Source organism: Nicotiana tabacum, chromosome 3, assembly GCF_000715075.1.
Source record: "Nicotiana tabacum cultivar K326 chromosome 3, ASM71507v2, whole genome shotgun sequence".
Classification (NCBI taxonomy): domain Eukaryota; kingdom Viridiplantae; phylum Streptophyta; class Magnoliopsida; order Solanales; family Solanaceae; genus Nicotiana; species Nicotiana tabacum.
The window spans coordinates 133,523,941-133,596,029 of NC_134082.1; the positions used below are offsets into that span (position 1 = coordinate 133,523,941).

The 72,089-nt window shown below is 38.9% G+C and overlaps 2 long non-coding RNA genes across 2 annotated transcripts; both read right to left on the reverse strand.

The window, feature by feature from the left end:
* Nucleotides 1-5,807: 5,807 nt before the first annotated feature.
* Nucleotides 5,808-44,554, reverse strand: LOC142179505 (uncharacterized). Its single transcript, XR_012707849.1, has 3 exons — nucleotides 43,836-44,554; nucleotides 19,686-19,756; nucleotides 5,808-6,506 (listed from the first exon to the last, which is right to left on the reverse strand). It is a non-coding gene; the product is annotated as an uncharacterized LOC142179505 (long non-coding RNA).
* Nucleotides 44,555-45,063: 509 nt separating this feature from the next.
* Nucleotides 45,064-49,904, reverse strand: LOC142179506 (uncharacterized). The gene is made up of 2 exons (XR_012707850.1): nucleotides 49,206-49,904; nucleotides 45,064-45,877 (listed from the first exon to the last, which is right to left on the reverse strand). It is a non-coding gene; the product is annotated as an uncharacterized LOC142179506 (long non-coding RNA).
* Between the last annotated feature and the right edge of the window lie 22,185 nt (nucleotides 49,905-72,089).

Below are 72,089 nucleotides of genomic sequence, written 5' to 3' on the forward strand. Positions count from 1 at the left end.
CCCCGTCCAACTAAACAGCATTGACCACAACAAGAAAGCTTATATCGGCTACAAACTTCAAGAACCAGGTAAATTCTGTCAATTCTTAACTATTAACGCGGATTTGTTTGCTTTTAGCCATGCAGATATGCCTAGTATCCCGAAGGAAATCGTTACACATAAATCAAACGTCGACCCATTCCACCCCCGGGTGAGGCAGATTAGGCGTAAGTTCAAATTCGCGATAAATGAGGCAGTACGCCAGGAAGTCAAAAATTTATTGGAAAATGGCTCCATCAGAGAGTCAAAATACCCGCAATAGATCGCCAATGTGGTCATGATGAAAAGGAAAAAATGGGAAGCGGAGAATATGTCTAGACTTTATAGAATTAAATAAATCATGCCCCAAAGATTCATTCCCATTACCTCATATCGATCAACTCATCGACGCGACAGTCGGGCAAGAACTGCTGAGTTTCTTGGACGCCTACTCAGGCTACAATCAGATCCTCATGGAAGAAGAGGATCAGGAAAAAATCTCTTTCATCATCCATCGAGGAACATACTACTACAGAGTCATGCCTTTCAGACTAAAGAATGCAGCGGTGACATACCAAAGGTTGGTAACAAACATGTTCAAGGTCCAACTCGGCAAGACGATGGAAGTATAAATAGATGACATGCTGGTCAAGTCCAAAAGAAAAGAAGATCACATCGACCACTTGAAAGAAACCTTCAACATACTTAGCCAATACAGAATGAAACTAAACCCCGAAAAGTGTGCATTCAGTGTGTCCTCAAGAAAATTCTTGGGTTTCCTAGTGTCACAACGAGGCGTCGAGGTCAACCCCAACCAGATCAAAGCTATTGAAGGGATATAGAGCACCTAACCACAAAATAATAGGTTTAAAGGCTGACTGGCCACATCGCTGCCCTTTCAAGGTTCATCTCACGATCATCTGATAGGTGCCAAAAATTCTTTGGCGTACTCAAAAAGGATAACGAGCTCCAATAGACCTTCGAGTTCTCCCAAGCCCTGAAGGAGTTAAAGGCCTACCTGTCATTGCCACCACTTCTTTCAAAACCAGAACCTGGGGAGTGCCTCCTCGTCTACCTCGCTGTGTCCAAAGAAGTTGTGAGTGCAGTCCTAGTCCGAGAAAATAAAGGTACACAATCTCCCATCTATTACATTAGCAAAACATTAGTCGACACCGAGATGAGGTATCCCCACCTCGAAAAATTGCCTGGCCTTGTTCGTAGCTTCACGAAAGCTTAGACCCTACTTGCAGTGCCACCCCATCTCAGTAGTCAGGACTTTTCCCTTGAGAAGTATTTTGCATAACCCAAGCTATCGGGCAGGTTAGCCAAATGGGCCATAGAATTAAGCGACATGATATCACATATCAACTGCGAACGGTGATAAAATCACAAGTCCTTGCCGACTTCGTCGCTGACTTTAACGCAAAAATAATGCCTGAAGTCAAAAAAGAAGCCACCTATGCTTCTTCCCAAACACAAGATCTATGGATTTTTTACACTGATGACGCTTCTAACGCATCAGGGTCCGGACAGGGACTCGTACTCGAAGTCCTAACAGGCAAAGTGATTCGCCAGTCCATAAGGTGCCCGAACATGACTAACAATGAGGCCGAGTATGAGGCCGTGATTGCAGGATTAAGGCTAGCACTCAAGTACGGGGCGAGATGGGTCAGACTATGCTGCGACTCTCAACTCATCATCAACCAAGTCACAGGGACTTTCCAGATCAAAGAGCAAATGTTACAAAAAGAGCAGGCCGAGATCTATAAACTGCCGCCCGAGTTTGATGAATGTCAGCTCGACGAAATTCCTTGAGCACAAAACAATGAAGCAGACAACCTCACCAAATTAGCAGCAGCCACCAAAAACATAATTAGAGAAAGAGACGTGGTTACCCTCCTTTACTCATCGATAGATCAAATTGAGGTAAGGACCATAAATCTAACTTGGGACTGGCGCAACCATAATGTTACATACTTGCATGATGGCGTACTCCCAGATGATAGAAAAGAAGCAAAAAAGCTTCGGATGCAAGGAGCCAGGTACAACATCATTCAAAATGACCTATACAAAAGGACGTATGGTGGCCCCCTGAAAAAATGCTTAGGCCCGAATCAGACGCGGCATGTCCTTGGAGAAGTCCACGAAGGCCACTGCGAAGCTCATTCTGGCAATTGAGCTCTGATCAGATGTTTGATATAGGCAGGTTACTACTGGCACACCATGAAAAAAAGGTCGCAGACTTCGTGAAAAAATGCGAGCAATGCCAAAAATATGCCTAAATGATCCACCAAGCGGGCGAGCACCTCCACTCAGTCACTTCCCCTTGGCCGTTCATCAAATGGGTAATGGACACCATCGGCCCACTCCCCACGGGGCAAGGTAACATACGATTTCTTTTGATTTTAACTGACTATTTTTCTAAATGGATAGAAGAAAGAGAATTCACCTAAATACATGAACATGAAGTGATCGCCTTCACATGGAAAAACATTGTATGCCGCTTTGGCCTCCCTAAAGAGATCAGTTACGAAAACGGACCTCAATTTAGAGGAAAAAAGATAGCCGAATTTTTTAAGAAGTGGCATATCAAAAGAATACTCTCAACACCGTATCACCCCGTGGGCAACGGGCAAGCAAAATCCTCCAAAATTGATACTGGACATCATGAAGAAAAAGCTAGAGGACGCCAAAGGACTATGGCCAGAGTTAATACAAAAGTATTTTGGGCCTATCGAGCAATGCCGATGACGAGCATGGGAGAGACGCCTTACTTATTAGGCTATGGGACTGATGCAGTAATACCATTCGAAGTCGGAGAGCCCATTTTGAGATATTCCCACGAGAGCGGGCCGAGGAACGACGAAAGCAGAAGCCAAGAGCTCGACGAAGCCGAATAATGGAGAGATATGGCCTACATAAGGATGATCGCCCAAAACCAATAGGAAGAACACTATTATAACAAAAAGGCAAAGGTCAGACCACTAAAAGTCGGGGACTACGTGCTCAAAGCTAAAACATAAGCAAGCAAAGACCCGCGGGAAGGTAGTTTGGGAATAAATTGGGACGACCCATACAAAATCACGGCAACAGAAAACAAAGGGCCATTCCAACTAGAAATAATGGAAGGAAAATTACTACCAAACAACTGGAATATCACCCACCTCAAGTACTTCAATTTTTAAGAAAGAGCATTCTTCAAGTTCTACTATTTTTCCCTTACTTAAGTTTTGTCCCAATTGGTTTTTCTCGAGGAGGTTTTAATGAGGCGACAAGAGGGATGCTTCAAGTTGAAGTGCAAATGGACGGAGGCATAGGATGGCTAGTTCATTGCCCAACCTCTCAATACTTCTCCAGGTCGACCAATGAAAGGACTAAATAGATTGGGACTAGAATTCCATCCTGGAAAATATGTAAATTTCTCCAATGTATATGAATATAAGCACAAATGCATGAAGTTCGCCCATATTTTCACCCAACACAGCCAAAGCAACGTTGCCTCAATACCTACTCGGCCCTGGCTGTAATTAAGTAAAAGTTACATTTGACCTGATTCAAATTAACTAAGTACGAGTTACATTCGACCTCGTTCGAATTAACTTCGAATTAACACCCACTCCGCCCCCTGCCATAACTAAACAAAAGTTATATTCGACCTCGTTCGAATTAACTAAATAAAAGTTACATTCGACCTCGCTCGAATTAACTAAGTATGAGTTACATTCGACCTCATTTGAATTAACACCCACTCAGTCCCTGGCCATAACTAAATAAAAGTAACATTCAACCTCATTCGAATTAACTAAATAAAGGTTGCATTCGACCTCGCTTGAATTAACTAAGTATGGGTTACATTCGACCTCGCTCGAATTAACTAAGTACGGGTTACATTCAACCTCATTCGAATTAACACTCATTCAGTCCTGGCCATAACTAAACTAAAGTTACATTCGACCTCACTCGAATTAACGAAAAAAGTTACATTCGACCTCGTTCGAACTAATACCCACTCGGCCCCCGACCATAATTAAGTAAAAGTTGCATTCGACCTCGTTCGAATTAACTAAGTATGGGTTACAGTCGACTTCGTTCAAATTAACACCTATTCGGTCCCCCGCCATAATTAAATAAAAACTACATTCGACCTCATTCGAATTAATTAAGTATATATTACATTCGATCTCGTTCGAATTAACACCTACTAGACCTCGGCCATGATCAAAACTGAGTTCTGTTTTGACCTTGTTCAACACACATGAGCCAAGTTTTTACGACTATAACGACCAAACGGCAAAACAAAAGAAAAAGGCATACAAGACCAAATAGAAGGAAAAGAATCAGGTACGAGCAACGAAATGGCATTTCATACTTAAAATACTTCCTTTACAAAGGCTGTAACATATGCCCATAAAAATATGTACATGTTTACAAGCAAAAAAAAAGAAAAACAACTACTCGCCGCCTAACTCATCAACGCCATCTCCACCCATCTTTCCGACATCGCCATCGGGATACTCATCCTCATACCAGGTGTCATGTTCAATCCAATCCACACTCGCATCCTCAACGTCATCACTAGCCTCTGGTGAAGCGGAGTCATAGCCACAAGCAACCCGACCTGTATGTGCCTTAGCACGAGCATCCTCGAAGTCGGCCTCAGAAAATTTCTCCGCCATTATAAAATCTCTAAATATATCTAGTTGGGCCTCGGCATGGATCCACTTCTCAAACAAATCTTGCGGAATATTAGGAAAAGCGGATGTGCGAGAAGAGGATGGTTGAGCCAATAATTGTGCCTTCTCAGCCTCGAGAATGACAACTTGGTCACCAAGGCTTGAAACCTTTTTCTCCAACTCCCCTATCCGCTCATCAAGCCACTCCTCTCTGAGCCTGGACATCTCCAAATCACTTTCCCGCTCAAAACGAAGAACACAGATTATGGCCTCCAAAGCCTCCACTTTCCTCGAAGCCTCCAACCGAGCCAATTTAGTCCTCCCTAAATCCGTTGTCTTCTCAGCTACCTCGCCACTTAATCGGCTCCAACCCTGCACCACTATTTAATGGGGAGGAGTGGTTGATGCAACTTTTACCCGAAAGGTCGGGATCGATTTCCATATAGAGTTAATATTGGTTTGGAGTTGGGTTTCTATCTAATCTAGCTATGCGTGTTGTTTTTAATTGCACTTCTAACCATATTTGGATGTGTTACTAATCTATGAATACTATTGATTGGTGAAAATAAACTAAGTACAATGTTTTTGTAAAAAAATTCTCAATTGATAAAAAGCACTAGGGAAGTGAGTTACACCTAGGCGAGTATCTAATGGGATTTAAAATTTAGGACACGCTTGTTATATTTGGGGTCGTGTTATAACCTTTACACATAGTTACTCACTCTATACCTCTCGGTAGTTTGAGTGACTTTGCCCTAATTGGCTTTCTCAAGCCTAATTGGGTGTTCAAATAATGCAAGTAAAATTGGCTAAAGTCGGGTATTACTATCTCTAGGTTTAACCATTTAATTGGGGATATCAATCTCTTGAATGCACCCCAATTCCTTATTAGCCTAATTTTTCTAGACTTAGTCCCTCTTTCAGAAGAAGAGTCTAGGTCATAAAGGCACGAATTAGTGTTTGCAACCACCAATTCTACAATTAAAGCATGAATCAAGCTAAATATCACTAACCCATAAACAATTAAGCCCTAAAATTGAATACCCATTAAATACCCACAGTAGGGTTGGGTCACAACCCTAGCTAATGGGTTTAACTACTCATAATCAAGGTAGAAATCAAAGATGAAGCTGAATTATAAGCCATAAGAGTTGATTACAAGAATAAAATCTAAGAATATAAGCTAAAGCTACTCTAAAATTACTCAAAGTGGTAAAGTACGACTGTTCATGATCTTCCTAATACAAAAGATGACCTAAAAATGTAAAAAAGATCTATTTATACACAGCTGAAATTACTGGACAAATATACCCCTACGGAGGTTCCACTGTCAGTGCAATATTGAGCGCGTCAGCGCTTGGACTTCCGCGACCGTAAAAAAGCAGACACAGACCACGTTTCTTCTCTTTTGTGCTTGGTCTGGACTTGATTTCGCTGGGAGCATAAAAGTTGTCACCTCATCATTAGCATCAACCACGGCTGCGCAATTTGGACGCGGAATGCACTCCTCAGTTAGGCTCACTTTGCAGGGTCTCTGAATCTCGATCGATGCTCTCAGCGGAATTTGCAATACGGCCACGTCAGGTATTTCGCTACCGCGCTATTTCATCGTTGTTAGCGGTCTCTGTTTGCATCCAAAACACCTTCTCTGAATCTCAATTCCACGGACCGGGTAATTGTGGCTGCCTCAACGGTGGACCTTCCGCTGCCGCTCTTTTCCTTTGCGGTCAGTGCTTTTATCTCAGCTTTGAACTTGTGTAGATTTAACTCCCTCATGAGTTGGTTATGGCTTTCTTGCCTCATTTTTACCAAACCCTGCAAACAAGCACAATAATTCAGTTTTCAGGAATACTTTTATAAATTTTTTATCCAAAACCTAAGCAAAGGAGAGCATAAGATAGGCTAGAATCCATAGTTATCAACTCCCCCAAACTTAAGATTTTGATTGTCCTCAAGCAAAAAAAATAATTCCCACCTCCTCAAGAAAAAAGAAAGGAAAATTTCAGTTGTTCTAAAGTAACTTTATCAAGCATCAATTGGGACTAACAATTACCCTCAACACAAATGTATTATAAACAACATACAAACTTTTTAGCACCATGGCTCTAGTGCGACACAAGAGCATCAAGTGTTGGCTTAACTTATCAAGGAAGCTCGCTCTACTACGTAGGTCGTTGAGGAACCCAAACTCTTTCTCCTTCACTCTCCATAAGAAAATCTCACTTCAGATTATAGCACTTAGAACAAGGATTGTGGAAGAGTACACTCATCTCTCTCAAAGGAAGATCACAAATCCGGCTCTAAGTACCATAAGCTTGCCCCTTATGTGAATCACCACTAATGTAAGCTCACTCAACTCAAAATCATAGAGGGTTTTTGCGGGAATGTAATGAAGGCTTTTGGCTCAAGGTAGGGTATATCGGTCTATGAAGGTTTCATCTTTCCTTAAGCACTTCATTTTCTCATTTCGACTCACACTTTTTTGACTCATTGAGTCATTTCCTTCTTCCTTAGGGGACTAGAGAGATACACTGTTACTCTTTCTTGTTCATGACAATCATTTTTCTCCTTTCTAATAATTCCAAGCCTTTCATCAATGCTTTTATTGAATCCCTTCATTTTTCTATATTATTCACTTTCTTTTTGACTTTTTGGCTTTGCTTTCTTTTTCTTTTGCCTTCACTTTTCCTCATTTTGTACCTTTTATCACTTTTGCATTCCTCGTCTCTCCCCCTCCCCCCAAACTTATGCTTTGCCAATTGTGCTAAGGAAAGATCGGATGCCAAGAGATGGTCATTTTAGAACGGATAAAGGCTTGTATCATGGTTATTGAAAGAACAAGGGCTTCGACTCAATGAGGTTGACTAGGGATATCATATTTGGTGGGTTATGGATGCTTTCAAGTTTCAATTTGGATCAAGGAGAGCCTATACTCATTTCTCAAGTCGAGCTACACTTAGAATTTTGCCTAGACAAACATTCAGGGCAAGTTCTAGACTTATTGGCACGGGACTTGGACTTGTAAATCAATACCCCACCTCACAAGCTGTTAGATTGCTAAAGAGAATAGAGTCGAGGGACCACAACCACCCTAGATAAGGTTGAGCAAGACAAATAGCTCCAGAGAACCATTCGATGATTGTTTAGCCAACACAAGAGTCTAAAGGTCAAAACTAGCACCATTCTTTGCAAATCAATTTGTTTCTAACCATAAGGTCAAAGGTAAATATGCTAGGCCCAAGTGAAGCTTTGCCTGAGATACTTTTATTCATTACTACTATTTACACAAAAACTTAAAGAAAACAGACTCAAACCCTTAAAAAGGTTTTCATGTCATCCATCATCGGGAAGAGCCACCCGGTTCACACAAATTCCACCTTTGGAAAGAACCATGGCATTAAGAAAACCAAAGGCTTATTGATCACGAAAACTTGTAAAAGTAAGAAGCTACAAATTGAAAAAAAGAAACTACTATCTGAAATAAGAAGCTATGCTATTAAAGAAAATTGAAAAAGAAGTTATAAAGTAAAATACGGAGAGTAAACTGAATATGTACAATAGGGGATTGAGACGAATATACATAAAAGGGGAATAAATATATACATGGAAAGGTAACTTTATATACATACCAAAAGTACAAAAATAAAGTACGATAAGTAAAAAAAATAAAGAAAAGAAATAGTATCAAAGTTATTACAAACCAATATCCAAATCATCATCAACATCAAAATAGGGCTACCCCCCCCCCAAATAAAAAGTAGCATTGTCCTCAATGCTATCAACAAAAATAGAATAGGGGAAAGGTAGAGAGTAAATAGAAACTCCCTATGATGCCTCTGCCTACATGGGATCACTAGCTGGGTCCTGTGGCTGGCCTGAGACACCTCCCTCTGGGTCCTCCAGCTCAATCTCCAAATCCTCAGTCTGGGGGATCACCCCTCTCCTCATGGGCTCTCTATTAGCCTTGTGCTCTGGTTCCTGTGCTACCTAAGCTACTGGAACTGGCTCCTCCAATAGTAGGTCCAATGGGATGTCTCCAACTGATCTAATCTTTTCAACCACATTCCTCAGCATCTTTACTGACTTCTTCGAGGCCCGAGTCTTCTTCATTTTCTTCGTGTGTTTGCTCAGGTCCATGATTGCTTTCCCCATGTTTCCAAAGTGTCCATGATCAACTTCAGGTTGTCCAAGAGCTTCTTCTGGTTCTCCAAAAGCTTCTTTAGTGATTCCTCCACTGAAGCAGGAACCTGAGGCTGTGCCGGAGCTGACTGAGCTGCCACTGTGCTGGATAGGACAAACAACTTTAATGTAGCTGCCTGCATCCAATTGTTGATGCTGGAGAGAGAGTCTGATTAACCCTCAGTGTAGTTAGAGGGTATGCTGATGAAGAAGGCACCGAATAAGGCATAGAAGTAGATGGTCCGAAGGGAGGATGTGGCAGGGCAGTGAAAGGCTCGGAACCAGTGGCCACCACCCCTGGCTCTTTAGACTGGCCAGTGGAAGTGGAGGCTTTGCCCTTGGGCTTGGGGTTGTCCGAACCCTGAAGGCTGTACTAGGAGAATGGCCTCTTTGGTTTCACCTTAGTATCAAAGTCTCTTCCTTCCACTTCTTGATCCTCTAGGTACATCATAAGGAAGTTCAGGAAAGGGTATGAGCTATCATCTTATCCAACCACTCTGGTGATCACCCTGGCCATAATATTCCTGACATTGATCGGGTACCCTTCCATGATATCCCCCATAATAATAGCTCGAGATACCGGCATATCACTATCATGCGTAGTGGGGTCTAACCGGCTACAAACAAAAGTTTCCCAGCCCTTCACCTCGAAGCTCAAAGTGTTCCTATATATCGGGACCCCAGGTGTCAGCCAAACTAGAGTAGTCCCCGGAAGAGCAATCATTGATGCAAGCCACGGGCGGGCTAACTCATCCATGGCCACCTTTCCCAGATACAGGGACTCATCCTCATCATTGAATCCAGCATAATCATTTAAGTTCTTTCCATCAAACTTAATCTTCTTGTTCCGAACTTTGGTAAAAAATGTGCCCTTTTTTATGTGGGCAACATTAGTGTAAAATTCCTTGACCAAGTGTTCATTAGCATCTGGTAAGTTGCTGGTGAAGAACTTCCACCCCACTCTCTCATTGAAGTGCCTCTTGACATTCGGGTTGTGAGGTAGCAATTCTCGCTCAATAAAACCCTTTCATGTGTAAGTGACCTTTGAGGCCACCACTCCTGAAACTTGCGGTAGGCTTTCTCACTAACAAAATGTTCTTGCCATACCACGGGGTTCCTTGATCTTGCCAATCCTCCTGTCTGGGTGTCACCACCCCTCCCGTCATCAGGGATCTCAGCATCTACATCAATAGTGTTTGCTGGTGAGGCCAAAGGTATAGCTGGAGGAGAGGCTGATGCTGAAGACTCACTACTTTTCTCTGAGCCATTAGACGACTCAGAAGAAGCAGGAGAAGTAGGGGGTGTAGGCTCGTCTTTCAATTGGAATTTCCCTTGGAAGTCTGCAGGAATATGGGTTGGCACTGAGTCTCCTTCCGAAGCTTCCCGGGAAGGGACATATTCACTACCCTCAAAATGGGATGAGACTCTATCCGCAACTTTGATGGTTTTCTACAGCTTTCCTATAGGTATCTGGACCGCTAGTGGTAATTTGGTCCTTCCTTGTCCTCCTCTTCCCCTACCTCAGGAGGATTCAACTCTCCCTTTTTATGTATCACCGGCACCTCTAGATCGGACTATTGTCTGCAGAGAATAAGCCATGAAACAAAGTCAGAACAATGTATCAATCATATGGTTAAGCATTGCAGTTGAAGCTAAAACATTGCACATGGAAATAAAGCAATAGCAGAGGACATGCATATACTGCCTCTTAGAATCAGGATCTCCTGACCGCGGAAAAAGAGGCTTGGCCGCGTAAAGGCAACCGCGAAAAAAGCACCCCATCCGCAAAATGTTGAGAATCAGACTACTCAATCTCTGAATCTGAGGTACCACTGAGAGCGAAATTTTGGGCGCGACCGCGAAAACTGCACCGCTGTTTGTGGAAAAACGAATGTGGTCGCGAACCCAACTTGGCAATTCTCTAAACTTAACATCTGCGATCTGCGAAAAAAGAAGCTTGGCCACGTAAAGCAGGCCGCTGACAGCGGAATTTTCACCGTTGACCATGGAAGACAAACCATTTTTACTCAGGATTTTAGATGAACGTTGACCGCAAAATTATGGCCGCGGCCGCGGAATTCAAAATGAACGGGCACTCTAGGGTTTTCACTTAGCATACAAATTAAGCAATTAGGTGATGAAATGAATAACCCTACCCCTCATTAGGCATACACAACAAGTACCCACATGAATTTTTAACTTCAATGCCTATATTATGGTGATTAATCAAACCCTAATTAAAAAAAAGTTACAACTAAGAGAAAAGAAAAGCCAAAAATACAAAAACGATTCTATGATTTGAACATACCAGTTATTTGAGGTGTGTTGGAAATTAACTTCTGATTAGTGCTATGCTATTGGGATCAGATTTGGGGCTGATGAACAGTAGGCTATTTCGTTTAAGAGTGAAAGGTGCAAAAAAGGTAAAAGCAGGGGCCCTCTATTTATACTAAAATCTTGAGGGCCCACACCAACCTACCTGGCGCGATCGCGATTTTTGCTGTTTTAAAGAGTTGCAAGATCAACACTACCACTGAGAGCAAAAAAGGGGCTACGGCCGCGGAACAAGGTCCTCTGACCGCGAAAATTCCACTGCAGATGTGGTTGAAACTTCAGAGAGGTCACATTTTGGAATTTTCAAGTTCGCGTCCGCTACATAATCCTGCCCCCACGAAAAACCTTCAGCTGATCACAGAATTTTGAGCACGGTCAACGGTCTAATAGCATACTTAGCCAAATTTTCTAGTATTAGTCCTGCACTCCATCAAATTTTCCTACATAAATCTCACAACCAGTTAGTCTAAAACAAATCCTACACTAAGATGAAAATCAAAAGGAAGAAAAAACACATGGATTGCCTCCCAAGAAGTGCCTTATTTAACGTCGCGGCACGACACATGTTACCATCATCATTTGAAGTTGATCAAGGCCACCACATGACTGTCATCAAATTTTCCCACTGTTTGACTCGGTGCACATTAACTCTAAAAATTCACCATTTTTATTCTTCAAATCAAGAGCACCAAATATAGTTACATGTACCACTTCAAAAGGGTCACTCTATTTTGACTTGAGCTTTCTCAGAAACTCGTAATCGAGAGTTGAATAAGAGAACCAAGTCATCCTCCTTGAATTCCTTGCTCCGGGCATATTTATCATGTAAGTACTCCATCTTGTCCTTATACAAGGACGAGCTGCAATAGGCACAAAACCTAAACTCATCAAGTTCATTCCCGGAGATTTGTTGCAACATCCCACTTAAGATTTAACTTCTTCAGCGCCCACATTACCTTGTGCTCTAACTCAACCAGAAGATAGCATGCTTTCCCAAATACCAATCGGTATGGAGACATACCAATTGGAGTCTTATAAGCAGTCCTATAAGCCCACAAAGCATCATCCAATTTCCTTGACCAATCAGTCCTATTTGCATTGACAATATTTGACAATATACTCTTTATCTCCCTGTTAGAGACCTCAACTTGTCCACTAGCCTGAGGATGATAAGGGATTGATACCTTGTGATTGACACCATACTTTGCAAGCAAAGTGTCAAATGCACTATTGCAGAAATGAGAACCCCCATCACTGATGATTGCCCGAGGAGTGCCAAACCGTGTAAAGATATTCTTCTTAAGAAACACCACCACACTCCGGGCTTCGTTGTTGGGCAAAGACACGGACTCAACCCATTTGGAAACATAATCAATAGCCACCAAAATATAAGTGTTTCCACATGAACTCACAAAAGGCCCCATGAAGTCTATGCCCCACACGTCAAAAATGACAACCTTAAGAATAGTTGTGAGAGGCATTTCATCCTTCTTGGAAATTCCACCCGCTCTCTGACACTCATCACATCTCTTGACAAGCTCACCAGCATCTTTATACAGATTAGGCCAATAAAAACTACAACTAAGAACCTTTGAAGCAGTTCCCGCCCCACCATGATGACCGCGTAGGGAGAGAAATGGCAAGCATAAAAAATACTCATTTGCTCCTCTTCCAGAACACATCTCCGGATCACACCATCATTACAAATCTTGAAAAAGCTCATCCCAGTAATAATCCAAGCATCCCGTTTAAGCTTATTCCTTTGGTTAGAAGAGAGCTCACTCGGAACAATGGCGATCACAAGAAAATTGGCCACATCGGTGAACCAAGGCATACTATTCAAAGACACTAAGAGGAGTTATTCATCAGGGAATGCATCATTAATTTCGAGACCATCTTTGGGTCTCCCCTCCTCTTCCAAGTGGGACAAGTGGTCCGCTACTTGATTTTCACTTCCTTTCCAATCAACAATCTCTAGGTCAAATTCTTGAAGCAACAAAACCCATCTCATCAATCTAGCTTTAGAGTCCTTTTTGGTCATCAAGTAACGGAGTGTCGCGTGATTAGTATGAATAATCACTTTGGCACCCATGAGATAAGGCCTAAACTTTTCCATTGCAAACACAATTACTAACAACTCTTTCTTCGTCACTGTATAATTAACCTGGGTATCATTCATAGTTTTGCTTGCATAGTACACCGGATGAAACATCTTTTTCACCCTTTGCCCCAAGACCGCTCCTACCGCAACATCACTAGCATCACACATGAGCTCAAATGGCAATATCCAATTAGGTGCGGTGATGATGGGAGTGGTAGTCAATCTATACTTGAGAAGCTCAAAAGTTGTCATGCACTCATCATTAAACAAAAACTTTGTATTCTTTTCCAATAATTTGCATAAAGGATTCACCACCTTGGAGAAGTCCTTGATGAACCTTTGGTAGAACCCAGCATGCCCAAGAAAGCTCCTCACTCCTTTAACGGAAGTAGGAGGATGGAGTTTTGAAATCACTTCAATCTTCGCTTTGTCCACTTTGATACCGTTCTTTGAGATCTTATGGCCGAGAACAATGCCCTCATCAACCATAAAGTGGCACTTTTCCCAATTAAGCACTAGATTTGTCTCTTCACATCGAGCCAACACTTTGTTAAGATTACCCAAATATTTTTCAAAAGAGTCACCCAAAACACTAAAATCATCTATGAACACTTCCAAAAAATCTTCCACCATGTCCGTAAATATAGCCATCATACACCGCTGAAAGGTAGCCGGTGCATTGGACAAACCAAATGGCATCCGTGAAAATGTAAAGGTGCCATACGGATATGTGAAGGTGGTTTTCTCCTGGTCCTTTGGTGCAATCATAATCTGGTTGTAGCCTGAGTACCCATCCAAAAAGCAATAGTAGGAATGCCCAGCAAGTCTATCTAGCATTTGGTCTAGAAAAGGCAATGAAAAATGAACCGAGTATTTTGTAAAATATATCTCTTAAAAATATTTCAAAAATTCTAAAATTTATTTTAAATATTTATTTTATGAATTTGGACTTAATTTTAAAAAGTTCCTATTAAAATGAGAACTGATGATAGATACACATGGAAACTAAAACATGATATCTTTAGAAATTGGTTAAAAGATTAAATTTAATTTTAACTTTAATTTTAATATGAACTTTATATTTTCCCTGCTTTTTGGATAGTATTATATAGTCATTGCAGAATCTACCAACTGCAAGTAATTTAATTTCAATCATAAACTTTTGCAATAAGCAAAATTGTTTTATCACTTATCTAAAGAGCCATCCACTTCTTTTTGGATAGTATTATCACTTTAAAACAATTGTATAGATGATTGTGAATTTTAAATTACAGCAACACAATGATCAGTCAACTTTCAACAGGGCCTTCGAATCGCGAAAACCTCGAACCATCAGCTAGAGTTCCAGCGAAGTCCACTCGTCGCGCTAAAATTCAAAACCCGCCCACTGGAACTCGATTGCTTTTCGTCACCCTTCACTCTAGTGATAGTTCTGGTAGCATTTTAGTGGTAGTTTCATGAAGTAAGAAAGATGTTAAACGCTAGATTTAAGGAACATTTTCACGGCTAAAGGATGAAACTTAATTCATGAGTTTTTGAGTGATTTTTGGTTATAGATCTAAATGACATTTTGGGAGGTTCTCTGTGAGAAAATGACTAGCAGCTTTTTATGGTGTTTGTGTGATTTTGTATGGAAGAAAATGAGGGTGAAATTGAGTGGAAAAAACGTGAAGAAGGTCCTCTTATTCTTGCCTCTGTTTCATTTTCGATTTCCGTTTTTCAGCTCCTTTTTGTGTGTTTCTTTACAAATCAATAACGTCTCCAAATGAGAATGATGTTCTTTTGATTTTTCTTTTGGTTCGTTCTTTCTTAGTGTTAGCTCTAGGTCAGCCTTTTTGTCTCTGTAATTTTTTGGCTTTTTTTCTTTGATCTTTTTAGAGAAGCGACGGATCAGTGTCTAGGGTCTCTCTCAATTTAGAGATTAGGTACTATTATATAGGGGTAGGGATTAGGTTAGGCGTTTGGGGCCTAGGAATTATGGGTTTGGGAATTATGGGTAGGTCCAAAATTAGGCTTAAAAAATGGGTTGCTCGAGCCCAAGTTTTATTCTTTTTCCGCGAACGTGGCTAAAATATGACCTCATTTATTAATTAATCCTACTTAAGTAAAATAACTATTAAAATAAGACTGACCATTAAACAAAATTATTTTTGGTATTTTTCAAGGTTAAAAATGACTACAAAATATTAATGAAACTATTTTTTGTAATTTTTGTTTTCATGTAATAAAATAAAGTAAAAAAAGTAAAAATGAGTTGAAATAGCTATATTATGCCTAAATTAAATATTTACGTGCTAAAATATGAAAAATCTTGGGAGGGTCAAAAATCACATGTCTACAGCTGCCCCTCTTTGACTGGAAACGCGAAGAGTTTTCGGACAAAGAACGACGAGACATGTTTTTTGACCCGACCCTTATTTAAGGAGACCACAACTAAGGGAAAAGGGGAATGTGACCGAGCCCTGGTATCTAAGCTGCCTACATATCCTTGGCTATAAAGGAATCAGGCCACGTGTAGTTCATAGGTGAGTGAGATGATGGAATATACCGAGGTGAAGAGCCGGTCGAGGTGCCGTCGAGGTTTCGGTCCGCAATCCCGTTATTACATCAAAAATAAAAAATGAACAAGACTAACCAAGCCTATCAGCTACGAGTTACAAGATTCCTATCTATGAGTCTTCTGAAGCTTGATCTTGAGTCTTGGTTGGTTCTTCATACGGACTCTGATATGAATCTTGATGCTTGTTAGCTGCAGGTGTTGGTTCAATCTTCTTCAGCTTTTTCAGATCAAGATGGGACATGCAGAGCCTGTGACTTCAATTATGTCTTGAGCAGTCCACATTTTTTCTCTGCTTCTGCACTTTGGATTTACTTCTTTTTTCTTTTATTCTTGATTGAGACTTCTTTTTTGTTATCTTGGACCTTTGTCGACCCGCATTCTTAAGGCTAGCTTCTGCTACTTCTAACTTGAATCGGATTCTAATATGATTTCCCTTGTTCTCACATGAGTTCACACATGGTCGACCTTTCAAGAGAAGTTCGGGCGCAGGCCTGTTACAGGTGAGATGACGCCTTCATCTACAGTTCTCTTTTTCTTTTATTGTTTAGCCTCTATTACATCATTCGTCATTGCCAGGGAGGGTGCGGAGAGCAAGGGCCCCTCAACTAGCTTTTCGCCAGCCGACCGCATCCGCTCGCCTTGCCGCCGTACCCACTGTATGACCCTCGTCGAGGGCTGCTTTGGTTGAATCTGCGGCCTTAGTTACTTTAGCGAGGATAGCTTTTCAAGATGAGGTCTCGACTAGTATCATCCATCCTACGAACGAGTCACCATCGATTGGAGAAGAAGAGGGGTCGTCAAAGAGACGGAGAGTAGAGTTTGAGATGACTCCCCCAAAAGTGATTCACCTGGACGACTCTCCTACGACGAGCTCCGGAGAAGGTGTTGTTGTGGATCCTCCCGTAGAGGCCGCGCAAACTGTTGAAGTTTTTGGTGCCCGTGATCAACGATCAGAAACTCCGGCTGCCGTCTTGGCTCAACCATAAGTTCCTGCCGCTACTGATAAAACAACTTTAAATTTTGCTTATTTTTGGATAACTCGGATGAGCAGGATGGCTCTTTAGTTTCAGAACATAAATAGCACCTCAGTTGTGCTTGAGTTTGTTAGCTTATGGCGCTATATTTCTCCCCAGGGATGGTATTATGCACTTAGCGTGTTTGTGACCGATATTCGGTATTTTATTGTAATGAGCAATTTAGCTCGATGTACATCTCATTATGTGAATTTATGTGTGGATCGTGTGGCATATTGCAATGGGTATGTTGTTTGGATCGAGTTGCACGCCACAACAGTGTGATGTTGAGTATAGTTTTCTATACCTGTTTTTATGTGTTTTTGTTTCCCATTTTCTGAGAAAAGTTCATATTAGTCACGTGAGTTGAGTAGTCCCTTCTTGAGTTTGTTTTTCTTATGTATCATGTTCGAGCTTGCAGCCTATTGGCACATTACGACATCATATAGGACTTTTGATCATGGCCGGGGTGGCTTATTTCCTGAGCAGTTCGTACTAGGTAAGACAAGATTATTGGATCTAGGATCAGTGCAGTCTGACTATATGAAGTATATTAAATAGCAAAGATCATTATTTGGTTCAGAATGAGGTAATGGTTCTTGTCAGAAGAATAGACTTAATGATTTGTTGACTTAGTAGTGGGATATAAATTTCTACACGTCTCTTCTGTCGTGGCGGTATTGCGAGAGTTGGAACAAGACTTATATATATCATGAGGTGTGTTGTGAGAATCAGATTTAGGGAATGTTGGTTATTATAATCAGAGAATGTTATTATGGTCCTATGATTGATGTGGTGTATGGTGAGAATTCAGCAAAGGTATGCAGTCATGTTCTGGTAGCTCGTGTAGTGATTGATACGGTTTTCATACATTGGAACAGGCCTGACGGAGAATTTTGGATGTTGGAATGGGGCTCTAAGCGTATTTGCTTGAATAAAAGGGAATATTTTTAGAATTGATCGAACTGATGTGCTCAACTGGGTTGTAGATGCACGGGTAGGTGCACAAGGTGCTAAACAGTGATTTCGGACAACTCCAGCGCAGTTCTTAGCACTTTTGAATGAGGACGAACATATGTTTAAGTGGGAGAGAATATAACGACCCGACCAGTCGTATTGAGCTCTAGCACGTCGTTCGGCAGTTTAAGGCCATGGGCAACTTCACTTAAGGTATTATGACTGGTATGCATGGTCGGAATTGAATTTCGGGAAGTTTGGAATTTTTTGGAAAACAATCCTCATTCCAGAAGCTTTAAGTTGAAAGAATTGGCTAAGATTGGATTTTTGAGTAAACGACCTCAAAATCGGGATTTTGAAGGTTCTATCAGGTTCGTATGATGATTTCGGATGGGCGTATGCCCGGATCGTGTTTTGGGTGACCTGAGAGCGTTTTGGCACCTATTGTGGATGTTAGCATTTTTGGAAGAATTCCATAAATTTGGGTTGAAGTGCATTTCAATGCTATCGATGTCCGTTTGGGATTCCGAGTCTGGGAATAGTTCCGTATGGTGATTCTAATATTGGGAGCCCGATCGAAAGTGAATTTAGAGGTCCGTAGGTCATTTTGGAGTCATTTGGATAAAGATAGAAATTTGGAGGTTTTGAGAAGTTTTATCGGAAGTGAACTTTTTGATATCGGGGTTGGATTCCGATTCCGGAAGTTGGAGTAGTTCCGTAATGTCAAATATGACTTGTGTGCAATATTTGAGGTCAATTGGACGTGATTTGATAGGTTTAGACATCAAAAGTAGAAGTTTGAAATTCTAAACTATTTTAAGCTCGAATTGGAGTGCGATTCGTGATTTCGACATTGTTTGATGTGATTTGAGGCATCAAATAGGTCCGCATTATGTTTTGGGACTGGTTAGGGTCCTGTAGGCCTCGGGTGGATTCCAGATGGTTAACAGATCAAATTTGGAATTTGAAGAAGAATTGAAGCAGATGGTATCTGGAGTAACCGCACCTGCGAGGTTTTGGCCGCATGTGCGGAGCCGCAAAAGCGGCCTTGGTATCACAAAAGCGAAAATGGTTGGGCTTGGCTAGGGGCGCAGGTGCGACGCAACTTCCACAGAAGCGAGACCGCAGAAGCGGTCCCGGCTCCGCAAAAGCGGTCGCTCCTTACATCATCAATCTCTTTGTCCAATAATGATACACCAATAATATAATAAATCAAGGATTTTTATAAACATGATTGTAACTCAATAGAATAAAGCAATTAAACAATTCTTTCTTTTATAGGAAATTTCCAAATTTCCTTTTTATTATTTGTACACTTATCTCAGGCTTGGGAGAACAAATATCAACATTTATAGTTTCTAAGGCAAACATTACAAGCAAGCGCAAATCATGCCGAGGACGTACGACCTGATCCAATAATATTTAACTGTGCACTGCCAGAGGGTCGAATGACGCGAACCATATATGCATCTATTTAATCTACTGAGGCGTTCGGCCCGTCCCAAAATAAATAAACACATTCAAGCAGTCAATCAAGAATTCATCAGGGAGCAACTATTCAGGAAAATGCAAGTTTCTCTTTTAAAAGTGAAGAAATGATGTCTAGCCTTTTAGAAATTTATTTATACATTTGATATGTGTTTAAGCATTCTTAAATTGACAACAAGGTTGCAAATATTACAGGTAAAGCATTCTTTTGGACCCTAGACTACCCGGACTTAAGCATAATAGTAGCTACGCACGGACTCTCGTCACCTCGTACGTGCGTAGCCCCCACAAATAGGAGCACATAACCAATTAACTCACCTATGGGGACAATTCCCTCTTATAAGATTAGGAAGGAGACTCACCTCGCTCCGAAGTTCCATAACCGGCATTCCACGCTCTTCCGAAGACTTAATTGATGCACAATGTCCCAAAACTAGCCAATGATTATGTAAACCCATTAATACATGCTCGATTACTCACAATAATCCAATTTATAACAATTTCTAACCCCGATCGAAAAGTTGACAAAAACTCCCTCAAACCCACCTGCTCAGATTCAAAAAATTTTGAAGATAAAGTTTGCCCATAACCTCACGAACTCAAATATATAATTTACTCTCCATTTCATGCCCAAAATCGTGGTCAAACTCCGAAAATTCCAATTTTCTAGGTTTTCCCTCAAACCCCTAGTTCTACCAATTTTCATGCTAAAATCTATACATAATCAATGTATTTAACTCAAAACTAGCATAAACCACTTACCTCAAGCTTGGTGGTGAAAATGGCACTCCCAAGTTGCTCCAAATCAGCTCCCATGGAGGAAAAATGGTAAAAATGAGCTAAACCCTCGCTTTTAAAAGAACACACTGCCCAGCTCGCTTCTCGCACCTGCGATCCACCTACCGCTTCTGCGGCTCAGCACCCGCAGAAATTTTCATCGCAGGTGCGGTCTCATAGCATGGCCTGCCATAACCCTTCCGGTGTACTTATGGCGGTACACCGAGGTATAACCATCTCCCTTTTCATTTTATATTTCACACTAACCCTTATGTAGGCGCCCGACCGAAGCAGTCGAAGCGCTAACCCGATCCGAAGACCTTAAGGTTTTAAAGCATCGGTTGCACTCTTTTCCTTCGGCCGAGTTTTATCCCGAAAAGGGTTTTACCAGCAAGGTTTTTAATGAGGCAACATCCACATGCTACCTAAGGAAGACTCAACGAGTATTCAAGTTTTCTTTTGCAATCAACCTCGAACACTGGGGGGCATCCCCCCGGAAGGCCACCCACTCGGAAAAGCCAAGAAACGCCAAATGGGGTCCCAATAGGAAAATAATGTACTGGGCCAAACAGTCGAACGAACCGTGCCCGTATAGCCGGGCCCCCAACAGTGAAAACATGTATACTTGTACCAAGTAATCGAAGAATATCTTTTATCAAACCATCTCAAGCTCCAAAAAGAAACTCGACATATTTGCGAAAATGTTTCCTCTAACAAAAATGTCCCGAGCACTCGGGGACTAGCGTCAACAATTCAACACTTGAACGACCTCCGGGTCGGGACTCCAATCTCATAAGACCTCAGCGAGGCAACATGAAAATCACGAAACGTCTCCAAGGCCAAAAGTGTCCCAAATACTCGGAGACTGGCATCAAAATCTCAAAAATCGCACGACCTTAGGGTTGGAATCTCCGAAATCGTAAGCCCTCAATGAGGCAATACCAAGTTTACAAGTATAGTCTCCCGATCCAGGATACCCTCGATGACCCGGGGACTGTCGTCAATCACCATTCATTACAAAACCCGAGGCCATAAGACCCCGAAGGATCCCTCGAACCTTCAAGTTAGATCGAGGCCAGGGGCCGATAAGTGTTGTTTGAGCTACTCGAATATACCATTTTAAAGAGTAGTTCTGACAAACGTGCATCTTTATCATTTTAACTTTTTTGTTTCAATTACATCATTTTTCATCCTTAGGCAATTTTTTGAGAAATTATAAGTTTTAGATGTTGGTTGGCATTCCAGTCCCAGTCCCAGAATATCTAGTCCCTTTATTTTTTGACTTGGAGATTCTGGAGGAGTCGGGCAACGAAACAATAAGTCCTCTTGTGTATTCCAACTTGAATTGTCCCATTCATTACCTCGTTAAAAACCTCCTTGAGGTAACCCTATTGGGACAAAAACTCAAGTGAGGAAAAAAGAGTACGACTTATGGGGCATTTCTTATTTTTTAGAAGTTCAAGTACTTGAGATGGCTGATATTCCAATTGTTGGTAAGAGCTTCCCTTCCATAGTTTCCAATTGGAACTAGCCCTTGTCTGCTTTGCCTATATTTATGTACGGTATGTCCCAGTTTGTTCCCAACTTGCCTTCTCATGGATCCCTGTTTGCTTAGGTTTTGGCTTTAAGTACATAGTCTCCGATCTTGAGCAACCAAATCTTTGCCTTTTTATTGTAATAGCATTCTGGTTGTTGTTTCTAAGTGACGTATGCCATGTCTCATCGCTCTTCGACCTCGTCGAGATCTTATCTTCTATTCTCATCATTGCTGGTGTAGCTTTCATAGGAGTACCTCAGGCTGCGTTCTCTAACTTTGACTGGTATAACTACTTCTATTCCGTAGACGAGGGAGTAAGGGCTCTCTCTTGTGCTCGTCTTCGGGGTAGTTTTGTGTGCCCATAATACTTCTGGGAGTATTTCCGGCCACAGTCCCTTTGACTCTTCAAGTTTCTTCTTCATGATGTTTAGTACTGACTTATTGGAGGATTCCGCTTGTCCGTTGCCAGCTAGGTGGTAAGGAGTCTAAAGTATTCTTTTGATATGCCATTTTTTGAAGAACTCAGGGTTCTTCTTCCCGTGAACTGGGGTCCGTTGTTACAACTTGTTTCTTTAGGTAGGCCGAATCGGTAGATGATTGTTTCCATATGAAAGTGATTACCTCTTGCTCACGAACTCTAGACAAAGCCTCTACTTCCGCCAATTTAGAGAAATAATCAGTTAAAACTAAAAGAAATCTTCCATTACCTCATCACGACAGAAGTGGACCCACTATATCAATTCCCTACTTAATAAATGGCCATGGAATGGTGACCGAATGGAGGAGTTCGCCTGCTTGGTGGATTATTGGGGCGTACTTAAGAAACTATTTGCACCTCTTCACGAATTCTGAAGCATCTTTCTTCATGGTAAGCAAATAGCACCCAGCCCGTATAAGACACCTGACGAGTGCTCGATCACCGAAATGAGTGCCGCAAAGAGCTTCCTCGAGTACGCGTTGGGTTTGGCTTGTTTCTAAGCATTTTGCCAAGGGACCACCGTACGTTATTTTGTATGATTCGTTGTGAATGAGGATGTATCTATCGGCTTGCGTTCTTAGCTTTTTAGCCTCCTTTTTGTCATTTGGGAGGATATCGTCCTACAAATAAGTAATAATACCATTGTGCCAGTCCCACTTTAAATTTACATATTTTACTTCAAATTGGTCTAATGAAGAGTTGAGGAGCTGGACTACACGGTCGTTATGCTTTTGGTGGCGGCGGCCAATTTGTTGAGGCTGTCTGCTTCGATGTTTTGAGTTCGTGGGATTAAGTCAAGCTGGAATTTGTCGAAATTGGGAAGCAATTTGCAGATCTCGTTTTGATATTTTTGAAACCTTTGTTCTTTGATTTGGAAAGTCCCTCTAACTTGGTTGACTACAAGCTGGGAATTACAACGAAGTTTAAGCCGCTTTGCCCCATATTTGAGTAGGGGTGGGAATTCGGTATTTTGGTTCGGTATTTAAAAATTTCGGTTCGGTATTTTGATATTCGGTTTATCAATTGTGTATACCAAATACCGTACCAAAATATTTTGGTACGGTTTGGTATTTCTTATTTTGGTTCGGTACGGTTTCGGTATGGTTTCGGTTTAAACCAAATCTTCGCTGTATAGAGCTCCCAGCTGAAACATAATAGAGGATCATTTAGATACAATTTCATCGTTTTCCTACTCATTACTACATAAACATCTCAGTAGGAGAATTCCAGGAATCGCATCAACAGATTGCAATCATAAGAGAACGTTTCCAGTTCATTGTTGATTAATGTATCAGAATCAGTATTGACCGTATAATTATTATCTAGCGGGACTTTAGACTCAGGGTTGATCGTAATATTATTACCCAGCGGGACGTTTTGTTTGAAATAGTGTTAGGATTCAAGTCCGGATTATCAGCAGGGATTGATGATTTGGATCGAGAGGTATGTTGAGCAAAGTCGATGGCAACGAATATGGGAGATTTCTGGGAGTTTGAAATAAGGAGGAAAATAACGAAGATTAGCAAAAGGAAAAAAGAGAGGATGAATGGGTATTTGCATTGCTTCAAGATATCTTGCATGGACGATGAAGATGATGATATAGCCATTTTTTTGGATTGAATATTCTGTGTTTGTTCTTTTGTGATCTCCCTGGCCAGAGAGATGAGGGAAAAAACGATGACGTGAAAAAATGCAGAATACACATTGCACTATTTCGGTATACCGAAATACGGAAATATAAAAAATACAATACCGTATACCGAACCGAATTATCGAAATACCGAAATATTTGTACCGAAATACCGAAAAAAACCGAAACCGAAATACCAAATTAATTCGGTTCGATTCGGAATTCGGTTTTTCGAATTTTATGCCCACCCCTATATTTGAGTGCTAGTCTCTGCAATTACAGCCTCATACTCGGCCTTATTGTTAGTCATATTCGGGTACCTTAATTGCTTCATCCATGGGACCTCGAGCACGAGTCCCAGTCTGAACCTAGAATCATTGGATGCGCCATTGGTGTATAGGACCCACAGGTCTTATGTTTTAAGAGAAGCTTGAGAGGCTTCCTTCTCGCCCTCAAGCATTACTTTATGCTAAATTCTGCGACAAAGTCGACAAAAAATTGCGACTTTATTGTTGTCTGAGGTTGATATCTGATGTCGTGCTCACTTAACTCGATGACCCACTTGGCCAGCCTCCACGATAGCTCGGGTTTATGTAAAATGCTTCTTAAAGGAAAAATGGTGATGCCCGAGATATGGTGGCACTGGAAATTGGGTCTAAGCTTTCATGAAGCTACAACCAGGGCCAGAGCCAATTTCTCAAGGTGTGGGTACCTCGTATCGGCATTGACAAATGTTTTACAGATATAATAAATAAGAGATTGCGTACCTTTATTTTTGCAAAACAGTACCGCACTTACTACTACTTTGCACTTACTACACTAAATGATGTAATATAATCATCCTTGTACTAAAATAACTTACCTTGAAGTGTATCCATGGTGTAAGAGCTCCTCCTTCTCTCTTGAAATCAATTCCAAGTTGAAGAACAAACTTTTTCTCTCTCTAAACCCCTTGTTTTAGCCCCTTTAAAATGGCTTCCTAAATCTGCGTAGTGTCACGACCCCAGTTTCCTTCCGTAGGATGTGGTAATGGCACCTAGTCTCTACGACTAGGTAAGTCTAACACTTACTGAATAAATTAATAGAAATTAACCAACAGAACTATTAAGCAGAAACCAGATATATGAACATGGTTGGAGTTGATGTTTTCTACAAGTATAGAAGCTATATTGCGTGTGGTGGTGTTATCCTAGATTGAGTTAAATGAAAGATTCTCGGGTGATGAGGTGTTCAATTTGCTTATAATTCAGAGTTGACTATGAGATTTTCATAGTGTTGCGAGTTAGCATGTTAGAGGCGAGGCACTGTGTGGGGTTGAAAGGTTGCATGTACAAGGATGTAGATAGTTTTGGAGGGAAGGATATGAGTTGTTGATGACACGGTCGATTTTGGGTGTTTAAGGTCTTGCTGGCACTATATGTTCCCACCAGAGGAGAGTTCACCTGTTGGCAGGTACATTGTATTTTGACTTATGAGTATTTTTTTCGCAAGGTAAGGAGGTATGAGTTACGTGTCAGCAATTTGAGTGGCGGTGTTGAGATTGGATATGAAGATTATGGTATTCGTGAGGCTCAGAGATGGATGTTCTCGTTGGCAAACTATTCCTTGATTGCAAGTTGTGAAGACATGTCGAGGATTGGATGATGGATAGTAGGTGTTATGGAAAGGCTGCTATGGGCTTTTGGAAGGTTAATTGCATGTTTGGGGGATGATCGAAAATTGGTTTGGGGGTTGCTTTTGAGCCTAATAAGAATATGTATTCTATATCGGAACGGACCTGTTTGTTCTTGCGCAGTTGTTACCATATATATATATATATATCATCGGGCGGAATGGATGTTATTCGCGCCTTGGTTTATGTTATATGTTTCTCTCTTATACAATGACGGAATGTGAGGGTTACATGATTCTTCGCACGTATATTGTGATTCAGTTTAGGACTCATGGCATTATAGGCAAGGTGACCTTCGTGATGTTGATTTGCTTATTGCACCATAGTTGTGCTTGTCCTTTTCAGTATTGTTTGTTCCTAATAATTTTCCCACGAGAATAATCATAATCCTTGCTCAACACAGAGAATCAACAACTTAGGCATTCGTAGGATTTGTCAAGAACACAATAATTTCAATCTAAGACTCACGGTCATGCTTGACACCAACATATAGATACTCGTCACCATGCCTATACGTCGTACCCGACAAATAGCATGTAGCAAATAGGACACAACTCCTAATCCCTTAATCTAAAGTTAGACCAAACACTTACCTCGAACTTCCATGGCCAACTCAAGCTTCAAACACCGCTTTTCCTTTAGAATTCACCTCCAAACAACTCGTATCTAGTCCAAATTGATTTAACAACATCAATAAATGCTAAACAATCCAATTCCAATTCTCAATTATAGAATTCCCATCATTCTTCCGAAAAAGTCAAAAACCGACCTCAGGCTCGCTTGGTCAAAACACGAGGTTCGAACCAAAACCCGATATGTCTGCTGATGATTTATGGATATGGCTACTTATCGGGCGGATTGGGCGGTTATTTACTCTTAACGATTTGGCTTATCGGTTATCGTCTTTTAAATGTATTAATTCGCTAGTCACCCGATAAGATATCGGGCAGACTGGTATCGGTTTAGCTCTTATCGGACGGTTATCGAGCGGTTTATCGGCCTAATTCAATCAAAATAAAATAAGATTTAGTTTCTGTATGTTTAAATAGGTGGTCAACGTACTAAGAGGGACGAAGCAGAAGAGATACCATGATGGGTAAATCATCTGTCTAGAATCTTATTTATGTTTATGCACATTGGCCTTAGTCCATGTGAAAGATTTCTTGGTGTACTAATATTATGATTAGAAGTGGGCATACTGTATATTTTAACATGTCATCTGCTTGGACAGAATTGTTAGGCCAAGAGTTCTGTTAGTTAGGACTTAGGAAGATATATTTGCCCAGGATAAGAAAAAACAAATATAATTTTAGGTGAAAGTGAAAATTAGCATCTCTAATTTATAGACGTAGAAGTCTTAGAAATAATTTCGTGTCAATTAGTACAAAATCGTACATTAAAATCTTAATCCTATTGTATAAAACAAAAATAAAACATATAAAAAGTCACCACACGACGACTATATATAAAATGAATAGGAAGAGATTTCTTTAAGAATCAAACAATGTAGGATCACAAAAAGTTTATAAAATTATTACCTACAAATAATTCAAAACAATTGAAAATAAAATCATGTGTTTTGATAATGTGTTAAATAAGATAAAAGTTATTAACGCATATAAACTTTAATACTCGAAAACAGTGAAGAAGAGAAATATGAGTTTGAAACAGTTATTAATTTGAACTAGGAACGATTTCAAATTCCTGGTGGATTGACATAAATTCAAGTAGGCAGAAGTTAATTGAATTCAAACGTCGAAAATAGTTGGTAATGTTCAATATTACAATTCTATCCGGCATAAATTATCTCGTTGAAGGAATTTAGGCTTGTAAGGGCATAAAAGTCGATTAATATTTTGAGGATATTTTTGTCGATCAACAATTAGCATGTAATATTCGTGCTTTTATAATAATATAGATAGATATGGATAAAAATAAATTTTATACATATATATATATATATATATATATATATATATATATATATATTCTTAACGGGTTAACGGATTATCCGTTAAGAAAATTGAATAATCCGCCCCCAAACCGATAAGCCGTTAATAAAAAAAATTCAATCCGTTCCCCGTCCGTTAAACCGTTAACCCGATACCAATAAGCCATTAAGCTTCGATTTCGGTTCGGTTTTCGGTTTCGGTTTGGTTTTGAACACCCTTATTTGTGGAGGTTGGACAGGTTCACCAAGCTCTTCACTACTACTTATGGCGGTACATCTTCAGAGGATCCCTAGGACTATTTAGACAGCTATCATGAGGTTTGCGATCCAAATTGACTAATCGACAACACCTATCTACCTTCTCTGAAGCTGCCATAGATAACTTCTTCTGGCAACCCACTATTGATGGCTCATTCACTATCAAGTCAGCTTACTCTTTACTCGGGCAATGCCTATCTACACAAACACCAAGGGGTTTCGAACACTCTTGGACACAGCTTATTCTTGTGCTCTTAATCATAAAGCGCCTACCTACAGCATCCATGTTAAAATAGCTAAGTGATAAAACAGTTTTGCTTATTGCAAAAGTTTATGATTGAAATTAAATTACTTGCAGTTTGTAGATTCTGCAATGACTATATAATACTATCCAAAAAGAAGTGAAAATATAAAGTTCATATTAAAATTAAATTTAATCTTTTAACCAATTTCTAAAGATATCATGTTTTAGTTTCCATGTGTATCTATCATCAGTTCTCATTTTAATAGGAACTTTTTAAAATTAAGTCCGAATTCATAAAATAAATTTTAGAATTTTGGAAATATTTTTAAGAGATATATTTTAAAAAATACTCGGTTTATTTTACTATGTTGTAGTCTTTATAAATAAGGACCATATAATCCATTCCTAATTATTATTTCGGGCAAAAAATCCATTCCTAAATTTAATTCCACCTATTGCCACCTTCTTGAGCTTTACAATTACAAAAATTCTGTAACTACAAAAATTATCAAGCAGAGATATACTATATATATAGTCTAAATTGTAGGTTTTCTTGCTGTAACTATTATCCTATTGTTTGAGTTGTATATTTATTTTCACTACGGAACGGTATTCCGGGAGATCCCCCAGTTTTGCGTATTTACTTTGGGACTACGGAATGGTATTTCGGGAGATCCACTTGCACATTTACTTTGGGACTACGAAACGATATTTCGGGAGATCCCCCTGCATATTTACGTTTGGGACTACGAGATGGTATCTCGGGATATCCCTTGTTGTTATCTTTGTGTACTGAGTTGTTACCTTTCTATGGTTTCATTCTTGTTAAATTTCAGTCTTTATTTTATTGTGATATTTCATTTTGTCTTGTTTTTATTATATATATATATATACTAGTAGGGCCCTAACCTGACATCGTCACTACTCAACCGAGGTTAGGTTTGGCACTTACTGGGTACCATTGTGGTGTACTCATGCCCTTTTCCTACATATGTATTCCTGTGAAGATCCAGGTAACTCTTACCAGCCTCGAGTTTAGTTGCATGTTTGCTGCTGTTCAGGAGACTTCATGGTACATCTTCCCGCATTCGCAGACCTTGGAGTCCCTCTCTATCCCCTTATGTCGATTATTCCCTTATCTCTTTAGACATTGATGTATAGAACAGTTAGAAATTCGTAGAAGCTTGTGACTTACGGTGTTCTAGGTCTTTCGAGAGTTGTGTATATCTTGAGAGTTGATTATTGTATCTGACGAGCGACATCTCAAATGTTTTATTTAAAATATTTGTTACTGTTACTTGTTAATTTTCATGTTTTTCATTTCATTTCCGCAAAGTGTTAGACTTACCTAGTTGTAGAGACTAAGTGCAGTCACGACAAATTTGCGGAGGGATAATTTGGGACGTGACAAGTTGGTATCAGAGCTCTAGGTTCATAGGTGACATGATTCACAAGATGGTTTATTAGAGTCTCGCAGATCGGTACAGAGACATCTATACTTATCTTCGGAAGGCTATGGAATTGTTAGGAAAATTTTGCTTCTTTTGATTTCTTGTCATGCAAAATTGTTGACTTTGAAATTCTAAAATTATGTCTTCTATTCTCTCACAGATGGTGAGGACACGTGAAACTGGAGATGACCAGACACCTGCGCCCCCTGCTAGAGCAGGTTGAGGCCGGGTTCGGGGCAGAGGCCGAGGCTTTTTACCTATTTGAAAAAAAAAAATAATTAGTCAATTTCTAGTTTCATTTCTCTAGTCGATCATTGATAGTGTAGTTTAGAGAAGTAATTTGCAAAACCAACGTGTTTGGAAGTGTATTTAAGTTGTTTCGTCTTCATGCATCAAGTATACATTCTAACACCCATTGTTAGCTCCCTGAGAAAATCGACTCCGACTCATAGTTGGGTATTATTCTTCCACTGACCTCTTCCACTCATTGTTGAGTCTAGATTGGGAGTGGATCATAACCCACGTACTAAAATATGGTGGTTTAAAGTCTATATGGAGAGTGTTCCAGATGGTGTTGTTTCGTAGGCAATAGAGGAAGATGTGCTCAGTATCTTCCACAACATTGCAGTGAGGACAAATGGGGAATGGAATTATTCTCCTGTAGTACAACATGAATATTGTAGGTAGGCGCTTTATGATTAAGAGCACTTTGCGGATCACTTTGTTCAGGTTCTAGTAGTCCATGCATACCCTCTGTCCGGTGACAGTCCTAGTAGGGATCAACTCATTTTGCTCATTTGTGACCACAGTCATACCCCCCTTTTTCGGCACACATTGTACCGGTAAAGTCCATGAACTATCCGACATGGGATACACAACCCCTACATCTAGCCACTTGATAACTTCCTTCTTGACGACCTCTTGCATAGCCTCATTCAACATCCTTTGATGTTCCACGGAGGATTTGGCATTATCCCCAAGTATAATCTTGTGTATGCAAAAGGCAGGGCTTATCCCCCGAATATCACCTAGAGTCCATCCAATTGCCCTCTTCCTTCTTTGAAGCACCTCAAGGGTGGCACCTACCTGCACGTTAGTAAGGCACGAAGAAAGAATAACAGGTAAAGTTGAACAAGGTCCCAAGAATTCATACCTAAGGTGTGGAAGAAAAGTCTTCAACTCCAATACGGATGGTTCCTCGATTGAGGGCGTTGTTGGTGAAGTCTTTCTATTCTCAAGATCTAAGGAAAGTCTACGGGGCTTATAGGAGTAAGAACCCATTCCTTGCAAGGTATTGACATACTCTACCAAGCCTTCATCCTCGGTCACATCATAGTTCAACAATACAGTTTCCAAAGGATCCTCCATATTGATCATAGCACTCGTGTCATCAACTATCACCTCTGTCACCAGATCCACAAAAGAACAAACCTCAGTATTATTTGGCTGACTCATTGATTTGCATACGTAGAAGACAACGTTTTCGTCACGCAACCGGATGGTGAGCTCCCATGCTTCCACATCAACCAATGTTTTTCCCACTGCTAATAAAGGCCTTCCCAATATTATCGGCACCTCATAGTTGACTTTGTAGTCGAGAATCACAAAATCCACAGTCAAAATAAACTTGTCAATCTGGACAAGAACATCATCAATAATACCAAGCGGCCTCTTTATTGTTCTATCCGCCATTTGCAATCTCATTGTAGTAGCTCTCGATTGACCAATACCCAAAGTTTTGAATACGGAGTAAGGCATCAAATTTATATTTTCTCCCAAATTACACAAGGCCTTTGCAAAATCTGCATTCCCAATGGTACATGGAATGGTAAATGCGCCGGGATCTTCAAGCTTTGGAACCATCGAGTGCACAATGGCACTCACTTGATGAGTCATTTTGATGGTCTCACAATCTATAGATCTCTTCTTAGTTACCAAGTCTTTCATAAACTTGGCATATCCCGGCATTTGCTCAAGAGCTTCCACCAAGGGCACATTGATCAATAAACTTTTCATTATCTCAATAAACTTCTTGAACTGGTTTTCATTCTTCTGCTTTGCAAGTCTTTGAGGGTAGGGTGGAGGAGGCCTTGGAAAGGGAGCCTTGGCTTTAGGCATTACCATTTCTGGCATGTCTATCACGTCTTCCCTAGACGGGTTCACGTCATTTTGAGTCTCCTCCTCATTGTTATGAATATAAATTCTCACCTCACCATTCACATTCTCTTCACTCACTTGCTCGTCAACTAATGGATCAACGTCATTTTGCACTTCAACATCATAACTCACAACTTCCTTTTGCTTGGAGGTACTTGCTTCACCACCTCTACCGCTCCTTGTGGTCACCACCATTGCATGACCGGTATTGTTCCCACCTTTCAGGTTTACTACCATGTCACTAAATAGTACCCCCTTAGGGCGAATGTTCAAAGCTTGCGAAATCTATCCAAGTTGGACCTCTAGATTGTGGATAGAAGTATTATGGGACACCAATTGGGCATCAGAGTCGGCATTCTTCTTCATTATTTTCTCAAACATTGACTCAATCTGTCTCATCTCATTGTTGGACGAGCTAGGACCTTGGGAGAAAAATGGAGGCGGATTGTTTGGTTGTTGAAACAATAGAGGCCTTTGAAAACCTAGCCCCCGATTACCTTGATTACCATTATTCCAACGCCTTGGTTGCTGTTGCCACCCTAATTGCTATTATCACGCCAATTCTGGTTGTTGTTCCCCCAATTGTTGGAGTTGTTGTTATTGTTCCAATTTCCTTATCCTTGGTTGCCACAATTCTGATTATTCCCTTGCGATCTCCATTGTTGATTTGGAGTATTACCCCGTTGTCCTTGATAGTTGTTGGTATACAAAACCTCTTCACTTTTCTCACCATACCCATCATCCTGGTTGTAACCACTACTACCTTGCTCACATTGATCTTGATTGCCTTGCATTGTTGACCATGTTATCTCCTCTTGTTTACCAATAGATTAACCCCTTCTATTGCGTTTACTTGCTTTGGTCCCTGAATCTGCTGAAGCTGTGCTTTAGCTAACTGGTTCATGGTTGTTGTCAACTTAGCTATGGCTTGTCCAATGTCTTGAAGTTCCTTGTGAAGATTTATGACATGGGGGTCCCCCTAAGGAACATTTGCCCGACTCCGCCAGGTTGAAGAAGTGTCAACCATCTCATCAAGAATCTTACAGGCCTCAACATAAAGCAGCTTTATAAAATTACCTCTGCTAGCTAGTTTACCACACATTAATTGATCCTCTTTATACCCCGATAAAATGTCTGTTGGATCATTGCTTCAGTCATATCATTGTTGGGGAATTCCTTGACCATAGTTCTATATCTATCCCAGATTACATGAAGGGGTTCATTTGGTTCCTATTTAAAAGCTAAGATCTCATCCCTTAATGCAGCCATATGTCCCGGTGAGAAAAACTTGGCTATAAACTTGTCAGCCAACTCATCCCACGTAGTGATAGAATAGTTGTGGAGTCTTTTGAGCCAGTCCAAAGCTTTCCCTCTTAGTGAAAAAGGGAAAAATCTCAGTCTTAATGCATCCTCCGACACATTTGTCTGTTTGCTACCCCAACAGGTATCCACAAAGCCCTTTAGATATTTATATGAATTCTGATGGGGAGCGCATGTGAAGTACCCTATTTTCTCCAATAAGGTCAACATGACATTTGTAATCTGGAAATTGCCTGTCCGGATCCAAGGTGGGACAATTGCACTTGCATACCTTTCATTTGGAAGCACCCGAGGAGCTATTCGCGGAGGAGCTGGGGGAGGGTTTGGAATATTGTCATTAGCCTGGCGGCCTCTTATTTGAGCTTGAGGTACTAGAGGCATCTCATCCTCAGCAGTATCATCTACCTCCTCCCCCGGGAGAACATTTCCGATAAGATTATTATTTGCCATTTTGTACCTGAATCGATTAACTCACACAAGTTAGTAAAACAGAAGGAAAGAAAACCAAGACACACAACTAGTCAGATAGATAGCCAAAACCATTTAACTCCCCGGCAACGGCGCCAAAAAGGTGATCGGCTCTAACCCTACACCACTATATAATGGCGAGGAGTGGTTGATGCAGCTTTTACCTGGAAGTCGGGATCGATTTCCACAGGGAGTTAATGTTGGTTGGGAGTTAGGTTTCTATCTAATCTAACTATGCGTGTTGCTTTTAATTGCACTTCTAACCATGTTTGGATGTGTTTCTAATCTATGTTTAATACTATTGATAGCTGAAAATAAACTAAGTACAATATTTTTGTAAAAGTTTTCTCAATTGACAAAAAGCACTAGGGAAGTGAGTTACACCAAGGCGAGTATCTAATAGGATCTAAAATTTAGGACAAGCTTGTTATATTTGGGGTCATGATATAACCTTTACACATAGTTACTCACTCTATACCTCTTGGTAGTTTGAGTGACTTTGCCCTAATTGGCTTTCTCAAGCCTAATTGGGTGTTCAAACAATGCAAGTAAAATTGGCTCAAGTCGGGTATTACTATCTCTAGGTCTAACCCTTTAATTGGGGCTATCAATCTCTTGAATGCACCCCAATTCCTTGTTAGCCTAATTTTCCTAGACTTAGTCCCTCTTTCTCAAGAAGAATCTAAGTCATAAAGGCGCGAATCAATGTTTGCAACCACCAATTCTACAATTAAAGCATGGATCAAGCTAAATATCACTAATCCATAAACAATTAAGCCCTAAAATTGAAGACCCATTAAATGCCCACACTAGGGTTGGGTCACAACTATAGCTAATGGGGTTTAGCTACTCATAATCAAGGTATAAATCAAAGATGAAAATGAAAAATAAGCCATAAAAATTGATTACAAGAATTAAAACTAAGAATATAAGCTAAAGCTACTCTAAAATTACTCAAAGTGGTAAAGTACGGCTGTTCACGAGCTCCCTGATACAAAAGATGACCTAAAATGTGAAAAAGATCTATTTATACATAACTAAAATTACTGGACAAAAATACCCCTACGGAGGTTTTGCTGTCAGCGCAATACTGAGCACATCAGCGCTTGGACTTCCGTGGCCGTGCAAAAGCAGACGCAGATCTTTCTTCTCTTTTGTGCTTGGTTTGGACTTGATTTTGCTGGGAGCGTAAAAGTTGTCTCCTTCGCATTAGCGTCAACCACGGCCGTGCAATTTGGACACGGACCATGCTCTTCTGTTAGGATCACTTTGCAGAGTCTCTGAATCTTGATCACTAGTAAGTCCCGATCCATAAGGATCACAATGGTCCGCGTGGACCCTTCTAACCTTAATTCAACCCGAGTAAACCCCTCACTCAGTATCTGTACCTTATCGGCGTAAAGATCAGAGCCCATTTCGTAGCCGTCCTAAGCAACACCCTTATCTCTCCCGTCGGTGAACAAGGTAGGAACGTCAACCGTCCATGAGTACGAAGGCTTATCTCAAAGCACGGTACCCGAAACTTCCACATGTGGCTCACCAACTCTAACCACGACATTGTGGAAGGGTATGCCTTCCACGGCCCCCGCTAATGGCGGGACTTCAGATGACAGATCTACATCATCTTCAAGCATGATGGTGGCCGACTCGCAATCACCCTTTGTTGAATCTACGGCTCGGATTGTCCTTTCATCGACGCCTACCGACCTCCTTTTACGAAAGATCAAACCCTCCTCGCTCGGTGATGACTCTTCATCTATTAAATGAAGCAAGGGAGAGGCTGGTGTTTCTGGTGTTAATGCAGTCGATGACCGAGCCGACCTAGCCTCAATAGGAGGCAAAATGGAAGTGGACAGTCGGGAAGGCCTGGCCATAGTCACAGTAGGAGCGGACTACGAAGTTGGAGTGTTCCTCTTGCAAAATGCATGAGGAGGGGACCTCGGGCCTTCTCGAGGATCCCCGGGATAAAAAAAAAGAAGGTTAAAAGGTCGGTCTTCACAAAATAAAAAGAAGCAAGCGACCATAAGGCCACGACAATATAGATTTAAATGGGTAAACTCACCGGTCACAGAAAGCGCAGGCCCTAACTTCTTGAGGAAGGCTGGCCATTAGCGAATCCCCATTGTATGAGGGAGGACCCGACTAACCAAATCATGAATGTCTTCGACCAAAGGAGGGGGTACGGTTGTTGATACCCAATTTTCCCTCACATATTTTAAATATGCATATATATATCTTCAAAATAGTGCTTGAGCATTACCGAGTATTCTTTTCATAATTTTCTATAATTTTTAAAGGCTTCTAATCAATTTATTCATGCATTTTTTTATATGAATAATTATTAATTGGATCACAAATAATTTTATAATAATTTATTATCTAATTTTTCATCATTTACATCCTTAATAAGCTTTAAATATTTTTTATATATTTATTTTTTGCATCCTTAGGCTAAAATTGCATATTTTGCAATAATAGCCCATATCTATATACATAATTACATTATTTATATAAAAATAATTTTATATATTTTATAATGTTAAGTAATTATTTAAAATAATTTTCATGCACAAATTATATTTTTTGTTATTTACTAATTATTTTTTATAAATTATTTACTGATTTAATTGAGTATTTAAAATCTAGCCCTTTTCTTACACTACCCATTATCCCAGCCCAATACATCAGCCCAATACCCATTAACCCGACCCATTTCCTCTTTAAAATCCCAGTCGTTAATCTCAGAAGATCAACGGCTCCCAATACCCCAGCCCCTTTTAATTATACCAACCTAGAAACCCTAACCCCATTTCCCTTTACCCGCTGCCCTTGAACTCTCTCAACCTCTCCTTTTCTCTCTGTCAAACCCTAGTCGCCGTCACCTAAATCCCCTCAAATTCCCCTTTGATTCCAATCAGATATGGAATCTCTTGGTGATTTTCTTACCTTATCAATCTCATCTCGCTACTGGCTACTCGATTATGGCATAACCTAATAGCTTGCCTACTATGGCTAGCCGATCTCCTTCGCTTTGAACCGAATCTGGTTCGAACTTTCATTTTCTTTCCTTTTATGTTATTTCTTCGTCTCTTATGGTATGAATCTCTAAGATTCTCCCGATTCTTCAATTACCCTAAAACTAGGGTTCAGATCTTTCAAGATCTGTTACAGTTTCTTTTTTTTGAATATTCTCTGTAATGTTTCCGTAAATCTATCTATATACACCCTTTATTATGATTTTCATAGTTATTTCTTAATAATTTTTTCTTTTAAAAATTAATTAGGGCTTTCAGTTTTTTGATTCGAACAAGTTTTGGTTCAAGTTTAGTTTGTTTTTAATATTTTTTTTTGTCTGTATTCACCTTGTTACTCATAAATCTGCCTATTTTCCATTAAATTTTTTACTTACCTAAACTAGGGTTTTAAGCTTTTTTAATCGAACCAGATTTGGTTCAAATCTTATGTTTTCTTTAAAAACTCCTGTCTAGGTTCATTATGTGATATTGTGCTGATTTTATTGTTTGCGTTTTGAATATTCTCTTGTCTACCTTATTTTACTCCGCTGATTCTATGGTTTACCCAAAAATTAGGGTTCTGAAATCTTTTGCTAAGATTCTAATCTTTCCTTTCTTGTATGGTACTGATGTTTCCTTATTTTGCTCGATTTACCATATTCTCATTATTTCCTTACCTTAGTCGATCCTGTATTTGACTGTTGATTGATTCTGTAAAATACTTACCTTAGTCTAAGTAGTACTTGCCTGATTACACGCTGTTATGTCCTGCTAATTGATTGATTCTAGAATTATTTTTCATTCTTTATTTTTGTATATATGATTTATTCCCTTATTGGTCTGCCTAATTGAACACTATTTAAACCCTTTCCCCCTCCATCCCTTGAATACAGACTCGAACTCTCATACTCTCACTAAAAACTTAAGCTCTCTTATTCTAATTCTGTGCTAATTGTCTCTGGTTTTGGCCGGCTGAAAGTCAAAGCCAAGTTATTCTGGAACTTAACTGCTGTATAATATTTACTTGCTTTCTTACTTAACTGGTATGCCCTAATCCTTTGCAATTTCATTCTCTCTGCTTTGCTCGACTAGCATGTTTAAATTCCAAGTATGATTCTGTCGTTTTATGTGATTCTATGATCTCATCTGGTCCTATGAGTGACACTGTTAGTTTAAGCTTAATTAGTTTGAATAATATGAATCCTCTTATAAGTTAGCCTAATGTCTAAATCTGTTTCATGCACTATTTGCTAATCCTACACTTGTTCTGAACTTAGTATCTCTATAATACTATTAGCATGAAATTGGTTCATTAATCCTAACTCTACAGATTTTCGTATGGTTACATAATTCATACGTCTGACCAACTTAAGTGTTTGCCTAATTGCTTCTATGATTAAACAATGATTGTCCTAGGTGCTAGCATAAATGTTTAGCTTAACTAGACTCTTAACTTACTTGAATTATGTGTTTGAGCATTACTTTGTTTGGTGTATTTCAGCTTGCAACGCTGTGTTCTGAACCCTATTTCTTCTGAAAGCAAATTTTTTTTTAAAAATCCTGCCCCTACCTCTTTTATGTAATAATTTTAAAACCCCCACTCTTAGTCCCTTAGGTTCTCAACCACTCCAGTATGAGCAATGCTCAGGGTCCACATGAGACTCCTGTGAACTCTGACACATTGGATTTCCAATCTTTTATGAGCTATCTTCTGAATGTATGGTTCTGGTGTGAGCATTGCTCTGGGTCCTTGAGGCCCTTGGGAACTTTGACACATGGAAACCCTGGTTCTAATGTGCTATAGATGGATCACTATGATGTGCCTCAAAGTTGTTATGGTTGGAAGGCCTAGTCCCCAGGTTTATTTGGGCATAATGAAGGCTCCCTATAGTGTCTCATTACTATTGTGTAATTCTTTTGATATTCTGGTCTATAATAACTTTGTAATAACAGATTCTGGGAATATTTAGTAAAGCTGGAGGGTTTTCTTATTTTTTTTGTTAAAACTGGGAAAAGATCCTGCCTATAGGATTTAGTTATGCTGTCAATTCGTTCATTTGGTAAAAACTGTGTGAGTTCTATATTGTGTTTAGAAATCCTGCCTATAGGATTTTCATTGATGGTGTTAATTTTGCGTTTGCATATTAGAAGTCTTGCCTATAGGGTTGACATTAAAATACATATTAGAAATCCTGCTCATAGGATAGATAATCCAACAAATGTGCATAAGCAATCATGCCTATAGGACCTCGATGTTTGATTTGATCGGTTTTCTGGCAATCTGCATAATTTCTACCCATACACAGCTCGTGGAAATCATGCCTATAGGATGAAAAATTAGTTAGAAATTATGCCTATAGGATTTAAATTAATTCAGTAGTAGATCTCATGCCTATAGGACTAAAACCAGTTTCAAACGTAGAAATCATGCCTATAGGACTTAAGTAAGTATATCAGTTAGAGATCATGCCTATAGGATTAAAAGGGAATATAACCAATCTCTGTAAGTTAAAGTCAGTGCTACACCTAGAAATCATGTCTATAGGTCTGTAATCATCAAACTCGTAGAAATCATGCCTATAGGATTCTATCAATTGATTCTGAATACAATCGCCCTTGGCAATCACTTAGGTGATATACTTGTAGGATTTAATGATTCTGGTTTTATAATTGTGATCAATTACTACCTAAAATACCCACACCATGCTGAGTAAAATTCAGTAGGCAAACAACAGGATTTAACACCCGCGTTAATAAAATTGCATCTGCACTCTATTTTCTTGTATAGACATCTTGCCTATAGGGTCTTAAGGTTAATAAGGTTTGTTGTATCAATTGCGTGCTTTGTTATTTATATGTGGAGGTCAATATGAGCCTATATTTGCTTGTTGTCTGAAAGTCCTAATTGTTTTTGTTTGTCGCTTAGTCTTTTACATTTTCGAGCAACCTAGACTTAGTCTAGAACTATCCCAAATAGAGGTCATAATACCTCTAGGGCCATAGGTAAGGGATGGGTAGTGCACGCATAGGGATCGAACTATAATCAATTAGAATGCTTTAGGTAACAACTTAAAGATAGTAATCGGATAGCAGGAGGTGATAGTCCGTGCGCTAAGTACTATGAGTGACACCCCGACTTGAGATAGTTACAAAGTATTACACGGGATGATCCTATAGGCTAAAAAACTTAGGACTCTCCCCCTCCCCCTTATTCCTGTTTTAAATAAACTGCGTATTTTATTTGTCCAGATTGCTTTCTTCCCGTTAGACTAATTTGCTTAATTTAAGTTTGGTCAGGACCCACCATTATGGACCTCGAGGGGTGCCTAACACCTTCCCCTCAAGGTAATTTCGAGCCCTTACTCGATCTCTGGTGATGTAAACTAGTAACATGAGTTATTTGCTCCAGGTGCCCTAACACACCTTAATCCATTAGGTGGCGACTCTTTTAATCCCAATTCCCTACCCTCTCAAAAGGAGTTGTCCCAGAAATGTCGAAACCCGATTTCGCAAGAAAAAGGGGGCGTGATAGCATGGCGACTCTGCTGGGGACATCTTTAGGCTCTTACCATAACAAACTTGTTTGTGAATTAGTCTTTAAGCATGTCTTTATTATTCCGTTAATACTTGTACACCCATTTTCCCTTCCCACTCTATGTGAATTTATTTGTCTATCTTCATTCATTTATGATTTCTCTTCCCCGTTTCATCATTTTTTTGCTATGCAGACTGACTTGTCTCTTTGTTTTTCTTTCTTAATGTCTTTACAATTATTAAATACCGCATTTTATCATTATTCATCGTGCAAATACTTGGCAACATGTTATTTTCTTTTGCATAACTGCATGCTCAACATCATATTCCACTCTTGCGTACTAATACTATAGCGGTGCTTGATGAATGTCCGCGCTCTTCCTAAAATCACCCTTTAAATTTGGAAAGACTTATTTGCGATAAAACTAGTCGATCAGTGGTGCAGTCGACGGTTCCGCGCCTTTCCCTCTTAAGTTGTCCGTTTGAGGGTAGTAGTCTAGACTTCTATAGAAACCTTACTCTGGTAATAACTGTACATGCATCATGATCAAACCTAGCATGGGTTAATATTTTGTCGGCATAATAACCCTCTAAGAAAACCTTGTCCAAAGTCCACTAGGATTTCCATAATTCTAACGGGCGCAACCACGATATGTGCATCATTTGGAGAGATAAATGTCAACATGCTAATCGTTAATGTGTAAGTAGTCGAATCTGGAGGGGGCAAGGGTCTAACTCTGTTTATTTTTGCAGAAAATGAGGTATGAAGTCCCCAGGTTCAGCATGGTCCAAAGTATACCACTTTTATTGTTATATTGATGGGAAAACGTTTCACCAAGCGACAAAAATCATGTAAAAAAGGTTCTTGAAAATCTACCTTCCTTGTTGCAAGAAAGGGTTCAAACATTTTGAGGGTTGTAACTTGCTACTACAGATTTGGTTGTTAGAACATCTTCAGAGGGGCCAATACTACCAAGAGTATCCAAGGGGACCATGGAATGATCACATAGCTTTCCACCATCCCAAAAGAATGACCTTTATCCCAGACAGATTTGCACAGCCAGTGAATGCTACAGAATGGGCATAGTTCTTCAGCAATTTGACCGAGGACCAGGTTCACTGGATGTTCGAGTGGTTCCCTACTAATGAATTCATCATCAGATCCAGGGATGTTCCGCATTTGGTACTGATTAGGTTAAGGGGAATACATCCCTATGTTCCTATCAGGGTCATAAGACAAGCTGGTAGAAAACAAGTCATACCACGAGTCTCCAAAATGAGTCATTACAGAGCAGATTTTCAGGATGACACCATGCCATACATATGTAAGGCCCAACACATGTGGCATTTGAAGATTGTCGTAGAAAAGGATACCATCGAGCCAGATCGATATCACGCATATCATGCGTACTTCTATCCATCATAATTAGAAGATAACATAGCAGGAATAGTCGAGCTAGGGATTGGTCAAGGAAATACAATCATAGATAAGGTTGTTGAAGCACAAGTAAAGTATAAGAGGCTACGCAAAAGAGTCCTTGGGTCTGAAGCCATGCATTTTGAATAACACAAGTTAGACATTTGGAGGGAAATGGCTACAAGGCCGACAGAATAGTTGGAATATTTGGAGCATGGTCTAATGGAACTGGAAGGGAAGATGAGGAAAAGAGTCGTAGACTGACAGAATGCAAAAAGCAATGAGGGAGGACACCTAGCAAGGGCATACCTGCTACTGGACATGCACGACCTGGGGAATTTAATTGACAGAGCCAAGAGGGTCAAATATGGGGAAGGTCCCTCTAGGACCAAGTATATTAGGTTTATCTGTTTTTGAATTCGAATGTAATAAGGCTGATACCATTAGTAACTCATTTATTTATTGTCATGTTTAGGTTCGTCTTATTTATTACATTAATGAAATGAGGCATTTATCGTCATTAAATCTCTCCAAATCTACTTGTCTCAGGGTTTACCTCGAGCATAATGAGGTTCTCCAAATTAGGACGTGAATTTACATTCTCGCAATATGTGTTTAAATGCTGCAAATGCTTTTCAGAATCTTTACTGACTTGTTTACCTTTTTACACTTTTCTTTATTTTGATTATTCTCATCCCCTAAGGTTTGTTCGCACATACTGGCATCGTCAGCATATCACTAGATCTAGAGGCCCTCCTCCTCCAAGTAATCCAAAAGGCAAGGGAAAAACTAAGATGGATGATATGAGTGGTATCCGGAAAGAAAATGTTGCGCATGTGGAAAATGTTGAAACTTCAGACGGTCGAAGTACTCCGGCCCAGAATAATTTGGTCCTACGGTTAGAACAGAAAATACTGGAATTGCAAGGGGAACTTGAGCAGATCCGCAACTTGGCAAACCTCTCCCTCACCCTAAACGGCCCAGGCATTAACCAATAAAATGCTCAAATCCCATCACCTCCTCAGAACACACCAAACCAATGTCCACAAAATCCTCCCGTGCCCTATCAATATGCAACAACTCCCCAAAATCCTAATCCTCCATCAATACCCACTCCTCCTCAGCATCAACATCTTCCTACTCAATACCCACAAACCACTTACCATACTCCTCAGAATACCTTACAACCTATCCCTGATCCGCAAAATTCAACTAATGTTCACCACTACACTCCAACTGCCGACACCCACCAAAACAATCCCATATATGTGGAAACCTTACCCCACTCTACTCAGCCAATCTCATACACTCCAAAATCCACCGAGAAGGACCTGCTCATTAAGAACATGACAGAGGAGCTCAAGAAGCTCACAAGCCGAGTCCAGGGTGTTGAAGGAGGCAAAGAAATTGAGGGTCTAAATATAAGGACCTATGCTGTCACACCTCCTTTTTTACGTACACCTCCGAGAAGGGTATATGAGGGAGTTTTTCCAATTAAAGTAACAATCGAAACGGGATTATTTATTTAAAAATAAGAGTCTCCACTTGGGATAATTTATGGTGTCCCAAGTCACCAGTTTATTTTAAAATCCCAAATCGAGGAAATTTTATTTCTTAAAGCCTGCGTACCAGAAATTCTAGATAAGGAATTCTATTAACCCGGGAGAAGGTGTTAGGCATTCCTGAGTTCCGTGGTTCTATAACGGTCGCTCAACTGTTATAATTGACCTATTATCTAATGTTAATACATGTTTTAGCATATGGTATAATTTTAAATTATTAACCGCTTTTATTTAATTGTTTTTTTAGGAAAGATTCAACGTCATCTAAAACGCGTCTTGAACCACGTCACATAAATGCTCCCGCGGTCCATGACACATTTTATCTAACATTGTTGAGATTTGGATTTGGGTCATATAAATGCACACCCAAATTTAGGAAAGTAATTTAAATTACGCGCCTAAAGCAACTACACCTTTTGCGAGGGCCATGGAAAATTCAACTAATGACACACCTCGATTTTTCTATAAGAGCTAGCTAATTTTTGTGAGGGTCATGGGCTTAGGAGTTTTATTTGGCATGAGAACTATGGAGCAATGACTGTGAATAAGATGTGTATGATTAGCTCTTGATACATTAACAAGTTCAATTATCTTGCTAAGTTAGAAGGAGTTGGACAATTTATTAAGTTATAAGAAATGGGCTTACTAGTGAACTTATTGAGAAAGGACCAAAACTGAAATGAGACAATTGGGCATGGGCAGAGTCGTTCTTGGCCCGATTGTCATCTTGTCGCCAACTTTGTAATATAACCAATTCTGTCACATTTAGTCCCTTAGATATTTTGTAGCCATATCCAGTTGTGGTCAATATTAAAATACTACAGCTATTTATTTCTAATAATGCATAGTAACAGAAAGTTAGAAACTCACACTAGACATGAGAACAAATAAGACTTCAACTAAATAGACCTTTATCAAATTCTTGCTAAAACATTAAGAGACTAAACAGCAGGCTAGTTTTATGCAAGTTATAAACTGCAAATCTATAGAAGATGCATTTTATTCATTTAAAAAAAATTAGTAAAGTAAAACAAAACCGCACCTTCACCGGTGAAAAAACCATCTTCAATATATTAACAAAGAGAAACTCCAAGCCAAGCTTTGTACAATGGCAGTGACCAATGAGCTAACAAAATTGAAATCGGACCATGGCATCGGAACCGGAAACGCGAACAAGATTTCAACCGGAAAACTTCGCCGTCGAACTCGAAACTCAATTTTGACGCTGCTATTTTATGTCCGAAATGGGGGCTGTTTTGAATCGTTTCTGCTGGGTTTTGCAGGTTAACAACGCTGAGTTTTTGATTGAAAAAGGGGACGTTTTTGAGCTGCTTTCCGACAGCTTTTTCAGCTGAAGTTTGAGGGGCATTTTTCTGGAGTTTTTGGTCAGTTTTCATGGATTTTTGGGCTGTTTTTCAAAGGAGAAAGGCGCAGTATTTTGGTGGTTGAGCTGCTGCATTTATTCATGGTCTAAGGCTAAAGTTTGTGACTAGTTTTCATGGTCTTTTAGGGAGAGAGAAAGGGGTTGTTTCTGAGGTGGGTTTAGTAACGAGAATGGTGCTAATAATAGAGTTTTTGGCCCTTTGTTAATGAAGAAGGCGGTGTTGGCTTGAGGGAATAAGGTCAATAGCAGCAGCTGCGCGTTACATGAAGCTGCTACTCATTTTTGCTCTCTACAACTCTTAGCTTTTTGGGGAGGAGGCCGTGTCTTTGTTTTTTTTAGGTCTACCGTTGCTGGGTTTTCTTGGGGTCTAATGTTAGGTCTATATTTAGGTGTGAGGTTCTATTATACAGGGGTAGGGATTATGTTAGGGGTATGAGCCTAAGAATTATGAGCTTGGAAATTATGGGCTAGGTCCAAAATTAGGCCTAAAATGGATAGCTCGAGCCTATGTTTTATTCTTTTCTCGGTGAACAAGACTAAAATACTACTTTATTTATTAATTAATTTTACTTAAATAAAATAACTATTAAAATAAACTATTTTTTTGGGTATTTTTCAAGATTAAAAATGAGTACAAAACATTAATAGAACTATTTTTGTAATTTTTATTTTTCTTGTAATAAAATAAAGTAAAAGAGTAAAAATTAGTTGAAATAGCTATATTAGGCATAAATATAAATATTTACGTGCTAAAATATGAAAAATCTTGGGGAGGGTGAAAAATTACATGACTGGAAACGCGTAGAGTTTTCAGACAAAGAATGATTAGACATGTTTTTTGACCCGGTCCTTATTTAAGGAGACAAAAAACTAAGAGGACGGAAAATATGATCGAGCCCTGGTACCTGAGCTGCCTACATATCCTTGGCTATAAAGGAATCAGGCCACGTGTAGTTTAGAAGTGAATGAGGTGATGGAGTACCGAGGTGGAGAGCCAGTACAGGTGTCGTTCCACTGAGGTTCCGGTCCGCGGTCCCGTTATTACATCAAAATAAAAAATAAAAAAAAAACTAACTAAACCTATCAGCTACGAGTTACAAGATTTCTATCTATGAGTCTTCTGAAGCTTGATCTTGAGTCTTGGTTGTTTCTTCATGCGGACCCTGATCTGAATCTTGATGCTTGTTAGCCGCAAGTGTTGGTTCAATCTTCTTCAGCTTTTCAAACCAAGACAGGACATGCAGAGCTTGTGACCTCAGCCCTGTTTTGAGCAGCTCACATCTTTCATTAACTTCTACATTTGGATTCACTTCTTGTCTTTCTTTTTGTTTTTTTTTCTTTTTATTTTGGATTGTGACTAACTTCTGTTGATCATCTTGGACTGCTGACTCGCATTCTTGACGCGAGCTTGTTTTGTTGCTGACCTAAATTGCATTCTGAGTTGAATTCCTTTTTTTTTACCAGGTGGGCGCCTGATTGCTGAACTTGAACCGTCTTCTCTTGTTACTTGACACTGTTTTCCCTTGCACCTTGAACCATTTTCCTTTGAAACTTGAACTGTCTTCCTTCGAAACTGTTTTCCCTTGAAACTTGAGTTGTCTTCCTTCGAAACTGCTTTCCCTTGAAACCTGAGTTGTCTTCCTTCGAAACTGCTTTCCCTTGAAACTTGAGTTGTCTTCCCTTGTTCTCCAGGTGGGCACCTGATTACAACAAAACAGACAAAACAAAAGAAATTTTCCTGCCGCAGTTTGATATTGGGAACATCTGTGAGTGTTAACAAAACTATAAATCACATGCGATGCTGATGAAGGATGCAATGATGAGAGTAAAATTAATGACTCGACTAGGATGTGTGTCTCCTAAACGTGATTGAGCTTGCGAAAAACTATAAACTAAGCTTGAGTAAAGTAAAAACTGACCCTATTCTCCAAGCGGCCCCCCCGATTTCAGGAAAACTAAACATTGATAATATTAAGAAAATTAAAAAAAATTACTCCCCTTTTTTTCAAATTCAGACTTACTTTTTTTTAAAAAAAATTATTATCCTAGGAGAAAATTCATCGGACTAGGTTTTCTGTCTTAGGAGAAAGATTCATCAGACTATGTTTTTGATCCTAGGAGAAAATTCATCAGACTAAGTCTCTTTTTTTGGTATCTTAGGAGAAAGATTCATCAGACTAAAATTTTTATCCTAGGAGAAAATTCATCAAACTAGGTCTTCTATCTTAGGAGAAAGATTTATCAGACTAAGATCTTTTTTTGTATCTTAGGAGAAAGATTCATCAGACTAAGATGTTTATCATAGGAGAAAGTTCATCAGACTAGGTTTTCTATCTTAGGAGAAAGATTCATCAGACTAAGATTTCTATCATAGGAGAAAGTTCATCAGACTAGGTCTTCTATCTTATGAGAAAGATTCATCAGACTAAGATTTTGATCCTAGGAGAAAATTCATCAGACAAGGTTTCCTATCTTAGGAGAAAGATTCATCAGACTAAGATTTTGTTCCTAGTAGAAAATTCATCAAACTAGGTCCCTTTTTGTTATCTTAGAAGAAAGATTCGTCAGACTAAGATTTCTTTTGTTTTTTTTCTCTTTTACATTTTCCTTTTTTTTAAACCATTCGATCCAACCTGATGTGGGTTGCCTACGTATCATGTGGGAACATAAATCAGATCTTGCATAGTTCGGGAAGATCAGAAATAAAATAAATAAACTAACTCTTTTTTTGAATTTTTTATTTTTTTTTTTCGAAAGAAAGACTTCTAAAGAAGAAAGATTTTGTTTTTGAATTTTTTCTGGAATTTCGAAAGAAAAACTTCTAAAGAAGAAAGAAAATATTTTTGAAATTTTATTTTGAATTTATGAAAGAAATGCTTCTAAAAAAAGAAAATATTTTTGAATTTTGAATTTTCTTTTCAATTTTGAAAGAAGAATGAAAATATTTTTGGATTTTTGGAAGAAATTAAAAGAAAACATTTTTGCATATTTTTTTAAAAAAAAAACAATTAGGGTCTAAAAGAAAGGCTTTCTAAAGAAGCAAGTCATGGAAAATATTTTTGGATTTTTTGAAAATTGGGGTCTAAAAAAAAGACTTTTCTAGAGAGGAAGTAAAGTAAAATATTTTTGGATTTTTTGAAAATTATGGGCCGGAACCGATGAGGTTTTCCTACGTATCTCACATCCGGTGAGAATCAGACCCGCGTAGTTCGCCCGGTTTTGACTTAACAAAAGAAAATATGACTTATTTTGAAGTGACTTTTTTTTTTTCAAAATTTCAATAGAATTTCAGGGTAATTCAAATACATATCTCTCACTCTCTTTTTTTTTCGATTTTCATTTTCTTTCCCTATTCTAGAAGCCATTCAGCATGCAAGCTAAAATAGACAGATACGCAAGTAGCACGTAAGATATATCAGGATGGTCTTTTAATTTGGTGCACTTGTCCTAGACAGACCCAACCCCTGTATTGAGTCTCCAAAGTCAAATGCACGTGATACAAACAAACGTTCCTACTAGGGATCCGGCATGAGACTGAGTTATTCTAAGCTAAAAATCTGGGTATATTGTTCTAGACTTGTGTAACCGAGCGGACAACTCGAGTCGAGGAGGGGACTACGTACCGGGAACCAAAAGGCTATCCGGCTTTGTAACTTGTCCGAGCCTCTTTCTTATTTCAAGGTATGACACTAACAGAAGGAGGAGTCACGCCAGCGTGCACATCCCCGAAGAGGAGAAGAGAAGGGTTTCGTAATAGTTTATATACAATTCAAATAATATCAAAGCGGTAACAAGCGGCATTTAGTACGTTAGGCTCAAACATGCAATAAAATCAGATAATAAATAAAGCCAAATATAACAATTATTCTAAGCTCGAATTCTTGAACCTTGAACTAGAGATTCTGGGTTCTGTTCCCCAACAGAGTCGCCAGAGCTGTCACACCTCTTTTTTTACGTACACCCCCAAGAAGGGTATATGAGGGAGTTTTTCCAATTAAAGTGACAATCGAAACGGGATTATTTATTTAAGAATCAGAGTCGCCACTTGGGATAATTTATGGTGTCCCAAGTCACCCGTTTATTTTAAAATCCCAAATCGAGGAAATTTTATTTTTTAAAGCCCGCGAACCAGAAATTCTAGATAAGGAATTCTGTTAACCCGAGAGAAGGTGTTACACATTCCCAAGTTCCGTGGTTCTAGCACGGTCGCTCAACTGTTATAATTGGCCTATTATCTGATTTTAATACATGTTTTAGCCTACGGTATAATTCTAAATTATTAACCGCTTTTATTTAATTGTTTTTTTAGGAAAGATTCAACGTCATCTAAAACGCGTCTTGAACCACATCACATAAATGCACCCGCGGTCCCGACACATTTTATTTAACGTTGTTGAGATTTGGATTTGGGTCACATAAATGCACACCCGAATTTAGGGAAATAATTTAAATTACGCGCCTAAAGCAACTACGCCTTTTGCGAAGGCCAAGGAAAATTCAACTAATGGCACACCTCGATTTTTCTATAAGAGCTAGCTAATATTTGTGAGGGCCATGGGCTTAGGGGTTTTATTTGGCATGAGAACTATGGAGCAATGACTGTGAATAAGATGTGTATGATTAGCTCTTGATGCATTAACAAGTTCAATTATCTTGCTAAGTTAGAAGGAGTTGGACAATTTATTAAGTTATAAGAAATGGGCAAACTAGTGAACTTATTGAGAAAGGACCAAAACTGAAATGAGACAAATGGGCATGGGCAGATATTTTGTAGTCATAGCCAGTTGTGGTCAATATTAAAATACTATAGCTATTTATTTCTAATAATGCATAGTAACAGAAAGTTAGAAACTCACACTAGACATGAGAACAAATAAAACTTCAACTAAATAGACCTTTATCAAATTCTTGCTAAAACATTAAAAGACTAAATAGCAGGCTAGTTTTATGCAAGTTATAAACTGCAAATCTATAGAAGATGCATTATATTCATTTAAAAAAAATTAGTAAAGTAGAACAAAACCGCACCTTCATCGGTGAAAAAATCATCTTCAATATATTAACAAAGAGAAACTCCAAGACAAGCTTTGTACAATGGCAGTGACCAATGAGCTAAGAAAATTGAAATCGGACCATGGCATCGGAAACGGAAATGCGAACAAGATTTCAACCGGAAAACTTCGCCGTCGAACTCGAAACTCAATTTTGACGCTGCTATTTTACGTCCGAAATGGGGGCTGTTTTGAATCGTTTCTGCTGGGTTTTGCAGGTTAACAACGCTGAGTTTTTGATTGAAAAAGGGGACGTTTTTGAGCTGCTTTCCGGCAGCTTTTTCAGCTGAAGTTTGAGGGGCGTTTTGCGGATTTTTTGGTCAGGTTTCATGGAGTTTCGGGTTGGTTTTCATAGGAGAAAGGCGCAGTGTTTATTGGTTGAGCTGCTGCATTTTTTCATGGTCTAAGGCTGAAGTTTGTGACTAGTTTTCATGGTCTTTTAGGGAGAGAGAAAGAGGTTGTTTCTGAGGTGGGTTTAGTAACGAGAATGGTGCTAATAATAGAGTTTTTGGCCCTTTGTTAACGAAGAAGACGGTGTTGGCTTGAGGGAATAAGGTCAATAGCAGCAGCTGCGCGTTACATGAAGCTGCTACTCATTTTTGCTCTCTACAGCTCTTAGCTTTTCGGGGAGGAGGCCGTGTCTTTGTTTTTTTTAGGTCTACCGCTGCTGGTTTTTCTTGGGGTCTAATGTTAGGTCTATATTTAGGTGTAAGGTTCTATTATACAGGGGTAAGGATTAGGTTAGGAGTATGAGCCTAGGAATTATGGGCTTGAGAATTATAGGCTAGGTCCAAAATTAGGCCTAAAAATGGGTAGCTCGGGCCCATGTTTTATTCTTTTCTCGGTGAACAAGACTAAAATACTACTTTATTTATTAATTAATTTTACTTAAATAAAATAACTATTAAAATAAGACTGACCGTTAAAATAAACTATTTTTTTTGAGTATTTTTCAAGATTAAAAATGACTACAAAATATTAATAGAACTATTTTTGTAATTTTCATTTTTCTTGTAATAAAATAAAGTAAAAAAGTAAAAATTAGTTGAAATAGCTATATTAGGCCTAAATTAAATATTTATGTGCTAAAATATGAAAAATCTTGGGGAGGGTGAAAAATCACATGTCTACATATGCATTCAGTCAGACGTGGAACTGCCGAAAGGTTACAAACCTCCCAAGTTTGAGAGGTTTGACGGAACGGGTGACCCGAAGGTACATTTGAGGACATACTGCGATAAGCTCATGGAAGTTGGGAAAGATGAAAGAATTCGCATGAAACTATTCATGAGGAGTCTCACTGGAGATGCCCTATCTAGGTATATCAGTCAGAATCCCAAGAATTGGGTTAATCGGGTAAGCATGACATCGGACTTCATAGACCGATTCAGATTTAACACAGATAATGCACTTGACGTCTTCTACATGCAGAACCTCAAGAAGAAATCAATGAAAATTTTCCGCGAGTATGCTACTCGATGGAGTCAGAAGCTGCAAAGGTCAGGTCGGCACTAGAGGAAGAGAAGATGAATAAATTTTTCGTCAGGCCCCCGGATCCATAATACTATGAAAGGTTAATGGTCATCGAAAATCACAAGTTCTCCGACATCATCAAACTCGGGGAAAGGATTGAAGAAGGGATCAAGAGTGGGATGGTAACCAATTTTGAGGCATTGCAGGCTACGAACAAAGCATTACAGTCAGGGGGTATATCAAAGAAGAAAGAAGTAGGGGCAGTAATGGTAGCCCAAGGTCCAAAATCTCCACTTACATACCAAACATCTCCACCCACATACTAACCTTCACCTCCCAGATATTCTCAACCCACTAACGCCTATCACACTTATAACACCCAGCCAGCCTATTACCATTCACCTCCAACCCGTCAAAACTATCAAAAACCCAGACCCAATTTTGATCGTAGGCCGCCTAGATAATACACCCCTATTAATGAGCCCATCGACTAGCTATATGAAATACTGAAGGCTACCAGATATGTCACCCCATTCCCGATGTCGCTATGGAAAACTCCTCCTAATGGGTCAACCTGAATACGACATATGTCTACCATTCCGGCATGAAGGGGTATACTATTGATGAATGCCGCACTCTGAAAGACAATATTCAAACCCTAATTGATACAAAATTCATACAAGCAATGGAAGCCGCACCAAATGTCCGCAACAATTGTCACACTCTAAAATCGAGGAGCGCGACCGATGCTCAACCGAGTAAACCCGACTGAGCAAGCCTGTTAGATTTTATTCTACCCAAAGTCATCCTTAAATAAAGAGGAGATGTACTCCATTATTCAAACTCTGAAAATATTTAATTAACGACTTTGATTTTGGTTCCATCAGTAGTTTCAACCATAATATCTAAACTTTTACAAGTCTATAGTTTCTTTAAAAACATATTTGCCAAATACCAACATTTCTAGTTAAATCCCCAGCATCAAACACCACCTACAATCTATCTACGGAGCCTCTAAGTACAACTAAAGAGTAATACGGAAATGTTGGTAACAAGGCTCCGTCAATACTTTAAAATACAAAGTACATGATAAATGAATGATACAGGACCCCAAAATGAAATATGGCTCACCAAATCAGCTAAAGAGAGGATGCACCGCTATCTGAGATCAACACTGACTGCTACGGAACCACCTATATCCATTTCAAAGATGTAGCGGCCCCAGTAAAAGGGACGTTAGTACTGTGGAATAGTACTAGTATGTATAACTAAACACCATCTCATTAGAAATAACAACTATACAAGAATAAATAAATCATAAGGACTAACAAAAGCTTTAAACAATCACCACATCATCAAATAAAAGGGATCACATAGCTTTCACATAATTTCTGTAGCTTTAGGTTGGGACATTTCATACTGTTGCACCATCATTCACAATACCACCGCTTTCTCGTGTAGAGTCCGATCACAACCCGATCGGCTTGGTTGCCTCACTTGAGACATGTACCCCAATCGCAATTTCATTATCACTTTTCGGTTTCAATATCAGCACAATACCACCATGTGTGCGGCATGGAGTCCGATCACGGCCCGATCGCTAGGCCATCTTACCAAGACATTTTTCCCTTTTCCATCAATTATCTCATTTCAATCTTTATTCCACATATATTAGCTCATCGGCACTTGGCTACAATTATCACATCATACTTGGCACTACGCCAGTTTTCATAACTCAAACTCTTTCCCCTATATTTCACATCATTTCCACTTTCAACGTTAACCTTGCAATTTAAGATAATAGGCACATACAAGAGCAATTCAAGTTGTAATCATAGAGAGGATTTCACATAGTTTGGCATAACAATCTCAATTTAAACTTGACTTGAAATCTAGGCATTTTAGCACATGGTTCACATTCTTCACACATCCTTAATTTACAAAAAAAATAGCATATTGAAAACATTGAGACACACCTTTCACATAGAATCTTGAAACACATTCATTTGAAATAACAAGTACTACACCAATCAAATTTCGGACTTACAACATTTGCATGGACACCATGGGAGCTCAATTTCTAAGAAGAGAGGGTTTTAGCCATACATACCTTGTTTAAGATTTTCTTAAGTTACTACAACGTTCTGGAAATTCTAGATATCCCAATCTACTTTGAGACATAACAAAATCGAACACAAATTAGGAAGATATTCATGGTTTCAGCTCATTTGAGCATTTTATCAAATACTAGTTGTGCATCTTGATTTCAAAGCTCATTTACAAGATTTTCTTCATCCCCCAACCCAATCCTTACTTATTTGTGTTCAACATTCTTCCCAAAAACCTAATTTGTATATGCATGTATACATAATACTATTACACCCAAGAATCATACCTCAATAATCCATCTTATACCCAAAACTCGAAATTAAAGTCTAGTGTATAGAACCTTACCTCTTAGATGAAGATCTTGTGATTGGTTTCCTTGATTCTTGAAGATTTATGAAAGATTGAATGGTTAGAATGTTAGTCTCCCTCCTCTCTCTAAAATTCTCTTAACTCTCTCTAAAATCATCAGAATATCATGAAGCCCCAAATCCTATGTATCAAAATGGGGTCGGGTCATGAAAATAGAAAAATTAACCCTCCGAACTCGGGTCTGCGGTCGCATAATGGACCGCATAATTGGTATGCAGGTCACATAATACACCGCAAAATTAGTGCCCAGAACTGGGCTACACTAATCCATTTTGCGACAATTTTTACGGTTGCAGATCAATTATACGGACCGCATAATGATTCTGCAATCGCAGAATCTGCCACAAGATCGCATTTTGCCAGCCTTTGGTAATTTGATCATAACTTTGTGTAGGAATGTCCAAATGATGAACGGTTTGAAGCGTTGGAAACTAGACTCGAAGATATTTCATTTGATAGGTTGTTAATCATACAAAACCTTATATATATATTTAGATATGCTCGTCCAAAGTGTGGACTTGTGCGAACCCATTTGGAATTTTTACCTATTATGAAATTCTCCAATTTGACTTAGACTTAGGCTTTTCTTTGGATCCCAAATTACTTATTATATGACTTATACACTTATTTACCAAATCCAATTGATTCCCATCATGTTAATAGCATATAAAATATTATAATTAGCCTACATGGCACCACGAAACCCTAAATTACTTAGTGAAATTTTTCGAGGCCTTACAACAATCCCCTCCTAGATCATAGGGGTGAAGGAGTAAATATGATAGAAACTGATGAAGAATGGGATCCTGAAGGGTCGATTGGGCTTATTCGGGAAGGTGATGACCCTAAACCTGCATTCACACTCACTCCTATTGTGGTACAGATACAGCCACCGGTCAAAGTTGAATTAGCCACATCAGTCCCATTTGAAATTGAAGTAATAGCACCTATGACTACACCTACTCCATTTGAAGTAGAAGTATCCAAACTCTTCACTATGACGATAGCATCCGCACCACCTTTCAATTCCAATGTCATACCCTAGGATTATGTTGCCAAAGCTAGGAGAAAAGGAAAAGCAAAATGGAAGAGTCTAGTGCTGCACATGGGATGACTAGAACTGAAAGAATCTATACACCTAAAAATTTTGGAGGAACAAGCAAGGAAGCTGCTTCCAAATAGCCCGTCCTTGAAACTAGTCCAGACGATCTCTGGAGGAAAGTACAAGCAAGGTAATACTCTGTCGTTGATCATCTGAACAAGACTCCCGCCCAGATATCCATCTTGTCGCTGCTGCAAAATTCTGAGGCCCATAGAAATGCTCTGATGAAGGTGTTTGATGAACCTTATATTCCTAACAACATCACCAGTGGAGAGATGGCCAACATGGTAGGGCAAATACTAGAAATCCATAAGATCATCTTTCAAGAAGATGATCTACCACCTGAAGGATTAAGTCACAATAGGGCACTGCACATCACAGTACAGTTTGAGGACAAATTCATCGCCAGAATCTTAATAGATGGGGGTTCAAGCCTCAACATTTGTCCATTGACTACTCTGAAAATGTTGGGTAAAGATTTCCATGAGATACGAGCAGGGAGTATGAATGTGAAAGCATTCGATGGGTCTCAAAGGGCCACAATTGGGGAAATCAACCTTTGTTTAAAAATGGGCCCGACTTAGTTCGATGTTGAGTTTCAAGTATTAGACATATCTGCCACGTACAATGTTTTACTGGGACGACCTTGGATACATGCCGCTGGAGCTGTGGCTTCTACGTTACACCAGGCCATGAAGTTCGAATGGAACCATTAGAAGGTAATTATTCATGGATACAGAAGTAATCCCATTTACACTAGTCAAACTGTCCCAGTTGTCGAGAATAGAAAAAAGTTGGGTGGAGAAACTTATCACCACATCAAGCGTGTCAATGCAATTGAGAAAGATAAATGGCGGAGCAGCAAAATAGAAAGCATACTGGCATGTCACGGTATGAACCAAGCAAAGGGCTTGGGAAGAAACTCTAGGGCATTACCAAACCGATACAGTTGAAACGTCATGGTACAACTTTTGGGCTTGGATATCAGTATACATGGCAAGAAAATGATGATTGATCGCCCCTATGGCGTAGTCCGTATTACCCTGTCGAGCAGCTAGTGCTGCATATGAGTTAGACCTTTTACCAAGCCGACACAATATGGGGATCTGAAGAGGAGGAAGCTTTGGCTGGGCTAAAGAACCTGTTTCTAGAAGACGAAGACATGGATTGCAGTGTGATAGTTGAGGAGGAGGAGGAGGAGGAGGAGGAAGAAGGCCTTACAATTCAGACGCTGGAGAGGGGAGCATTTCTCAGGAACTGGACCGCCACGCCATCAAGGGCCACGAGTCCCGAGGTAGCATGGCTACTAATGCTATTTGAAAAAATAAAAAAAACAAGTGTTTTGAGCATTTAGTTTTTAAAATATCTTCCTTTCAGTATTTTGTTTTGAAAAACATTGTTTTGAAGTCATACAGACGATATTTTGTTTAACATTTCAGCGTTTATCAAATAATTTGATGTTTTATTATCGTTATCTTTCATGTCTTTCTTCTACAACATTACTATTTCTTACCTTGATGAACCAACGACTGTGACATGTAATGAGACAACGCAATATAAGGATAGTGATTCGGAAGAAGAGGATGAGATACCTGAGGAAGTTATCAGAGAAGTTGATAATTTTGAGAACAAACCTAAGTCCAACCTAGACAAAACCGAGGCAATCAATTTAGGAGATTCTGAAACCATCAAAGAGACTCGCATAAGTATTCACTAGTCATCATCAGAAAAGAAAGAATACACTCGCTTCCTGAAAGAATATGAGGATATTTTTGCATGGTCATATGATGACATGACCGGCCTGATCACATCCATAGTGGCTCATAAGTTGCCTACCAATCTAATGTGTTCGCCGATAAAGCAGAAACTCAAAAAGTTCAAATCAGACATGAGCCTAAAAATCAAGGAAGAAGTCACTAAGTAGATCAAAGCCAAAGTTCTCAGGGTAGTTGAGTAACCAACCTGGTTAGCCAACATCGTACGGGTTCCGAAGAAAGATGGGAAAGTCAGGGTGTGTGTTGACCATCAGGATTTAAATAGAGCAAGTCCCAAGGACAATTTTCCAATGCCAAATATACACATTTTGATCGACAATTGTGCCAAGCATGAACTCCAATCCTTTGTAGATTGCTTTGCGGGTTATCATCATATTTGGATAGATGAAGAAGACGTAAAGAAAACAACTTTCATTACACCATGGGGGGTATACTGCTACAAAATGATGTCATTCAGTCTGAAGAATGCTGGGGCCACCTATGTGAGGGCCATGGCGACCATCTTCCATGATATGATACATAAAGAAATAGAGGTATATGTTGACGATGTCATCATCAAATCCAAGAGGGTCGCATATCATATAGCAGACTTGAGGAAGTTCTTCGATAGGCTACGGGAGTACAATTTAAAATTGAGCCCCACAAAATGTGCATTTGGGGTTCCTACAGGAAAATTGCTGGGATTCATCATCAGCCGCCGAGGAATCGAGTTGGACCCATCAAAAGTTAAAGCTATCCAAGAGTTGCCACCACCAAAGAACAAGAAGGACGTGATGAGCTTCCTGGGATGCCTCAATTACATCAGCCTCTTCATAGCACAGTTCACATTAATATGTGAACCCATCTTTAAAATGTTGAGGAAGGATGCTGAAACTAGTTGGACTGAAGATTGTCAAAGGGTTTTTGACAAAATTAAGGAATATTTGTCCACGCCACCAGTCCTAGTCCCGCCAGAGCCTGGGATACCTTTGCTACTCTATTTGCCCATACTGGATGGGGCTTTCGGTTGTGTTTTGGGACAACATGACGAGACAGGAAGAAAGGAGCAAGCCATATATTACTTGAGTAAGAAGTTCACACCTTATGAAGCATTGTACTCTCTGCTAGAACGCACTTGATATGCTTTGACATGGACAACTCAGAAACTGAGGCATTACTTATGTGCCTATACCACATACCTCATATCAAGGATGGACCCTCTGAAGTACATCTTTCAGAAACCTGCAAATATTGCTGAGTGAGTTCGATATCATTTATGTAACTCAAAAGGCAGTCCAAGGACAAGCGTTGGCAGACCATCTTGCTGAAAATCCTGTAGAAGGAGAGTACGAACCACTAAAAATGTATTTTACTTATGAAGAAGTGTCATTCATATGAGAGGACATTGCTGAAGCCTACGACAGTTAGAGAATGTTTTTTACGGAGCTGCAAACTTCAAAGGAGTGGGTATTGGAGTGGTTTTGGTGTCAAAGAGAGGTCAACATTATCCGGTATCCGCAATGCTTAGGTTTCCATGTACCAACAATATGGCAGAATATGAACCTTGCATCATGGGACTCAATACGGCCATCGACATGAATATACAAGAATTGCTAGTAATTGGTGATTATGATCTTCTGGTACATCAAGTTCGAGGAGAATGGACTACGAAAAACACTAAGATACTACCATACTTGTACCATGTGCAAGAAGTGATAAAGAGGTTCACAAAAATAGAATTCAAGCATGTTCTGAGAATCTAGAACGCGTTCGCAGACGTATTGGCTACTCTATCTTTCATGATACAATATCCGTACAAGAATTTTATCGATCCCATCCCAGTTAAGATCCATAGTCAGCCAGCTTATTGTGCTCATGTTGAAGAAGAAGCGGACGAAAATCCATGGTTCCACGACATCAAAGAATACTTGGCGAAAGGAGACTACCCCGAGCATGCAAATCATACTCAAAAACGCACACTGCGTAGGTTGTCCAATCATTTATTCCAAAACGGGGAGGAATTTTGTACAGGAGAACTCCTGATCTAGAATTATTAAGGTGTGTTGATGCCAAAGAAGCTTTCAAATTGCTCGAAAAAGTACATACCGGGACTTGCGGCCCACACACAAACAGTTTTGTTCTAGCCAAAAAGATACTTAGAGCTGGATACTTTTGGATGACTATGGAAACAGATTGCATTCGGTACGTCCAGAAATGCCACCAATGCCAGATACATGAATATATGATACGAGTGCCGCCAAACGAACTCAATGCAATAACTGCACCTTGGCCTTTTTGCTGCCTGGGGAATGGATGTCATTGGTCCAATCGAACCCACTGCTTCAAAAGGGTATAGGTTCATTTTAGTGGCCATCGATTACTTCACAAAATAGGTAGAGGTTGCATCTTACAAAACTGTAACCAAGAAAGTCGTCGTAGATTTTGTCAGGGATCGTATCGTTTGTCGATTCGGGGTTCCCGAGTCTATCGTCACTGACAATGCCGCCAATATCAACAGAGATCTGATGAAATCCATGTGTGAAACCTTCAAAATCAAGCACAAAAATTCCACAGCATACATGCCTCAAATGAACGGAGCCGTGGAAGCTGCCAACAAGAACATCAAGAAGGTACTAAGGAAAATGGTAGAAAACCACAAGCAATGGAACGAGAAGTTACCATTTGCCTTATTGGGATACCGTACCATAGTCCGCACATCAACTGGGGCAACTCCCTATTTGTTGGTTTATGGTACCGAAGCTGTCATTCCCGCCGAGGTAGAAATTCCTTCTTTTTAAGGATCATACAAGAAACCGAACTCAGTGATGCATAATGGATAAGGAGTCGCTATGAGCAATTAGCCCTCATAGGTGGAAAAAGGATGAATGCAGTGTGTCATGGTCAGCTTTATCAGAATAGAATGTCCAGAGCTTTCAACAAATAGGTCAAACCAAGACAATTCACACCGGGGCACACTACTAGAAAAACATCAAATTGTGACCGAATTTTCTGACTGAAAATGAAGCAGTCGCTAATGGGACTACTTTTGCGACCGCAGTAGTCGGAAAATGATCGAATTTTTATTACTTATTTTTAAAAAAGAAAATCGACTATTATTCTGACAAAGGCAGTGGGAAAACAGCGCGCCAATTTCCCGCCTTGGCTTTTGCGACTGATTCGATCAGACATTAAAAAGTCAAAAATTTATGTTGACCCACTTTGCAACTACGTCAGTCGCAATTAAAATTAAAATGATAAAAGAATTTTAAGCGAGTTTGTGACTACGGTAGTCACTAACCTTAATCTAATATTTCACGCCCAAACCCTATTTCCCCAATTTCTTCTTTCTCTCTCACTCTCTCTGCTCGACCGATCCCTATTTTCCCAAATTTTTAAAGGTAAATCACTAATCACTTAGCTCTCTCTCTTTCTTCTCGTACAAGTAAGTTTTTTTCCCTTTTCTGTTTAACTTTTCCATCTTACTATTTGTTCATCTAAAATTGGAGGATCATAATCGGTCGGCACTTAGCAATATTAATCTCCCCACTCAACGCATCCTGAATATGTATATAGTCTCAAATTTGGCCTCGTTTTGAACTAGATTCTCTAATCTCCTCATTGTAATAATTCACTTAGTTTCGTTTACTTGACACTAATTTTAATTTTTTCCCAAAGGGGATGGGGCGATAAAGAAGAAGTTTCCTTCGCATAGATGATACTGCTTTCATTTCACTTTTTAAAAGGATTTATGTTGTCGATACAAGCTTTATAGTGGTTGGATTTCCATTTCCCTTGAACATTTTGTAAGAAGATTCAAACATGCTCTTAAATATATGTATATATATATATATATATATATATATATATATATATCACCAATATCCACTTCTCTGTAGCCGCCACCGGTAAACCCAGTGACATTCGGAATTTGTTCCCGACGGAACCTCCCCATCCTATACATTATTTTGTAACTAAGGGTTGTTTCCATGAGAAGCATATGTTTAAGTAGATTTAGACTAAGGTTTGTTAAAAAAGAACCTTAAAGAACTGAATATCGAATAGTATATCTCTTTTAAATGGGACAATAGAGCTCTATCTTAGATCTGCTCCCACAATTGCCTGATACTTTGTTTTATCAGCTACAAGTAAGTTCTTAGTCTGCATCTGGTCCAATATTTGGATAGGTTAGTATTTTGTAGATTGAATTGGTCTTGAGCAACTTCTTTTTGATAGTGCTAATCACTTTGCTTGTAGTTTATGTCAGAATAAATTTTTCTTTTTTAATAGTGATGAGATGAAGATAAAACAAAGTAAGTTTTCATTTAATGTTTAAAAGAATTTCCCTGCTTTTCTAAGCAGGCCAAGGGGGCTATATTGCAACTCAGTTGTTGTTATCATAAGATCACAATTTCAGGGTTACATTGAAAATGTGCTGTTAGCATAAGATCCCGATTTCAGTTGTGAGGTGTCATTATATATCATATAAGTAGGCTTGCAGAAAATATCTTATTTGATATATGCAGGTATACCTGCATTTACTGCTCTATCAAGGTGTCAAATGTGATCTAACATTGTTTGTAGGGTAAAAAAGAGTCATTATTAGTGGTCACTCAGCTTTATGAACTAGCTATTTTTCAATCAAGTTGGTTGAGCTATTTTGGATACATAAGTGTGTAATATTATTGAGAAAATTAGGTTGGACGAAATGCTATCATGAGTTGTTCTCTTGGGTTCTCTCGTTTTTGGATGTTGACTTATACTTCTTTGCTCATTAGTTTTGAACTTAATTTGGTGAAAACAAATCTCCTGATTTTAGTCTGTTTGCTGTCAAAAAGTTCAGCTCTGACCTGCTTTTGCCGATATATTTTTCCCTCTTTCTTTGACAAGTAGCTGTAAGATGAGTTAAAATCTTTGGAATTTTGTTAAGCTTCATTTTGTTTGGTCCATGCAGATTCTGCTTTTTTTTAGGTGCAGTTGTTTCAAGTTATAATGTGATGGATGTTTTGACATTCAATATCATCATTGCTCTTTTACTCTGTTATATTATGTGGCAAGCTCATCTGATATCCTTTAGGCGTGCTGATTGCTATACTTTGATATTTGCTTAGAAATCATTATGAATTGACATGACTTGAAGCTAAGGGTGTTAATGAATATCTAAAAAATGATTAAACCGATCGAACCACAAGGTTTGTGTTTAAACCTCTATGAAAGACAAGGTTTAATGACTAAGGTTAATGATTCGTACAAGATTAGCACAAGAAACTCTTGTGAGTTAAACTGTTAGTAATCAGTGAATTTAAACAATGTACCACTTTGTTAAAGAAAAAAGAATATTAGTGTACCATGTAAATCATGTTAGGGAGTGCTTTGATTATATATTGTAGTTCATTGTGATGTCAAATTTTGGGAAACAAAGCTTAGAACAGTGGATTAATTGCAATTTCCTTTTTCCTCCCCCTTGTTAACTTTTGTCTTTTGGCAATTGCCTTGTTGAGGTAAATGGTTAAAGTGTTTGGCAAAGGCCAAAGGGACAATATTAGAAAGCACAATCATATCCTTTGGTCAAAATGTGAATATAGACATTACTGATTCAGATTCTCAGTTAGTTTTCTTTTTAGCACTATATATAACATGTGAGATAATAAGTTTGAACTACATTTTAAATACCAAGTTTGAACTCGCTTTGTCTCTCAAGCCATAGACTTGTTATCTTAAATCCATACACATGAGACATTACTGCAATTTGAAGACTTGTTCTGTGGTGTTTTTTGCTATGTAAAAATAAATTTAGGTGGTTGCTTGAACCTATGCCCTCGTTCCAAGTTCATACATTCTTATTAACCCTTTTCAAAAATGATGATGGGTACCCTATATTCTATAAGACTTTAGATATTTCTCCTGAGTTTTTGTCATAATCAATTGCCAATTTTGAATATTTTTTTACCAGTACATGTTTGTTTTACAGATCAGAAACTATTGAGACTGTATCATTTAATGGCTGCTGTCAAATAAAACTCATATCAAGCCATAAATTGCTCTAATGGATCTGTTTTGCTGAGAAATTGATGTTTAAAATGTTACTTGGAGGTAATGCCTCTGGTCGATGATCATTCTATTTCATTGTTGTTGTCATTTTGACGTTGCTGCTGTATGTTTGTTTTACTGTTGTATGTGCTAATTCTAAGATTTTGAGAAATAATTTGCTTTCAAACAGGGATGCCAGAGATTTTGATGACAAGCATACTAGTAGCTTAGTGAATTTTTCTGTGGACTTGTATATACCTTTTTCCTTCCTCTATTTACTTCATTTTACACCTAAGATTTGGTTGTGTCATGTTAATTTAAGGAAGCCTATCAACAACTTTTTGAGGAATGGCATCAAAGTCAACCCGATTCTGAGGATGGTAGCTCAACCCAAGTATCACTCAATGATGTAGCTTTAATATGGTCGCAGGTGGTTGGTGGCACAAATAAAGGTAGAACTTACGGTCTTGGATCACAATATTCCTAGGTCGTTCTACGACATTGTTGTCTGGTGATGCGAGTTATTCGCAAGATCACGAAGAGGTGGAAACATTATGAAAAGAAGTTGAAGAGTTGGAGGAACGGAAAGAAGATCGCGCAAATTTTAACAAATTGCAGAGTCTAGTGAAGAAATTTATGAGCGGACATCCATTTGGTCCTTTGAATGGCGAGGATGATGGGGATAATGAGTTTTAGTTTGTTATGGTTATGATGTTTGAGACATTATTATTTTTTGTAGTTGGATGTTTAGACTTGGTAATATTTACACTTGACTATGATTGTAATGTTTTAGACTAGATTGAATGGTGCTAGAATGTTTAGTTCTTTTTGGATCTTTTAGTTACAAATATTTATGTTTTGTATTTTATGGATTTGATTAGTTGCAATGGTGGATTGATTGGTTGAAATGACGGATTGATTGGTTAGCATTGTGGAATAATTGGTTGGCATGGTGGATTAATTGGTTGTTGTATATTTGAATTGACAGGTGGTACTGCTTTAAAAGAGCTGGAATTTGACAAAACATTCCCAATTTTCTGACCATAGTAGTTGTAAAATGCATCAAAATATTCTAAATTCTGGAACATCTTCGACTACTGTAGTCGGAAACATAAATAAATAAATAATTTTAAATTAGATTTGCGACCATGGTAGTCGCAAATATAATAAATATTTTTAAATTAGATTTGCGACCACAATAGTGGGAAAATTCAAATAAAATTACATAATAATTATAATTATGTATACCATTTGCGACTGAAGTAGTAGGAAAGTTAATATCAAATTAAAATTTAATTTAAATTGTTTGCGACCGCGTCAGTCGGAAAATTTACTATATTTATTAGTCTTTTTTTATTTTGACTTTCCGACCATTGTAGTCGCAAATTACGGACGGATTCGGTCGCAAAATATTTCAGACCAGCTATTTTGCGACTACGACTTTTCGGTCTGAATGTAGTCGGAAATTAGCATTTTCTGACTGTTTTACAGTCGCAAAATAGCCATTTTCTAGTAGTGATAGTTGGTGCTGAAGAGAATCTTCCCACATCAAGATGAGGCCAAAGGAAAGTTTTCACCCAATTGTCAAGGTCCCTACATAGTTCATAGGGTACTAACAGGAGGAACACTCATACTTGCAAAAATGGACGGAGAAGTTTGGCCCAAACCTATCAATTCAGACGCAGTCAAGAGATACTATGTTTAGATTGTTTACATTTCTTCATCTGATGTAACTGAACTAAGCTTGACCTGATTCCCATTTAAGAGGGGATACGTAGGCAACCCTGTGGGTTTGATCACATCTTAATAAAATTTTCATTTTCCCAGAACCAGAAACTGGGGCAGAATTTTGAGGAGGACCCTCAAAATTCCGAAGCAAGTCCAGCCGATGTCATCATGTGCAAGATAGTCAGAAAATCGGTAAAGTAACTGGGGCAGAATTTTGGGAAAGATTCTCAAAATTTTGGAATAGATCCAACAAACTCCATTACATGCAGAATGGCTGAAGGATCACTTACTAAACTGGGGCAGAATTTTGAGGAGTACCCTCAAAATTCTAATGCAAAGAAAGCCGCAATGTCTCTAAAAGTGTCGTAGTCATTAGTTCATCTAATTTGCCCGATATTATATACCATTATGTTTTCTAAGATGGCTCTATTTCATCAAATAAGTGCATATTTTTTCGAAAACTTTATTTCTATGGCAGTCAGGTGTTACCCAGGGTAACTCGAACAGGATCTCCAGAGCTAAGCAAAGCAAAACAAACAGACAAAGGCATGAACCAACCTCCCATGCAAAACTCACGATTTTTCTTTGGATGCATGAACGAGGAATAACTACAAGTACTTGCGCCTTAAAATCATTACCTTCATAACAGCCGGACCGCCAAGTACAAATATATCTCCAGCTAAGAGATATTTTGCTCCTATTTGCTATTTGCCCATTGCATGAGACTAAGCCCTGTCTCAAATCTTGCATGAGACTAAGCCATGCCTCTCTATTTGCATAGGGCTAAGCATTGCCTTCTCTTTGCATGAGACTAAGCCCTGTCTCAAATCTTGCATGAGGCTAAGCCCTGTCTCTTTATTTGCATAAAGCTAAGAATTGCCTTCTCTTTACATGAGGCTAAACCCTGCCTCCTCAATTACATAAGGCTAAGCTCTACATTCCCATCACATGAGACTAAGCTCTGCCTCCCAACTGCATAAGGCTAAGCTCTGCCTTTCCTTGTTTATTGACTGAATGTTACACTATCTGAAACCTAGCACCATCTTGCCTTTTTGGGACTAGGATCTGTCTTATTTTGCTCATATGCATCACCATGTCTCTGTCTGAAGGTGTCATAGTCCGAAGGCATTATCCTCATAGCCTGAAGACACTATGTCATGGCCTGAGGATCTATCAATATTGCATATCATTATTCAAAGGTGTCATGGTTCAGAAGCACCATTCTCATGGCTCGAGAACATTATTTCATGGTCTGAAAATCCTTTACCTCACGATTCATGACCCAGAACGTCATGGTCTAAGGACACCATCCTCATTGTCCAAACACAACCTTCATGGTCCAAGGGAATTGGCATCATGTTTAAATTCTTGCAGTAATACTTATATATTGCACGCATCGTGTTTTAAGTTTTGTAGGTAATTCAGGATTTAACCGTTCTTCAAACAGGAGCAACCTTCGCTCCGGTTTCCACTCATACCATTTACACCCTGCCATTATTTCAAACGTAACCGACTCCCATCAATTACTCGCCTTTACTCTATGACCGTTCAGATATCTGCCTGTGATACATCCGTTACGCTTTAGATTCATATTCATAATTTCCGCATAAATCCATCTGATATTATCCTTCCCGAAGGTACTCTTTCCAAAACATACGACTATTCCTATAACAATTCCATTGATTTCACTTACCGTTGGATCCAGAACTACACACGGCCTGATTCCTATAAGATCAGGGATATATAGGCAGCTCAGAGGCCAGGGTGCGGCCTATATTTTTCAAAACACCCCATTCAGTAATCATTTACATCCTTATTAAGCTTTACATATTTTATATATAATTATTTTTTGCATCCTTATGCTAAAATTGTATAATTTGCAATAATAGCCCATATATATGCATAATTATATTATTTACATAAAAATAACTTTTAATATTATATTAAGTAATTATGTTAAGTTATTTTCATGCACAAACAATATTTTTTTATTGATTATTTTTTATAAATTATTTACTGATTTAATTGGGTATTTAAAATCTAGCCCTTTTTCTTAATTAATTTCGGACCTATACACTACCCATTACCCCAGCCCAATACATCATCCCAATACCCATTAACCCGACCCATTTTCTCTTTAAAATCCTAGTCGTTGATCTCAGAAGATCAACGGCTCCTAATACCCCAGCCTCTTTTAGTTATACCAACCTAGAAACCCTAACCCCATTTCCCTTTACCTGCCGCCCTTGAACTCTCTCAATCTCTCCTTTTCTCTCTGTCAAACCCTAGGCACCGTCACCTAAATCCCCTCTAAGTCCCCTTTGATTCCAACCAAATATGGAATCCCTTGGTGATTTTCTTACCTTATCAGTCTCATCTCGCTACTGGCTACTAGATTATGGCATAACCTAATAGTTTGCCTAATATGGCAAGCCGATCTCCTTCACTTTGAACCGAATCTGGTTCGAACTTTTATTTTCTTTCCTTTTATGTTCATTCTTCGTCTCTTATGGTATGAATCTCTGAGATTGTCCCGATTCTTCATTTACCCTAAAGCTAGGGTTCAGATCTTTCAAGATCTATTACAGTTTCTTTTTTTTCTCAATATTCTCTTTAATGTTTCTGTAAAGCTATCTATATACACCCCTATTATGATCTTCATAGTTATTTCTTACTAATTTTTTCTTTTAAAAATTAATTAGGGCTTTCAGATCTTTGATTCGAACCAGATTTGGTTCAACTTTAGTTTGTTTTTAATGTTATTTTCTGTCTGTATTCACCTTGTTACTCATAAATCTTCCTATTTTCCATTAAATCTTCTACTTGCCTAAACTGGGTTTTAACCTTCTTTAATCGAGCTAAATTTGTTTCAAATCTTATGTTTTCTTTAAGAACTCCTATCTAGGTTCATTATGTGATATTGAGCAAATTTTATGGTTTGCTTTTTGAATATTCTCTTGTCTACCTTATTTTACTCTACTGATTCTATGGTTTACCCAAAAATTAGGGTTTTGAAATCTTTTACTGAGATTCTAATGTTTCCTTTATTGTATGGTATTGATGTTTCCTTATTTTGCTCGATTTACCCTATTCTCATTATTTCCTTACCTTAGTCGATCCTGCATTTGATCGTTGATTGATTCTGTATAATACTTACCTTAGTCTAAGTAGTACTTGCCTGATTACACGCTGTTATGTCCTACTAATTGATTGATTCTAGGATTATTTTTCATTCCTTATTTATGTATGTTTGATTTATTCCCTTATTGGTCTACCTAATTGAACATTATTTAAACCCTTTCCTCTCCTTCCCTTGAAGACAGACTCGAACTCTCACTAAAAACATAAGCTCTCTTATTCTGTGCTAATTGTCTCTGGTGTTTGCCGATTGAAAGCCAAGGCCAAGTTATTCTGGAACTTAATTGTTGTGGCATATTTACTTGCTTTCTTACTTAACTGGTATGCCCTAATCCTTTGCAATTTCATTCTCTATGCTTTGCTTGACTAGCATGTTTTAATTCCAAGTATAATTCTGTCATTTTATGTGATTCTATGATTCATCTGGTCCTATGAGTGACACTGTTAGTTTAAGCTTAATTAGTTTGAATAATATGAATCCTCTTATAAGTTAGCCTAATGTCTAAATCTGTTTCATGCACTATTTGCTAATCCTACACTTGTTCTGAACTTAGTATCTCTATAATACTATTAGCATGAAATTGGTTCATTAATCCTAATTCTTCAGATTCTTATATGGTTACTTAATTCATATGTCTGGCCAACTTAATTGTTTGCCTAATTGCTTCTGTGATTAAACAATGATTGTCCTAGGTACTAGCATGAATGTTTAGCTTGACCAGACTCTTAACTTACTTGAACTATGTGTTTGATCATAACTTTGTTTGGTGTAGTTCAGCATGCAACTATGTGTTCTGAATCCTATTTCTTCTGAAATCAAACTATTTTTAAAATCCTGCCCCTACCTCTTTTTTGTATTGATTTTAAAACCCTCATTTTTAGTCCCTTAGGTTCTCAACCACTCCAATGTGAGCACTGCTCAGGGTCCACATGAGACTCTTGTGAACTCTGACACATTGTAGACTAGTTTTCCAATCTCTTATGAGCTATCTTCTAAATGTATGGTTCTGGTGTGAGCATTGCTCTGGGTCCTTGAGGCCCTTGGGAACTTTGACACACTGAAACCCTGGTTCTAATGTGCTATAGATGGATCACTATGATGTGCCTCAAAGTTGTTATGGTTGGAAGGCCTAGTCCCCAGGTTTATTTGGGCATAATGAAGGCTCCCTATAGTGTCTCATTACTATTGTGTAATTCATTTACTATTCTGGTCTGTAATAACTTTGTAATAATAGATTCTTGGGATATTTAGTAAAGCTGGGGGGTTTTCTTATTTCTTTGGTTAAAGCTAGGTAGAAATCCTGCCTATAGGATTTAGTTATGTTGTCAATACTGTTCATTTAGTAAAAATTGTGTGAGTTCTATATTGTGCTTAGAAATCCTGCCTATAGGATTTTCATTGATGGTGTTAATTCTGTGTTTGCATATTAGAAGTCCTGCCTATAGGGTTGACATTAAAATGCATATTAGAAATCCTGCTCATAGGATCTATTAATCTAGCAAATGTGCATTAGCAATCATGCCTATATGATTTGATTTTTGATTTGATCAATTTTCTGGCATTCTGCATAATTTTTGCCCATACATAGCTCGTAGAAATCATGCCTATAGGATGAAAAATTAGTCTAAAAATCATGCCTATAGGATTTAAATCAATTTAGTAGGATTCATGCCTAGAAACCATGTCTATAGGTCTGTAGTCATCAAACTCGTAGAAATCATGCCTATAGGATTCTATCAATTGATTCTGAATACAATCGCTCTTGGCATTCACTTAGGCAATATACCTGTGGGATTTAATAATTTTGGACCTATAATTGTGATGTATTACTGCCTGAACTGCCCAGATCATGCTGAATAAAAACCAGTAGGCAAACAACAGGTTTTAACACTCGCCTTAATAAAATTGCCTCTACACTCTGTTTTCTCGTATAGACATCCTGCCTATAGAGTCTTAAGGTTAATAAAACCTGCTAATCAGCTGCGTGCATTTGTTGTTTATATGTGGAGGTCAATATGAGCCTATATCTGTTTTTATGTTAAAAGTCCTAATTGTTTTTGTTTGTCGCTTAGTCTTTTACATTTTTGAGCAACTTAGACTTAGTCTAGAACTATCCTAAATAGAGATCCTAATACCTCCAGGGTCATAGGTAAGGGACAGGTAGTGCACACATAGGGATTGAACTAGAATCAATTAGAGCGCTTTAGGTAACAACTTAAAGATAGTAATCGGGTAGCAGGAGATGATAGTCTGTGCGCTAAGTACTATGGGTGACACCCCGACTTGAGGGAGTTACAAAGTATTGTACGGGATGATCTTATAGGCTAAAAAACTTAGGACCCTCCTCCCCCTTTACTCGTGTTTTAAATAAAATGCGTATATTATTTGTCCTAATTGCTTTCTTCCCCTTAGACTAATTCGCTTAATTTAGGTTCAGCGGAGACCCACCGTTGTGGACCTCAAGGGGTACCTAACACCTTCCCCTCAAGGTGATTTCGACCCCTTACCTAATCTTTGGTGATATAAACTAGTAACATGAGTTATCTGCTCTAGGTGACCTAAAGAACCTTAATCTGTTAGGTGGCGACTCTTTCAATATCAATTCCCTACCCTCTCAAAATGAGTTGTTCCATTAATGTCGAAACCCGATTTAGCGAGAAAAGGGGGGCGCGACAGACTCGGCTGCACGAAGAGAGAACAAAATGTCAGTACGACTGAAATTGGCAGAATCAATGCTCAATATAAAAAAGGGAGAGAGATACTTACGAGCATAGTTCCAAACCTCGGGAAACCCGCTTGCATTGACCACCACATCCTCAGTTTTGACGAAGAAGTAGTTGAGCCAAAACTGACGATTTGTCTTATCGTCCATCTTCACCACTAAGCATTTGCTTCTTCGGTGGTGAAGATGTAATATCGTCCCCTTATGAAAGCTAGGGGCAAAGAGATGCATTAAGTGGTAAAGTGATACCCCGACCCCGGCTAATTCTGCATACTTCGTAAGCATACAAATGAGTTTGTAGATATGTGGAGAAAGTTGGGTCGGGCAGACGCCGTAATACCGGCAGAATTCCCTCAGCCAATGGAAGAATAGGAAAGGAGTAGCCAATGTGGAAGGGATAACCATGGAAAGCACAATCCCTAGGACGGTGTATTTGTACCACATCGCGCCCGGCTAGAATTTGGTTGATATGAGCAGGAATTTTGAATTTTGCCCTAAACTAGGCAAGGTCAGCCTCTTTCATCAACGACTCCAAGATCTTTGGGTCGTCTTCAGGCACCTTCGAAAAAAAGAATATGGTTTTTTCACTAAGAGGGATTATCTCCTCCACCATAGGAAAGTTCTCGTCTTCAACAACAATTGAAACAATATCATCATGGGGAGGTATGCGCACTGCCAACGGAACAAGGTCAGTTTCCCCACCGAAGCTAGAAGAAACATTAACCATTATTTTTTAGGATCAGTGTTGCAAGTACATGAGGTATAAGAGCAGCAAAAATCACCAGAATCAGGGAAAGATAAAATACAGAAGTAAGGTCAAGAGGGAAAGAACACTGAATGAAGAAGGAAGAAGAAGATACAGGGGTTCAATATTTAGAGTGCAAAGAATAAGGAAAAGGGTTTCATATCCCTAATAATAAGAATTCTGGCATCAATATCGAGAAAATAAACCGTCACTACCCAACATAGGTATCGAAACAACAGAGGCACGGGAAATAATGTAAAGCATCGGGAAAACGCGTAATAAATAACGCATGATGTCATGACGTCACTCTGAATCGACGTGACTTTAGGTTGTGGCTCATTAAAGTCCATGTTGCTACCTCGCCTGAAATGCTACTGCTCGACCTGCTCGCCTAAACTTCTCACTACAACTAACAGAGTCCGGTCATCGAGGTCGTCCAAAGTCGGCCTCAATAAGCGGAGGGACTAACTGTATAGGCCAAAATCTGCCCTAAGGGGATTTAGCATAAAGTGGTATTAAGGGAAAAAGATGTGATCGATGTCGACTAGGAAACATTGGGATTCGTGGTCGGGCAGTCAACAATGGTCGAGGTCGAGCATCAAGGACAGAGCACTAACGACTAGCTTTTGTAATAGACTATTAAAGAGAATATTTCATTGAATATTCTCTGCACTTATACTATTAGGGTTGATTGGGGATATGTCACATATAAATAGATTAAGGCATGTAATATTCATTTGATAAAAATATTTTTTGAGAAGAAGACTCTCTCTCTAACAAAGATACAAACTCTACCCTTTTACTAAGATTCCATCATCCATTATTTCATACTTTTCCATCAGATCCAAGAATAGTTCCAATATTCTAGGATTTGTCTGTCATTCATCACTGTCAGAAAGAAGAATCATCCACCTCTTTCAATATTAGGTAAAATATTCTCCTTATTTACATAAATGCCCTTTATTGCTATTTATTGATTGATGTTCCTCTATTATTGCTCAAATCCTTTAGAATATTAAATGCGCACTATTTTAAGTTTCCCACTAGCATTATCACACGTTATTACGCTAACTAGTACTAAATCTAGAGATATTATCATTAACTACATTTAACCCTTTATTACATAAGATTTAACCCTTTATTACATAAGATTTAATAGTTTAACCGAAAGTTATACTTTTTGGTCAAAGAGAATACATGCTTTAAAGTTTATAGGTTCAGAATTATAGTCTATTTATGTCACGACCCAATTTACCCTCTTTAAGATGTCGTGACGGAGACTAGGTAAGCCTAAACAATTATGGAAATAAAAAGAATAGAAATAAAACTCACAACTAACAGCAAAAATAATAACATAACTGATAAACATGTCGCTTGACATGTACAATAACCAACTCCTCAATACTACACAGTCTTCCCAAAACCCGGAACATAACGAGTCACAAACTACAGAAGGAAAACTAGTATCTCTATACATCAGAGTCTAATAAAGAAATATAGAAGGGGGAACTCTGAGGTCTGCAGACGTGGTAGATATACCTTGAAGTGTCCAACTGTCGTTGCTCACTGATGATGTGGCTGGTAAGAAGTACCTGGATCTGCATACAAAAACTTGTGTAGAAGAGTAGCATGAGTACACCACAATGGTACCCAGTAAGTGTCAAGCCTAACCTTGGTCGAGTAGTGACGGTTC